Genomic DNA, 72,089 nt, shown 5'->3' with positions numbered 1-72,089 from the left:
ATCTAATTTTAATGTTACGCGCAATAGTGCGCGAGCGGCTCTTCCTGGAAAAAAAGATGAAGAGACCACCGCGATGGTTTTATTTTGTTTATAATAAATTATAGAGCTGTCGGACATCGACACTCGCCCTTTGTAATACACCGCGCTGCGACGTCGTACCTTCGCGTTCCCTCTTCCCCGCGGACCCCGCGCCTACCGTTCCGCCGCGGTCCCCTCCCCCTCTCCGCGGACCCCGCGCCACCAAAATCCCCCTCCGCCCGCGTGACGTCATGCCCCCTCGCCCGCGCGGTTTCCCCTCGCCCCGCATTCCCCTCGGAGGACCTGAGTTAGAACCGGCCTAGTATTACTACTGAAAAGAAACATTTTCATTACTTAATTTTATTTCATCAATAAATATAAGAACAAATATGTCTATGATATAATTTTAATCAAGTAAGAAATGAGTATGCTTTATTTCTAATATATATAAGAGATACTTGAAAAATATTAATATTAACATATGTTTTATTAATTAATAAATGCTACAAATATTTACGAATGTCTTTCAATTTGTTAAGGAATTATACAATTTATTAATAAAAAAATAGGTTGCTTTTAAATATTTTACTTACTCATAATTATTTTGCATATATCCAGTTTTGAAAAATTTTGTTTTTTTTTTGCTCCGTACCAACTGTATTTCTCCGCCAAATTATTAGATAATATGGATTTTATTACTCGTAAACATGAGGTTTTCATATTGTCACAAGTTAAACGTACCAATTGTTTAATCTGAAATTATTTTAAAGTAGTATTATGAATAGTTATTTTCGAAATATGTATAAGCAAAATGATATAGTATTATATTTTATTAACTATTCTTTGCATAAAACATCTCGAAACGAGAAAAAGAATATAAATAACTTAGGATCTGCAATTCTGAATAAAAATATTCCACAAAATATATGTTTGTAAATGCTTTTTTATAAAATTTCTATAAAAAAACTTGTTTCATCTAAATATATAATTTATATACATATGCATCTGCTATCTTTGAGAAATTTACATATGTTGCACGGGTCAAATACATTACATAATCTAGAAAATAGATATGATTTTATCATGCAAGAAATAATATTCAATACATAAAATTTGTTTAAAATTTTTCTACTGATATTCTCTTCAAAATTGTCCATCAGATCCTAAACTATTATCCTTCCTTTTCTCAAAGAAATTTTATAATACTGAAATATTTTTAAGATTGAAATATAGATATTCGATTTACCATTTGATTCCGATAAGATAAGTCATTTTTTAATTTTGTTTCCATGAGTTGAAGACTATTCTCATCTTTGAGTGGTAAATCTTCAAAAATATCAATTTCTCTTTGTTCCATTTCGAAAATTGAAGTAAGTGAAAGTTTGTCTAATATAAGCTTTTGATTTGTGTTCATAAATTTCATTTTTTGGCTCATATTATTAACTTTTAATTCCAAATTTATTAATTTTCTAACGACAAATCGTTGAAAATTTTCCATTTCTATAAAACATTGAAAAAAGTTAATTCATGTATGTGTGAAAAAGATGAAATTTTTGAAAAATTCTAGATTGAAAATATAAAAAAAAAAGAAAAATAAAAACGAAATATAATGCAAAAATGTTTCCGAATAAATAATTAAATATAGGACTTATGAAAATATATCATAATCATAAATAAAATAGAAACTATTTGCATACTAACTTTGTTCATAATTCACATTTGGCATATTGTTTGTTGATAACATTGAGTTAACATCATCATTAATATTATCCTCATCATTATAGCATTCTTCTGGGTTGGGCAAATTTTCAGTACATTGTGGCTCTAAAAGTAATAAAATAAAATTACTATACTATTTACATACAATTTAAACATTGATTTAGTTATTGATCTAATTTTTTATATCAGATATAATATGTAATGGCTTTATTATTACATATAATATCAACCAATCATATTACAAAGATTTAGTTTACACCGATACTTTAATATGCGTACTAAATTATATTATAATGATCAATCACAGTCATCCCATTCTTCCGAGAAATGATTGTTATTGGCCATAATATACTTAGTACGCATATTTAAGTATTGATGTAAACTAAGTCAATATACATTTTATTTTTCCGATCTACATTATGTTATTTTAAAATTACTTATACTCCTATTAAATCATATCAATTTGTTTTTCTAATAATTATAAGAGCGTCAAGGTCGAGTGTTTTCCAACAAAAGACATAGAGAACAATATAACACGTCTTTTGCTGAAAATCTTCTATTATAAAAAACATTTAGGTGTATAAAAAAAATACAAAATTTTTTAAAAATTTGGGAAGTTAAAAATATGAGAAAAAGTGTAAGAGTATATGACGATAAATTGTTTCATACTCAATAACATTATGACACAAACTATATCATATATAATTATAAGTAAACTAGGAATTATTTTTATACTAACTTTTTTTATAATTCAACTTCGAACCTGATGTGTTGATTGCTAATAAAGTTGAGTTAACATCATCTTTATCATAGCACTCTTTAGGGTTGGACACATTTTCAGTATATTGTGATTCTAAAAGTAATAAAATAATGTTATTATTATATATATTATTTTTACAATTTTTACATAGATTTATTAAATCCTAAATATACAATATCTATCTCATTTGTCATAAACACAAGATTATAAAAAATAAAATATACTAGAATCAAATATTTATTACTAATTGTTCTGCATATATATATATATATATATATATATATATATATATATATATATATATATTTATTTATATTTATTTATATATACCTTGTACATTATAGTTACAGTCATACACAGTCATTACATTCAATTCTCCATCACAAAGTTCGATATTTTCATCCTCTTGTAATTCTGGAACAAAAAAGGTCAATATTTTTATACTTTATATATTTACTCCGCATTCATGAATTTTTGATGCTTTGTTCCAATATTTTTCCTTGTAGGTGTGTTATTTTTTTATCTTTCTGTAATATTATATCTTTATTATTTTGCTTGAGGTACATTCTAATTTTCTGAAATTATGAAAATAATAGAAATTAAAAAATATGATTTTATTATGTATTTATACTATAGTAAAGCTTACTTGATAAAACAGCTTATTTTTTACTGTTAATACACTAATGTTAATACACTAATTAATACTGTTAATACACTAAATACACTGTTAATACACTAGTTAATACTGTTAATACACTAAAAGTTAAACACTAAAATTATTTATTCTGTAAAAAAGATGGAATCCAAAGAATGTACCAAGAATATATACCAAAAATTAATTATTCGTGCAATAATACCGGGAAGCTCTGTATACATAAATGCGTGCAAATGTGTGCGTGCGTGCGTGCGTGCGTGCGTGCGTGCGTGCGTGCGTGCGTGCGTGCGTGCGTGCGTGCGTGCGTGCGTGCGTGCGTGCGTGCGTGCGTGCGTGCGTGTGTGTGTGATATCAGAAGCATATATAATATATATTTTACAATATTCAAATTTATAAATCTCTTGTACAAATCTTAATTTATTTCGCCAAAAATTATACTTACGAAAATCATCTTTTTCCCCTATTTCTACAATGCACTGATTGTTTATTAATGTTCTATTAATAGTTCTATTATTGTCCACTTTATTCTCAATTTTTTTCTATTGATGTTTCTGTAATTAATATCTAAAATTCATGCAATAATATATTATTGAAACATTTTAGTCTTTTTTAATTGATTAATGCTTTATACCTTATTAGTGCTTTTACCTTTTTGTGGATTTTTTTGACTTTTTGATTTATTCCTACATGTAGCCACGTTATCAATCTTCGGGATTTTTGAAAATTCCCTTATAAATTCATCCGAAAGTTCATCGCTGCTGCTCGTTGATGTGTCTACGACTTTAGCAGCTCTGATTTTTCTGGACTTTTTCAGATATTCTTCTTTTTCAGTAGTAGAAGTAAGATCTGATTCTTCTTCGGCCTGTTTCAATTTTTGCCTTGCCACTCCATAATTTGCTGCAACAAAACAATATAATCATAATAAAAATGTATCATTTTCCTATAATTATTAAAAAACATCAACATATATTAATATTATATACGGAAAACTAATATAATAATAATATATATTCAAGAAAAGAATGTTACTTACAATATGTTCCATATACTTTTCGAATATTATGTGTCAACCATGTGGGTTCCGGTTCCTCCATTAATTTCACCGCCTTGTCGTACCTTTTATTATTCGTGAAATTAGGCCAAACGGCTTTCTTGGAATCCTCATTCAGCCAATTGTATGGAACAATTTGAAGTCCATCTTCAAACTCAACGATTGCATAAAACTTCGTGTCAGTCATTCTGTTATTTAGATAAATATAAAATTATTTATATTTTTTACCGTTTTAGCCGTTTTTTATTATATGTTACTATGTATCAATGGAAACAATGCATATTTGTCGTCTCCATATGGTAACTTCACATATTTTCTAATAACATTTTTTAATGGCCACGATTTCAAATCTGAGTACGAATGTACAATATAAATTCCAAGAAATGAAGATGGACAAGGCATATTAAATAAATCCTCTTTTTCCAAAAATTCGCGGCCTATAATGACAGGAATATTTCGTTTTGTGCAGTATGCTATATTTTTTATAGATACAATGCTACCACAATTTAAGCCACAACAACTATCCGCAAGTGTATTACTCTTCAATATAATTCCGTTGTATTTTACAATTTTATATTGTGGATTCTTGCAATTGGATATAAGTGGACCATCATGATGCAATAATATTAAATTTGGATGTCCCACAACAGAATGTTAATGTTAATAACAGAATGTTAATAACATAAAATAGTTGATGAATCTGAGTTAATTTCTTTTTCAATATATCTTCGTATAACTTGTTGTAAAGGTCTGTCCGCTTTTCTTATGTATTTCTTTAATATTTGCATATAGTTTTCAAATTTGAATGCACTGAAATTATCAAGCGGTCCAAATTTCTTAACGTCATCAATAAGATGTATTAAATTGTGAATATTATGTGACATATTATAAATTCCATAAAGTTTCATAAATCTTTTAATAAAGAGAAGTACCAAATCTTGTGCATAAGTTACATATTCGTTTAAATCTGGTGAAGATAGAATTCTAATAATCACATGTAATATTAGAAAGTGTATATACACATTCTTTTTTAATATAGATTTAAAAGCCAATGGACCAGTGTATAACAATATCAATCTATATTCCGTAGCTTTCCATAATTTTACACAATTCATTGATCGTGGCTTTCTTGCAAATTCTGCAGGTATTGAAGGCTTCAATTGTGTTACTAAACGTATAGAAATTTCTTGGACAGCTCTAGACTGTAATCGATAATGTAACTCTCCATCAAGCCATAAGTATATTAATTTACGCATAATTCCCAGACATATTAAATGCATATAATCTAATGGAACATCATTAACAGGCTTAAAATGAGGTATTTGTAATAAACTACAAGTGATATCTGGTTTGTGATAATTTTCATCTATCTTTCGTTTGAAATCGTCATTTGTTCGAAGTGGTGCATTGACCTGTGGGAAACATATTCGATTTCCTACATATTCTCCTTCTGTTCGACATTTGGTACAACTGAAATATCCAGAATGTCCCTTTACACACAGAACAAATGCTTTCGCTGGTGTATCACAAATTAAAGCCGCAAGTCTGCATGGTATGTTACAACCATTTACGTTAATGCCATTTTCACATATATCTTTAACCTTGTCAACAAAATCTTTTAAAAAATCATTGACATTTGCCGGTTTTTCATTTCCATGATAAAGTCCAATTAGAAAAACATTATCATATGAAAGAACTGAACCTAGTATGGGCCAGAATTGTTGTGAGGATGATTTCGACAGTGGTAATCCATCAATATTGATAGCTATTTTCACACAATCAATATTATCCTTTATGGATGTCAATATATCTAATACAGAATTCAGTAATCCAAAATGGCATGTTCCCGGTATTACTATACGTATCTCTTGTCTTCTTGGTGTTTGTAGAAGTGCATCTAACAACAATTTTGAAAAACAAGAATGTTGTTTTAATCTTTGAAGTAATGCTCTGAGAGCAGTATGTGAAGTTTGATACTCTGTAGCCCAGACAGCAAGACTATTTTTAAAATCGTCTGTTGTATTTGCATTTTCAGTATTTGCATTTGCAATATAAGGTACTGATTCTTGGGAAATGCTCATAGAAGATTGTTCTGAATCCGATTCAATCAATTCTATATATTCATCATTTTCACATTTTATAGATATATTATTTCGTTCAGAAATAGTGTCATTTTCAATTGCAAGTGTCTCATAACACTTATGTGAATTGATTGTGGAATCATTTTTCAAATATTCTGCATTTTCATAATCATTACTATGTGACAATATACTCGTATTTAACAAACTATCACATATAAGTTTTGATTCTTGTGCGGCTAGTCGATTTAAGTACCTTTTTAATATATGTGAAATGTCTTTTCTGAATCGCTTTCGATTCATTGTTATATTTCTATTCAAATAAAAATATAAATAAGTTTTGTTATAATATTTATGAATATTATTTTTAGAGAGAGAGAGAGAGAGAGAAAGTATAATGCACACATACACAGGGTGTCCCAAAATCATCGCACACCATTTTGCTGACAGATTCTGTGGAACATTCTAAGACGAAAACTCTGAGTCATGAGTCATGAAAATTGACAATTTCCAAAATAAAATAACAATATGAAATTATATGAATATATAATATCTCTTGATAACCTATTTTTATTTATAAAAATTATTTGTGACTCCCAGGTAATTGTTTTTTCATTATTATTTTTCAACAAGCCAAATTAAATGCATGTATTATTATATTATACAAGTTATCTTGTATACACACTAGCGATTAAACAGAATGTGTACTAATATAAATAGTTCAAAATTATTAATCTAATTTAATAAATAAATTATTAGTACATATGCTCTTTAAAGTATTATTGCATATGAATAAAGAAATTATGAGTAATTATGTATAATATAGTAATACATGCATTTATATATGTATAACTTTGTTCCACGAAAAATAATAAAAATTGTATGTAGGATATATTTATCAATAGAAGAGCAGAGAGAGTTCAAAATTATTAATGTATTATATTAAATATCATTAGAAAACTCACTTGATTTATTGTTGAATCCAGTTTATTAATTTCCTTGCTTTATTGTACAACTTGTGTATATCTACGTATTCTTTGTATCTCTACGTAGATAAAGATCAATTTTTCTTATTCCAGAAAGCAGATTATGAAGTAGAGATACGATTTTCTTTTTGTGGAAATGCTGGAATATAATGAGAATTTCACATAAAAATACATATATAAATATATGTCTTTGATATCAATGTGATAACATATTAAACTTAAATGTTTACCATATATTTTTAAACTGATTTAAAAACATTGTACAATAGTATTTCTATACATATTTATGATGTAAATCAATTCAAAAATGTGATTGTAAACATTTAGATCTAATATTATAAGAGACATATATGGAAGGTATACACGTCCATCAATGACTCGTTCTATTCTGTTGCTTGTTGCTTCATGCAGTGTACTATAACAACGGAACAAATCATTGATGAGCACTGTACATAAATAAGCAAGAAAAAAGTAGAAAGACATAAGATGTAAAGGAAATAAAAATGTAAATTTTTTAAAGATTATTGTATTTATTTCTTGCTTTGTATCACAGCTGTATATCGTGCTTTCTATACATATACCCAGTCAGCCAGATCTGTTCTAACAGATATTGCCAAGTGCTTGCTACAAATTATTGTCAGCAAAAAAGCTACAAATTTGGTACAAGAGTTGTTATTACCGATTAAGCTGGCAGATTGCCGGCAAGAATCAAGCAAAGCTTGCTAACATAACTACACAGCAAATTGGCGGCAGAAACCGAGCAAAGCTTGCTGACATGACTGACATCAGATTGTCGGCAAAAACTGAGCAGGATCTGGAGTGCGCAATCTGATGGCAAATTGGCAGCAAAAACCGAACAAAATCTGCAGCTTATTACAAAGTATTATAAAATAGTTCAGTCGCTTATCGCTATGCGGCGCGTTATTCATTATCTATACCCGTATTCAAATTCTTGTCATGAGTGTATATAAAGCCTACAAAATGCTAATAATATTATAATATATATATTTCTATCAATTCAATTTTTGACACAATTCTTATACAGGAAATTCAGATATTGAATTGATTTTTGGTAAATCGGACAGATAATTGTTCGATTTTCACTTATTCAAACAATTTCTATCCAAAAAGATCTTTAATTTTATAAATTAAGTTATTTGAATTTACCTATATGTTTTAACATATTAATATATGATTTTATATAATGTCTAATTATCTAATGGTCATTTTATGACCAAAACTTATCATCATTTTGTTACTTAGGGTTAAGGCTTTAAATCTATTTAAATATATACTTTTATATGAATGGCCAAAAGCTGCAGAATTTGTTCGGTTTTTGCTGACAATCTGCTATCAGATTGTCTTGCGCAGATCTTGGTCGATTTTTGCCATCAATTTGACGTCAAATCATGTCAAGCTTTGCTCGGTTTTTGCCATCAATTTGCTGTCAGGTTATGTCAACAAGCTTTGTCACCAAAACACAAGCTTAATGCGGACACAGATGGCACTGGATTTGTTACCAAGTTTTGAGCGAATTTGATGCCAATTTGGCAACAATTTGTTATCAAATTGCTTACTGGGTACGTAGAGTTTTGTATAGAAATAGATTGCGCTTTTTTTGTGGCAATGTTGAAATATAACGAGAGTGTTAGATAATAATAAAAGTATTTTTTATCTATGAAATATAAACTTACGATAAATAAACAAATTTTAAAATATCCGATTTTGAGGTTATTTTGCAGTAGCAAAGTATTTTATCGAAAATGATTAAGTATGAATAAAAAATATGAAAAATATCTTTCATGCGGAAGTATCTTTTATGTTTAGTAGTGTAGTTTAAAAAGAAAAGGATTACCTGTGATTAATCACAATGTGTATAATCGCACGTCGTCACCAGATGTACAAGAAGAGATAAATGCCGGCAACACCGGAAATTACGTATCTAAAATGACATGCTACACATATATCCGCTAATAAATAAATTCGCGTAATTCAAAAGTATATTCTGAGAATATATGAGAAATAATATTCTGTAAGAGATAGTAAAGGTATATTCTGAGAATATACGAGAAATAATGTACTATAAGAGATATTAAAAGTTTATTCTGAGAATATACGAGAAATAATATACTATAAGAGATATTAAAAATATATTCTGAGAATCCACGAGAAATAATATATTATAAGTGATGTTATAGAATATTCTCAGTATATTATATCTGTAACGTATGTTCACAGTACAAGTATAGAATATTCGAATGATATCATGTGCTGTTAGGGTGGATAACCCCTGGATGTCTGTAGGATATATCTGCCCTGTCTATTATATTGGATGTCTTTTGGATTTCCAGAGGACATATACATGTGCAATTAATTGTTAACATTAATTTCGTTTAATATTAATAATTGAGTTTGATGCGCACATTTTCATATATCCAAAATTATTATTTATTTAATATTTCATGAGAAATGTTACTGTTCGCAACATTCCAAAAACTTTACAAACAATAGTATTCAACCGCTAATTCGTTTGTTTACCGCTATGCGACACGCGAACTCGTATTTGAGATTTGGTCATGAGAATTATATAAAGCTTGCAAAGAGCAACTGACAGGAAATTACAAAAGTAATTATTTTCTATAAGTTCAATTTCTGATGCAATCCCAACATAGGGAATTCAGATATTGCATTGTTTAGAAAATATTACACAACTCAAACCCGGGAGCCAAACCTAAAATATTAAAGAACGGTGAACTATTTTTAATATTAGATTTTTAATATTGGCAGTAAATAACAAAACATAATTTTAATTTATATTTAAATTTTAAAATTTGCTCTTTGAAACGTACGAAAAATATCCCTAACGTATCCTATAAAAATCCTTAGGATGTTCTACAGGATCTCCCTGGATTCTCCAGAGGTTAATATACGGCTATCATTTACTCTTCCTCAGGACATCCAGAGGAGATCTGAGGATTACAATGGGATATCCTGAAGATATCCTACATGTATGTCCTGGATGCCCTTTGGACGTCCTAAGGACATCCTTGTGCTGTCTGGGTCTTTATGATCTAGGCAATCGATAAAATCTACTATAGAGAAAATATTATTGTTACATGTTACATCAAGACTTTATATTTTATAACAAAATTTAATGAAATGTTATAGCCCGAACAGGCTATACACGAATTATTAAATATATTATTCTAAATACATATTATTTTATATGATTGCTCAACGTGTAACGCGAATACAGATCACGTTACGAGCGTTGACCGAACAAAGCGCTGACAACGCGATCCACGCGCTAAGCCCGAGCGACCGTGCAATCATTTCATTGCGAAAACGCGGAAATCAGGGCAAGCGGAAGAAGGACATTGCGAAAATGCAACGTAGAAGTCCTACTTAAAAGCGAAATAAAAAGGAATAAAGAAATTGCGAAAGTGCAAGCAAAGAAGTCCTACTTAGAACTTCTTAGCTTGCATCCGGATATTGCCAAAATCAAGCGACACGACACACAGCCTTGTCGCTAAACGACCCCCTCCCGGGTAGCCAAAGGGAGTTAATAAAAAGGCCCACCGCTAACGAACGGCGGGCAGTCTTTACGGTTGCTCAGCGATATTGGGAATGGAAAATACAGTTTATTATTAGATGAGTCGAACGACGTGTCTATAAACAAACTATTAGGTATCGTTATAATATATTACAGTGATAAACAGGGAAAAACGATCGCAAGTTTTTTAACATTGACTAAACTGGAAACATGTAATGCTGAGGGTATCGTCAACGCTTTAAAAAAAACTCTTGATGAAATGAAATTAGATTTACAAAATATGTTGGTCATTGGACCTGACAATGCTTCGGTTATGGTCGGGATAAATAACGGCGTTTATGCAAAACTGAAAACAGAAGTTCCGTCGCTAATTTTGATCAAGTGTCTCTGCCACTCGTTGCAACTCGCCGTGTCACATGCCATGACTGATACTCTTCTGCGAAATCTCGAATTTTTAATTCACGAAACATATAATTGGTTTTCAAAATCCGCTATCCGTCAAATAAAATACACTTAGCTTTACGAGACGATCAACTGTGGTGAACGTCCTTTACAAATATTACAGGTTTCCAACACGAGATGGTTATCTATAGAGGCGGCTATAGATAGAACGTTGAATCAATGGCTCGAGTTAAAAACTCATTTCAATATGACAAGACTTTCGGAGAAATGGTACTCTGCGGAGATTCTATCTCTGTCTACAACATGTATTGTGATGAAAAAAGCATGTTATACTTGTTATTTCTGAAGCCGATATTGTCTGAGATACAAGTCGTGAACAAGGCATTTCAAAGCGAGAAAAACGATCACGTAAAGCTTTTAAATGATCTCAACATCCTCGTGCAAGGAATTTCGAAAAAACTCGTATTGCCATCATGTAAAGTAGATCCTCTGCTAAGTTCCATCGAAGATTATCTCGATCCTAAACCGTACTTGGGACATTCGTTCGAGAAAAAAGTTGAGCAGCTCAGAAAAGACAGAAAGATTAGCGTTTACGAAGAGCAAGGAATTCGCGAACGATGCAAATCATTCTTATTCAGCTTTTTCAAGCGGCTCAAACAACGATTGCCCGAGAACATAGGTATCCTTAAAAAAATATCGCTGTTGTCAGTGGATAATGTATTGCGGGGGGTTAAAGAACCAATACAACCATTATTGGAGTACGTGGATGGCTCGAGAGATATCGATACCATCGAATCGCAACTTTCAAAAATCAATTTGATTGATTGGACGAGCAAAACCGATATTATTACATTTTGGGATAAAGTTAATAAATACAGGGACGCATCCGGAAGTAACCCGTTTGCCGAATTGGCCACTTTTGCTCTATCAATGCTCATTCTGCCGTATTCGAATGCACAAATTGAGCGGGTATTTAGCCAATTAAATATTGTGAAAAATAAAGTACGGAATAAGATGTTGATCAAAATGACGAATGCAATCTTAACGATTCGTTTCGGACTGAAAAGAAACGGCAAATGCTGCCACAACTACGTTCTGCCGTCAGAAGTTATATATAAAATTGGTTCCAAAGAAGCCTACACGAAAAAAGCGGGCGAATCGAGCTCGCAAGCAACTGACGGGGATGACGATATCATCGATTTTTGTTTCGATGAATATAATTAATTTTAATGCAGTTTTAAAACTTCGTTTATAAGACATCCTACGAGACAAGAGATAATGTGATAATGTGAGAATATGAGATAATTTTTTAATTTTTTTTTTGAGAGTTTATTTAGTTTGTTATAAACGTTATTTAGTTTATTTTATCAGAAATTATATAATATAAACAACATTGTTTCTTTATTTTATCAGAAATGTAATATACTGATTATATAAGACTGATTATATAATAAAACAAATAATTTCAAGTTTATTTGAGTTTTTTAAAATTTATGTTTGAATTGACGAGATTACGATTTCTATCCAGAAATTTTGTATTGAGATGTAGGCGACTTAAATTTTTATAAATTAACGAATATTGCCAAAGAATTTGAAACTTTGCTCAGTTTAAGTATGAGTTTAGGTTGGGGCTTTGGGTTGGGATTTTCAGTATTTTAAATTCAGTTTGTTTGCTGAAATTACATATGCATAAAAACAATCCAATTTTTAAACCATCAAATTAGATGCCGATAGTCGATATTTTCAATAATGTTCCCTTCACATTATCCACTTTTAGGACATTTCTCATTAAAAATACTTAAATTTATAAAATTTTGCCCTAAAATACTAAATTACATTAAAATTACCATATTTCCCGATAAAAACATCAAATTATCTTAAAATCACCAAATTTCCTACTAAAATTACTATAAAATCATCAAATTTTCCGCTAACCACTAAACCAATAAATCTTGCCACCAAAAGTCTTCCAAAACCACCAAATCTAGCGGGAAGAAAAATAATATAATTGTTAATCTATGAAACTGCAATTATACAATTGTTAAAAAATAATATCAAACAAGGATTGACAATCGTACTATTTCATCTCTATCCCTATCTGATATGATACACGAAGTATTGATAGTAATAAAGCAACAAATCACTAATTGTAAGTCTAACAGGCACCCGTGTCTTACATATTGTATATTTGTTCATTCTGTTATCTATCATATCCTACTATTATTATTGATCATCATACAAAATATTTAATTGCACATACAATTTTAACTACAATTTAAATATATACCATATATGCACATATGTATATATGCAAGTATAAAATTCTCAAAAAATGGGCGCTCGTTAATCTTGTTGTATTACTGCTTTCTGCCACAAGAGGCCAGAAAGCATTTTCAGACCGTATTTCGGTCGTAAAGCGATATGCTAGAGAAACGAGGATAGCACGCGATTGTCTGACATTTGGCTGCGGTCAGGAAGATGCTAGAAATGCTTTGAAGCGTTTGATTGACCAATCAGGACAAAAAGAGTAAAAATTTCTTTATTCTGATTGGTTAATGCAATGCTTCGAAGCATCTCTAGCGACTTCTCGACCGCAGCCATTACCTCCCAACTGTATCCATGTGCTCAACGCATTGGTGTTGCATTCACGGACGCTATACACATACGCGATGAAAGACAGACAAAGATGACGCAATCATCTTTCCTTGTCACGCGGCCAGTGTGCCATCACGGAATATTCCCCATGTTCTGCTGTTAGCTGTACTTTAGATACAAATGTGGTGAAATTCGTAATCTTCGTCCTACATTTCGAAAAATTAATATTTTTTCATGAAACTTGTTCTGACGTATTCTTTATATTGTTATAATTAATCGTACAGAGCCGGATTTTGCAATTTAGCTTTCAAAAATTTATAATAAATACAATATGAATTTGGGAATAACTACACCTGATCTGCGAGTAGCTGTATGTGTTTGTTTAGTATTAGAATTTTTATTTTGATCAGTTTTCCAAAAAAACTCTCTGTACATCTATGAAGACGATGCTGCTGAATACGAATATCATCATTAGAATCCGATTTTCTCTTTATTTTGGCTGTAGGACATAGACTACGAATTCGTAATTCACGGCTTCCCGCGAGAGGTCTCTACTATCTCGCCTGTCGACCCTTAATAGCTCAAATAATTGCTCCTTCATTGCTCTGTCAGCATCCACAATAGCTCCCCTTTTAAAATTAATAATTTTTGAAATATTTATAAAAAATATAAAATTTATCATTTTTACTCAAAAACATATTTTCAATAGTTTTCTGCAACTATATCCAGCATGAAACGATTACTCTTTAATTACTCCATATTGCTCCATCATTATTTTCATGATTTATTGCATTTTTTATCAAAAATTAACAAATTAATCATTTTCTAAGCGATGCCGTCGCCACCTATCGGCCGCCTATCGGAACTATATGGCTCAGGAGCCATCAGCGAGAATATTCAAACATAATATAACAGCTCTATTGTTTATAACTATATCCACCGACGAGATACTATTAAAGACCGTCAGCCTTGAGTAAATTTTGACCATCAAGTGGGCCCGGAGGGCCCGGAGGTAATTGAAGAATGTTGACATTACCGGCCGTTTGATTGAATTGAAGATAATTACACAAATTATTTAATTCATACGGTTATTTTACCTCATTCAGTTATTATTTTATTATTGAAAGCACCGACGAAATATCATTAGAGATCGATGGTCTTATAGCATTTAGCATATTACTGGAAAAAAACTCGCCATGCACTACTGTAGGTAAGTAAAATTTTGCATTGTCGATAATAAAACAGTAAATTTACAAGATAATATTTATTTTGTTGTTCTTGAGGTAGTTATATAAAAGATCTATACATTTTTGATAATAAAACAATAACTGGATGAATTAAAATAACGCGCAGCGAGTTTTTTTTTCAGTCACACTAAATCACATAAGACCACCGGTCTTTAATAATATCTCGTCGGTGTTATATCTCAAAGAGTTTAATCAACGTTTCTTATTTACTTTTTGATATAATAATTGCACCTCGCTTGCTCTATTATGATATTCGCGATCGCTCCATTTGTATTGTTATAGCCCGAAAAGGCTATACACGAATTAATAGATATATATTATTTTAGATAATAAGGCATTGTTCAACGTGTAACGCGAATACAGATTACGTTACGAGCGTTGACCGAGCGAAGCGCTGACAACGCGAGCCACGCGCGAAGCCTGAACGACCGTGCAATCATTTCATTGCAGGGAGTCGGTGCCGAGCCGCTGGGCCGTGCGGATCGAAGTGTGTTGGTCGGAGATACCGTGAGAACAGTTTTCGGAGTCCATCTCGACTTTTTAGTAACATTTATAGTGCTGCATGTTGTGTTGCTCGAATTTGACTGTGAACTATTATCTTTGCTTTATCTATTTGTTATTTGCGTGCTTTTGCGCTTTTGTGGTGCGTGGTGACCCGCCATTGCCGCCGGCCGGTTTTCCGGCCAGGCGATTCTTCCTGCTATTATGCCGACCCAGGACCCTCAGGAAGATACTTCGCTTAAACCAAAGCTTTTAGCAACTGTTTCTTTAGTAATTAATGACGTGCAATCTGCTAATGACGTGGACAGACTTGACTCTATTGCGTCTTCCCTTCTCCCCTTCCCTCCCGAATCAGACGACGTTATGGAAACCGAATCCGAATCTGCTAACAATGTTGCATCTAATTCTCAGTCCGACTCTCATGCTTTGACGGGGGGATCCTTTCCGCCCAAGGAAGCCTGTGATATTTTAAATTATAAGTTCATTAAATCTAATATTCCTAACAAGCGCAAGAAAATGGAAAGGAATTTGCCTTCTCCAGTGGGTGGTAGCGACGGGACGGGGGGGGGGGGCGGACGACTCAAGCTTGGGTAAACATGTTTGTGACTCTCTCGCTAAAGGAAGTGAGTATGACCTTTCGTCTCTTTCGAATACAAATAAATATGATAGAACCTCGCAGGGCCCCTTCGATGTTATTATCCAATCTGCGGAAAATTCCACGTCTTCAATCGACCCTATCGCGGTTGGTCGCCTTCTCTACTCTATTTCGAAAAAAGACATTCTAGAGATTAAAAAGATAGGTTTTTCTAAGATAAGCATACAATTTAAGTCTCGAGAGGCGGCAAACAGCCTGATTTCTAATCCCATCCTTAAAACAAAAAGATACAATGCTTATATTCCTCTTTTCAGAACAACAAGGAAGGGCATTATTCGTAATGTTCCTCTCGATTTGCCCGACAAGGAGATTCGCAGGGGCATTGACAGTGGTGTTGTGGTCATCTCCGTAAAGAGGCTCAACAGAAGGCGGAGGAGCACAGACGTTTCGCAGTCCCCCTCCTTTGATGGTCAGGAGTCTACATTGATACCTTGTAAGACCGTTTTAATTACTTTCAAGGGCCAATCGCTCCCTGGACATATATATTTGTTTATGGTTAGACATTCTGTCGAGCCTTTCGTTACAAAAACTTCGCTCTGCTTCACATGTCTTCGTTATGGGCACTTAAAGGCTCAATGTAAGGGACATCCCCGTTGTCAGCATTGCGGGGAGAGGGCGCATGAGGACCCTACATCATGTCCAAAAAAGGACGGGCTGCCCTTCTGTATAAACTGCAAGGGTCCTCACAGAACCACTAGTTTGAGCTGTCCGGAGTACAATATTCAGAGAAGGATTAGAGAGCTTGCGGCGTACGACAATATTCCTCTTGCGGAGGCTAGAGGTCGTATTCGGGGTTGCTCGGCGAGCGGAACTCCTGGCCCTTCATTTAATATCGGCGAATTTCCGTCTCTTTGTACAATCCTCCTTCCCCTCCCTCGTCCTCTCACCCTCACCCTTCCTCTTCCTTGTTGCCCTCCCCCTCCTTTCCGTTATTATTCTCGAGCGTCCTGCACTCAAAAGTGCCATCTAAAAGAAATGCTTCCGCGGCGCCTCCTTCTCTTCCTCCTCCCCCTCCACCCCCTTCTCCTTTCTCAGCTCCGTCTCTATCCCATCCAAATCCAAAATGTTGCACTAAAGACTATAATAATAACAACGGCAGCGCCTCTTCCCACCCTCGCTCCTTCCAAAAAAATAAATCTCAACGAATATTTAGTTTTCCCCCTAATCACAACTCCCTCCTCATATCCCCCCATGGAAGGCTCCCTTCCTCTACGGATGAGAAGGCGGATTTTCACAGTCCTCATTTTTCTGCCCCGTATCCTCCTTCCTCTCATCCCTCTAATTTTGATTCTAATCTCAATCCAAAACTATGTGACCAGCTCTTTGGTCTTTTTAATGTCCTAATGGAAAAATTCGCTCCCATCCTTAGGATGTTGGGCCTGTATGACTCCGTTGCCGAGTTTCTTAGCTCACTCCTCCAATCATTGAATTCGCGAGGCCCAGCCTCTAATCCCGTGCCCTCAAATGTCTATTTCGGCACGAGATCGTCTTTCTCAGCATCATCCTCTAAGGATCCTTCAATGGAATTGTCACTCTCTGATGAATAAGATTGATCTTTCCTACACCCTGTTCCAGGAGTTTGATGTTTTAGCCCTGTCCGAGACCTGGCTCAGCCCCGACTCCTACTTGAACATTTCTAATTTTAATGTATTCCGGACGGACTCTTTAACACGAAATAGCGGAGGTTTGCTCCTGGCCGTCCGCAGGTCTGTTCCGTATAGTCTTGTGGGGATTGGTGTCCGGTTTAGCGGAGTGCATGGTGGTCACCATTCATTTTGATAACCTTGATCTGACTGTCGTCTCCATTTATAGGCACCCCCATGAGCCCCTCTCTGACCGTGAGTACGACTCACTTTTTGCCTTCTGTGACTCTTTTCCTCATACTATTCTTGTGGGAGACTTTAATGCCCATCACCGGGAGTGGGGATATGGCCGGTCTGATAGGGAGGGCAATGCTCTTCTCTCTTCGGCCCTGTCCGCGTCCTTTACTTGCATAAATAATGGGTCCCCCACTTTTTTGACTCGGCCGAATCAGGCAAGGTCGGCGATAGACCTTGCTTTTGTGTCCTCCTCTGTCATCGATTTGTGCGAGTGGAGTGTGCTCGACGATACTCATTTTAGTGACCACTTTCCGACGGAAATTAGATTTAGCGTTATAAAGAGGAAATTTTTCTCCCATAGAATTAGACTGACTGCGGCTGGAAGGGAGCAATTCACCGAGAGCTTGAGTGATGGCCTGTGCGTCCTTAATGAATCTTTAAGCAACCCTGCGTTAAACGCAGAAAATAGATATGAGATTTTTACCCGCCACTTGAGGAGCTGTCTGCCTCGGAAAGCGGGGAGAGGTTCCTCTGAGGAACCCTCTCGTCACCACAAAAAACGGACCACCTTGCCGGTCCCCTGGTGGAATGACTCTTGCCAGGCGGCGGTTGACCTTAGACGTGAGCTTCTCTCTACTTTCAAGAGGTCTCCCTCATATTCTAATTTTCTTGCTTTTAAAAAACAGGAAGCTATTTCTAGACGCATTTTAAAATCTGAAAAAAGAAAAGGATGGAGAGACTTTTGTCAAAACCTTAATCCTAACACCCCGGTCACCTACATCTGGAAAGTTATCAAGCGATTTAAAAATCGTCACTTGGGCATTGTTACCTTTTCCCCTAGTTCTAACTGCCGCATTTTAGAGGAGATTCGACTCTCCATCAACTCCTTATGTCCTCCATCCGCTCTTCATAGGGTCTTCTCTTCTCTTGGTGACTTCCCTTCTGGTTACTCCTGCAGGATGTTTGACAGCCCCTTCACTCTCGGGGAGCTTCTGTCGGTGATTCGAAATGCAAAAATGCGCTCCTCTCCGGGTCTCGACCAAATTGACTACAATATGATTTCGGCTCTTCCGATGGAATACTTGCGGATTCTTCTTAACATCTACAATGAACTCCTGGAGGATGGTCTCTTCCCGGCTTCGTGGCATCACTCCTTGGTCTTTCTCATCCCAAAATCCACCCCGGGAAAATATCGGCCTATCTCTCTCACCTCTTGCCTTTTGAAGGTTCTGGAGAAGCTTATTTTGACTCGTCTGGACTGGTGGGTGGAATCGTCGGGGATTCTCCCCTCTTTTCAATTCGGATTCCGTAGAGGGAGGTCGTGTTCGGACAACTTGGGTGTCTTGACGACTGATGTTTATGGTGGGTTTGTCTCGAGACGATCAACGGCGTGTCTGTTTCTGGATGTCCAGGGGGCGTTTGATAATGTCGTCCCTAATATTTTGGTCAGGGATCCGTTGACTTGGGACTCCCCCCGAAAATTTGCTGGTTCATATGTCAACTAGTTAATTATAGGAATGTCCAATTTGTCTTTAACGGTGAGATTTCCCCTTACTTTGTTTCGGATAAGGGTGTTCCACAGGGCTCCATATTGAGCCCTCTTTTATTTAATTTGTACGTCTCTGGCTGTAAGCGGTGTCTCTTTCGCGACTGTCGGATCGTTCAGTTCGCGGACGACATTGCACTTTACGCTGGATCCTCTGATCCCGGGATCGCTCTCAGATCCTTGGAAAGATCGGTTGATGGCCTGTCGCGCTTCCTGTTTGCTAGGGGTTTGTCTGTCTCCCCGTCTAAGTCAGCCCTCATGATATTTACTAAAAAAAGGGTCAATCCCTTGAGTTTTTCAATCGAGCTGAACGGCATTGCTATTGGTTCGGTCCAATCGTACAAGTTCCTTGGCATTTATCTTGATCCCGCTCTCAGCGGCAAAATTCACGCCCTTTATCTGGTGAACAAGTGTGGGAAACTCTCCAACATCTTGAAGTCGCTGAGGGAAGTGTGGTGGGGAGCAGACCCCAGGACCATGCTCTGCGTTTTTAAAGCTCTTGTTCGGGGCTCTATTGAATATGGCTCTTTTATATTTCCCTTGCATAATTCTGGGCTAGTGGAACTCTTGGAGAGGACTCAGCGTGGGGCCCTTCGTCACTGTGTGGGCCTGAGGCGGACTACCCCTACTAATGTGGTTTATGCGGAGTCGGGCATTAGCCCAATTAGACAACGTTTTACATTTTTGACATGGAAATTTATTTTTCGATCTTTTGCACTTAGGGACAATCTTCTTATTGAAAAGCTCCATGACCTTCAGGCCGCTCTTTTTAACAATAACAAATATAACCTGTTTAACAGATTTCTTCTGTATAGAGCCTTTTGCCTGAATAAAAAATACAAGCGTAGAATCGCCTCTTTTTCTAAGTTTCCTATGCACCTTTTCTCTTATGAAACCTTATCTTTCACTCCAACCTCCGAGGTTACCCCTCCCCTTGTGGTGGAGCGGATTCGCCGTGCTCCGTTTCCTCAGCTTACTTTTCAGTCGTCCTTGTCCCATCTCATTGATGGTCGACACCTGATCTTCACGGATGCTTCCAAGAAGGAGCCTGGGGACTGTGTTGGCATTGGAGTCTTTTCGCCGTCTCTCCACATTCAAAAAATGTTTAGGGCTGACTGTAGCTCTTCTGTATTTTCAGGTGAATGCATGGCCATCATTCATGCGATGGAATACATCCTCGAAAATGGTGTCAACAAGGTGACGATATTCTCGGACTCCCGCAGTGTGATGGACGTCATCTCTTCCGACAGAATCGACAGAGATTACAACTATCTCGTCCTTGTTCTCAAAAATAAGCTGAGGTCGGCCTCTCTCCAGGGCATAGACGTTATTTTAACATGGATCCCCGCGCATGTGGGTATCCTGGGCAACGAAACGGCGGATCTCCTTGCTGGACGGGCTGTGAGGGAGAGTGAGCCTTCGGAGTATCTCCCTCCCCATACGGACTTCTACTCACTTGCTCGAGATAGATATATTAAGACTACGGGGAACTTTCTTGCTTCCCAGGCGGGTCGGAAGGGCTCCCGGTACTTTGGACTGTATCCATCCTTTTCGCCTAATGCATGGTTTTGCAGTCGTTCTCTTGATCGCGTTGGGGTGGTGACTGTTGCACGAATTCGATCTAATCATTATAATCTAAATTATAGTCTTTTTAGGTGCAACATTGTGGATTCCCCTGCATGCGATTGCGGGGCTCCCCAACAGGATATTGGCCATATCCTTTGGTCCTGTCCGCTGCTCTCCGCACAGGGTGGCTCACTCCTCTCTGCCATCGAGCGAGGCCTTGGAATTCCTCCCCCCCTATGACATCTTTGAGCTTTTAAAATTTCCGTCCTATAAAATTGTCGCTCCTATTGTTTCCTTCCTGCGCTTGAATAGCATTTCAATATGACTCGACGAATCAAAATCGTACTTTGGCGCGCATGCGCGGTGCTCTTATTCTCGTAAACTAAGCTGAGATGGCTCTCTGGCAGCATGAACAGTGGTGTACTCTGTTCCTTGCCAATAAATAGAAGAAGAAGAAGAAGAAGATTTCATTGCAAAAACGCGGAAATCAGGGCAAGCGGAAGAAGGACATTGCAAAAATGTAACGTAGAAGTCCTACTTAAAAACGAAGTAAAAAGGAATAAAGAAATTGCAAAAATGCAAGCCAAGAAGTCCTATTTATAACTTCTTATCTTGCATCCGGATCTTGCCAAAATCGAGCGACACGACACATAGTCTTGTCGCCAAACGATCCCCTCCCAGGAAACCAAGGGGATACAATAAAAAGACCCATCGCTACCGAGCGGCGGGCAGTCTTTATCATTAATTAATATTACGCGGATAGTCACAATAACTATCAAGCGGGCAGTCTTGATCATTAATTTACCTAACGCGGGCAATCTTTATTCTTAATTACCTCCACGCGTGTGAAATCGCTAACAGTCGCAAGTGTCAAAGCGAGTGTCGATAATTATTATAATATCGAGTAGCCACGCAGTTGGCAGAAATACATACGAAGAAGCGAGAAGCGAGCTTCGAGACCAAAACTCGACTCTAGACACTCGCACGTCAAGATATCCGCTACCGCGATACGCGACGCGAGCGAATATGCGGGAACATTGTAATTAAGCCAAGTCACGAATAAAACAGATATTTATATATTTATTTAAATTCAAAGGTGTCAGAATTATTTAAATAAAGTCAGTGCAGTTCTCGGGCGGAGCCCGACTTCCTAAATTTCTTCCGGCAAACGATTCCAACTACCGTGCCCCTCCGGAGGCACAACAGTATAATTAATCTTTTTATGATATATTAGCAAAAAAAAACAATAATTTGCTTGGAAAACATATTTTCCGTAGTCTACAAGTATATCCAATATAAAATGATTGCTCGTTAATTGCTTCATATTTAAGATCGTCTTAAGCTCGTATCAGACTATGCATTGAAAATTGAGATTCAAGATTCAAGATTCAAGATTGAAATTTGTCAAATTCCAATCTTTAATCTTCAATCTTTCATTTTCAATGTATAGTCTGATACGGGCTTTACGCGTTGTTCGTTGCCATCCTTAGACAGGACCAAACATGTTTCAACACGTTAAGGCTATTGCACGTTCAAAAGTTTTAGTCGTAATCGTAAGACCGTAATCAAATCGACCAATCACAATCAAGCATTCTAAATGTAATAAGAATGTTTGAACTGTGGTTGGTCGATTTGCTTACGGCCTTTTTTTACGTGTAATGGTCTTAAGTCTGTATCAAACTATTGAAAATTTAAGATTAAAAATGGGAATTTGACTAATTAGAATAAAAGGAACTAAAATTTCTTTGTCTTGATTGATCAAATTTCAATCTTCAATCTTCGATCTTAATCTTCAATGCGTAGTCTGATTCGAGCTTCAATATTATGTTCATACGACACAATGTTTGTGTGTGTCGGATATATCAATTGGCAATCAGATGGAGAATTCTTAAGCGGGGAGCACACACTTTTGATCACAAGCATAAGGAAATTGATTGGTCAATTTCGTTATGCATAAGGCAATGGACTAATAGATGATTTAAGCCCTAAGCCTTAAGAAATTGACTAATCACAGTCGAGTATTTTCTTCATACTTGATTGGTCAATTTCTTAAGGCTTAGGACTTAAATCACCTATTGTGGACCAGCACTAAAAGTTGTGCAGTTTGTACGTACAAAATAAGATAGGTTTCCACTCGGAAATGTATGAAAGAATATAAGTGAACGTTTAAAAATGTATTTAAAAGCCTAGTAAAAAAGATCTTGATTTATAAAACTTTCGTGCATATGTGTGTGTGCGAGATCGAGGCTCAAGAGCAAAACAGAGCAGTAGATTAGTTGCATGATGTAGCAATAGACGGAGTTGCAATCTCACATGACAAGGACAGACATAATAGTACTATCTTTGTCTCTTTCATACGTGTGACAGTAATATACATGTATACACTAACATTATTGCAGCATCTTTTTTCTATCGATCATACGCTCTATCTCTTTTTAATCGCTCGCTCGCTATGTACTACGTATCGCTTTATGCTCCTCGCATATTCACTTACGCGTTCACTCGCGCTTCTCTCTCTCTCTCTCTCTCTCTCTCTCTCTCTCTCCCTCTCTCTCTCTCTTTCTGCTCGTTCATTATTGTATTTTTTTATTCCTATTATTATATTCTTTTATTTGCTCAACTTTTATTCTTTCTATTCTCGTCTCCCTACATGAAAATATATAAATTTATTTATTTATTTTTATTTTATAAAGCATAAATGAGATACACAACAATAAATTATTTTCTTTTACTATTTAACTATAATTAAATACAACACATGTACATACAAAAATACACATAATTAAATTTTTTTTTATTTATAAGATGCACAATATCTCATTTATACTCTATAAAATAAAGATGAATAAATTAATGATTCAATTAATAATTATTATTATGTAGAAAGACGAGAATAGAAAGAATAAAAAAGTCGAACAAATAAAAGAATATAATAATGGAGATGAAAGAATACAATAAAAAACGAGCGAAAGAGAGAGAGAGAGAGAGAGAGCGCAGCGTGAATGAACGTGTAAACGAATATGCGAGGAACATCCCAGTAAGCAAAATGTTAGCAGTCTGCGAGCAGTTTGCTCGCAGATTCAAGTAGAATATTGCAGCAGATTGGCATCAACTGCGTCCGCATTAAGCTTGTGTTCTGACGGCAGAACCTGTCGACATAAGCTGACAGCAAATTGACGGCAGAAATCGAGCAGGATCTGCGCGACGCAGTTAAATGCCAGATTGGCAGCAGAAACCGAGCAGAATCTGTCGTCATAATTTAAATGAAATAACGGACATTTAAATGTTTCATTAATTTACATTGCGTGTTTTGCTTAAAAGATAATAAATGAGATATACAATGTATGTAATATATCTTTGTTTTATTGAGACAAAAAATGTTAAATTTTAGTCACAAAATGACCAGTTAAACATCCTAAATTAGATCTCATAAGACTCGAAAATGACATCAATAATTGATATGTTACATTCACGGGACTTGCTGACGTTTGTATTAATAACATATAAATATATAATATTAATAACATATATTAATGTAATATATATAGGAAAATTTAAATAATTTAATTTATAAAATTAAAGATTTTATTTATATACAATAGAAGTTAATTTCTATTTTTTATATCTTAAGTAAATAATAACAAAATATTTTTACTTATTCGGAAAGAAATTGACCGAATAAGTGAAAATCGGACATTTATCTGTCCGATTTCCCAAAAATCAGTTCAATATTTGAATTCCCCTGTACGGGAATCGTATTAGAAATTAAACTGATGGAAATAATTATATATATTATTAGTCCCATTTTGCAGGCTTTATATATACTCATGACAAGAACTTGAATATGAGTATACAAAGTGAATAGCTATTTATATACTATTTCAATAAATTATATAAATAGCTAAAAGCTGCATATTCTGCTCGATTTCTGCTGCCAATTTATCGTCAGATTGCGCGCGCGCAAATCTTGCGTGGTTTCTGCCGTCAATCTGGCATCAAACTGCATTGTGCAGATCCTCCTTGGTTTCTGCTGCCAATCTGCTATGATAATTCTGTGCAAATCCTGCTCGGTTTCTGCTACTGATCTGCTATCAAATTATGTCAGCAGGTTCTGTAATATTTCTGTTGACATTCTGCTATCATTATCTGATATAACAGACTTTGTATACAATCTACAGTCTTTCTGCTGACAAAAATTTGTAGCAGATGTTTGGTAAAATTTGTTCGAACAGACTTTGCTGACTGGGATGATATACAGAGTGATCCAAAACAAGTATAATGTCCCTGAAGGATCGTATTCCTAAATCAATTCTAAGACAATTTTTCCTTTACGAAAATTTCGCCTGAAGCTTAGTTTTTAAATTATAAAAAGAAATAGTGAGCGAATTACGGGACGAGTACGCTGTAGCGCTCGATCAGCTGTAGCGGGCGCTTTGCGTAAGCCCCTGCCTATCTTCTGTACTCATTCCGTAATTCGCTCACTATTTCCTTTTATAATTTAAAAACTGAGCTTCAGACGAAATTTTCGTAAAGGAAAAATAATCTTAAAATTGAATCAGGAATACGATCCTTCAGGGACACTATATTTGTTTCGGATCACCCTGTATATATGTATGTGTATATATATATATATATATATATATATATATATATATATATGTGTGTATATGTATATATATATATGTAGTATAATGAGAGTTAGAGAAATAAACTTTAAGAATAAATATTATAATGGAGGGAAGAAAATAAGATTAATTATGGATAAAGGTTTCCTTAATTAACATCAATACTAGATCTTATTGACTTCACACAATCCTAAATTCTAATTAACAGGGAAGGTTTAAGGTAAAGAAAGGCATCGATCAAGGACATATTACGATTGAATTATATAGGGTGATGATGGGAGGGCGTCGATCAAGGGCATACTTCGATGCTCGACAACGATGGAGATTTGGGAGAGTAGAGTGTCATCAAGAACAATATATGCTCGGCAACGGATTTCAGCGGTTGGACCACGTCCGAGAGAGAATAGAATGATAATATTTCACTATAATATTCTATGTTTCGTTTTAATTTCCTGTTGTCATTTTTTATTGGAAAAAAATAGGATAAAGGAAGGCGTCAATCAAGAGTATACTTCGATATTCAACAACGATGGAATTATATAGGGTGATGAGGGGAGGGCGTCGATCAAGAGTATGTTTCGATGCTCGACAACGATGGAAATTCAGGAGAAGGGTAGAATGTTGCCAGGGGAATATATGCTCGGCAACCGGGTTTCAAGGATTGGACCACATCCGAATGACAATAGCAGTATTAATTTCTATGCAAAATATCAGTATTGTTTAGTATTGATATAATATAAGGATATTTCAAGTGATGCCAGGAAGATAAATTTATGATGATAAATTATTTAGATTGATTGACTGGGAAACTGTCAGCAACGTGCCAATGCTTAACAGTGGTTTCCTTTTATTATTTAAAGAATGAAAAAAAATGTCGTTAAAATATTCAAAAATGCTGAATAATGATGGAATAGGAATTGAGGTAATGATTAGATGTGCAATTAATAGACTATCAGTCAATTGCAAAATAATGATTTATATATTTGCTAATATACGAGGGTTTAGTAATTGTAATTACTTACCGTATTGCGGCAAAGTAATCCTTGTTTAATGTCTGCTGTACTCTTTTAAGGCCGGTTTCTCGTCTTCAAGGACCTCGGGCGTGGATGAGGTAGACTGGATTGATGTACGCAGATATATGCATAAATCTTTTATTTTGAACTTCACACAATTTGAACTTATAAATTCTAAAACAAGACCGACAGTATAATGAATAATATTAATGTTGAACAAAGATTATATGACGATTAAGGACGTTGCGATTAAGGAAGTTTAAGCGTGTAGATTGAATATTGAAGAAAGAACACATTAATGAGGTTGAATAAAGACTGGAGCTTGAGTGTAAGAATGTAATAAAAGAATGAATCGACTGACTAAACTGAGTTTAAAATGACGAATGAGTTTAAAAGAAAGAATGACTGCTGATGAGCTGCACTGACAATGAGACGACAAAATGAACTGAATTGAACTGCTTCTGAGGTTCGAAATCAGCAGCTTATACTATTGAAAAACAAAGGGGCTCCCTAATGCACGAAGCGAGCAAATTAGATATCGCACACCTTAACGATGACTGCAAAAATATGTTAGAAAATATGATTCGAAGCTATAAGCCAAATAAAACACGCGACGTAGATATCAAAATGAAATTAATTGTTAAGGACGATGAGCTAGTGTATCAGAGAAGACTTTCACAGAAAGAAAAACAAATAGTGAAGCGGCAGGTAAATGAATAGTTGCGCGGCAGTATTGTCGTTATCGGAGTATGCGAGCTCCGTGGTTCTAGTCCGAAAAAAAACAGTGCTTATCGATTGTGCATAGACTATCGACGATTAAATCAGAGAATTGTAAAGGACCGTTATCCGTTGATTGAGGATCAGTTGGATCGTTTGCAGAGCGCGAAAATTTTTACTACTTTGGATCTTGAGAACGGATTTTTTTACGTCGAAGTGGACGAAAATAGTCGGATATTCACGGCGTTCATTGTATCTGACGGGCAGTAAATTTTTGAGAATGCCGTTTGGCTTATGTAACTCACCAGCGGTCTTTCAGAGATTTGTGAACGCTATTTTTAGAACTTTTATTAATGACGTATATAGATGATTTGATTGTGCCATCCAAAAACTACGAAGATGCTTTGCAGAGGCTCAATCGGGTGTTCGATATGGCGAGTCAGTTCGGGCTAATGATTAATTGGGATAAATGTCAATTTTTAAAAACCAAAGTAGAATTTTTGGGACATATAGTGGAATCGGGCAGCGATCGTCGGAGACTAAGACGGATGCGGTTACAAGATATCCCGAACCAAAGAACGTTAAGCAGATTCAATTTTTTGGCTTTTTGGGCTTTCCGGCTATATCCGGAAGTTTATTTGTTGATTGCGCGGCCTCTAATGGGCCTATTGAAAAAATGTCGTATTCAATTTTGAAGAAAAGGAGAGAAATGCGTTTGATGAATTGAAGGAGGCTCTGTTGGTTTCAAATCCGTTTTGAAATTGTATAAAGTAAATGCGAGTACCGAGCTTCATACCGATGCGTCAAAGTATGATTATGGCGCTATTTTATTACAGCGTGACAATGACGATTTGTTGCATCCCGTATATTATGCGAGCGGCCGTACGACTTAAGCGGAGAAAAAATACAGTAGTTATGAGCTTGAAATGTTTGCGATTATAAAATCTCTAAAGAAAGTCCGCGTTTATTTAATAGGTATATCTTTTAAAATAGTGATAGATTGTAAAGCATTTAGTCTAACAATGAACAAAAAAGATTTATGCGTGCGAGTGGCGAGATGGGCTCTACAATTGGAAGAGTTTAATTACACGATCGAACATCGTCCCGGAAAAGCGATGATGCATGTAGACGCGCTAAGCAGAAATCCGTTATCCATGTGTATGTTGAATGAGTATGAAGATAGTATAGCATCGCGAATTCGAAGAGCTCAACGTGAAGACACCCATCTGCAAGAAATAATTAGGTTGGCCGAGACGGGAAAAGTAGATGGATTTATATTGAGAGCGGGACTTTTGTTTAAATTAATTGACGGCAAAGAGCGAATGGTAGTCCCGCAATCAATGCATTCACAGATTATTAGATGGGTACACGACAGGGGCACTTATCAACGGTCGGATCGCGGTTCGGCATTTATGTCTAACGATTACCAGGAATATTGCAGAGCAGAGGGAGTGCAGCATAGTCTTATCACGACGGGTATGCCCAGAGCAATGGACAGGTCGAAAGCGAACAATAATCCCATTGTTGACGAAACTATCTGCTCCTCGGAGGAATGGCACTGGCACTTGGATACGGTGCAGAAATATTTAAATGCCACACAGAAGCATCTGAACGATGCCCTTTTAATCTTTTTTCTACTTTTCGAAGCAGATATCAAGATGAAGGATGACACCTCTATTCATGAACTGATAGAAAAATAATTAGTTTGCATATTTCAGGAAAATCGGGACGAGATAAGAAATCGAGCCAAGGAGAGCATTCAACAAGTCCAGCAAGAGAATCGTCGAGAATTTAGCAGATGAAGGAAACCGGCTACATCTTATACTATTGATGATTTCGTTGCCATCAAAAGAACGCGAACTAGGCCTGGATTGAAGTTTGCGACCAAGTATCTTGGTCCTTGTCGAATTACAAGAATATTACGGAATGACCGCTACATTGTTGAGAAGGTCGGCGAACATGAAGAACTCTATGAGACATTCACTATGGTCGAATATATCAAACGCTGGGTGGACGATAACGATAAATTGACGACGGACGAGGACACCGAAAATATCTGAGAACAGATATTAACGCAAAATGGCCGAATGTAGAAAAAATTTCATTATAGCCAGATGTCTAATGTGCCTAATCGCGTTTACGCTTTTTTGGTTGGGTCTCTGCCTGATATTATAATATTTTGTTAGTCAAAAGACATTCCCTTCGCGACGGTTGATCATACGCTTTCTTCATGAAAGCTTTTAAACGTGTCGTCGGCTGATTGGGCTACGTAACGAGATAGAGAGGAAGATCGGCTCTCGAGAGTCCGATAGCGGAGCAGAGTTTCAAAAGCGTAAGAACGTATCGATTGCGTTAAAGCTCTCGTTAAGATCGATAAACTTTATATCCGGAATAAATGGTTTATATTTATTTGAAAGACAAAAAAAGAGTGACTTTATTGAAAATCAGACCCGTGATCCTACATAATTAATTAAAATCTTAAAGTTTAAGTATTAGTATCGCTGATTAGGTTAAAGCTCGCTCGCAAGCCTATTTTTAAAGTAACTACCGGTTAATTCTAGAGTGTTACTATTGCGCAATTAGCTAATTCTAAATAAAGCTTTCTGATTGATTGGTCCAAGGAATCCTCAATTCCTTGTGCAATCGATGATTATTACTAAAAGCAGAGAGAAGCCTGCGAGAGGCAATGCCGGCGATTTTCGTGGGACGCTTTTTCTAGGCCGTACAGCAGCGCCGTGCATCCACTTCTAGGAATTGGAAACACTTATCCACATCCACTTTTCGGTACTATCGGTCAAATCTCCATATGGTTCATGTCCATACTACATCGACTTTTCGATACTGTCAGTCATTTGGTTCATATTCGTGCTACATCCATTTTTCGATGTTTTCGATAGTGGTAGTACACTGATGAGTGGCCTTCACTTGGACACAGTACAATTGGACACGGTGCAAATGGACACGTTACAAATGGACACGAGATTGTGCACACGGTTCAATTGGACACAGTGCATTTGGACACAGTAATTTTGGATACAGTAGCTTTTGGACACATAAGAAAATACGCATCGTTTACTTGGACACCGCTCAATTGGACACTGTTCATTTGGACACCGTTCGTTTGGACACAGACATTTGAAGGTTATAATATCTGTCAAAATAAAATATATTCATACTTATATATCTCTGATACTGATGTCATTAATTTTACATTGCTTTTAGCACTTTGTTTAGCCTTTCGCATATTTGGATGTCATGCATGGATACAGTGGGTTCCGCCCCCCCTGCGGGGGGGCTCCACTTCCGGAAGATATAACCTAACCCAAACCTATTTCTTATTTAAAACAAAAATTTGGTGTGGATTACGTCGTATAATTTAAATCAAATTTTGGTGTCCAAACGAACGGTGTCCAAACGAATGGTGGGCAAATGAACGGTGTCCAAACGAACGGTGGGCAAATGAACGGTGTCCAAACGAACGGTGGGCAAATAACGGTGTCCAAACGAACGGTGTCCAAATGAACGGTGCGCATCTTTCTGTGTCCAAACGAACGGTGTCCAAATGAACAGTGTCCAATTGAGCGGTGTCCAAGTAAACGATGCGTATTTTCTTATGTGTCCAAAAGCTACTGTATCCAAAATTACTGTGTCCAAATGCCCTGTGTCCAATTGAACCGTGTGCAAAATCTCGTGTCCATTTGTAACGTGTCCATTTGCACCGTGTCCAATTATACTGTGTCCAAGTGCACCACTCCCTACACTGATCGCTTGACAAAGAGAGATGTTGGCGCCGTCTTTGTCTCTCTTTCATCACGTATGTGTGTAGTATCCGTGAAGGCACAATACCGATACATTGAGCACACGGATGTGATCGTCGAGAGATAAATCTAGATAAGGAGCGACAATTGGGTGCTGTCCTTGTTCTTCTAACGCAGTGCTCAGAATTAAATGCCTTTTTCGGGCCGATATCTGAGGCGATGCCTACAATCCCCCACTACCATTCGAGGCTAGACGGCCAAGCCGCCGATCGCGCGTGTTACGCTGTAGCTCAGGAGAGTCTCTATATAAAAAATATGCTGGGATCGTACCTTTCGCTAAATCGTCATTAAAATTATCCTTGCTAGATAATTTTTATTTTCATAAATAATTAAATATTAAAATTTCTATTATTAATATATTATATGTATATAATCTATTATACACATATATATTATATATGTTATAATAATATATTTGAGACAGTAATATATAATAATTACAATTTTGATAATAGGAATAGACCTTCTATTAGGAATAGACCTACTGGAAAAACCACTTTAAGAAAAACGCATCAACTATTAGTACTTCACGGGTGATGTGAAAACTATTATCAAAATTATATAATAATTATATGTGACTATGTAACATATATTATTATGACATATATTTATAATATATGTATATGTGTATAATAGATTATATATATGTAATATATTAATAATAGAAATTTTGATATTTAATTATTTATGAAAATAAAAATTATCTAGCAAAAAAAATTTTAATGACGCTTTTGCAAAAGATATGATCCCAGAATATTTTTTATATAGGGACTCTCCTGAAGCACAGTGTTACCCGCGCGATCGGCGGCTGTCGAGCCTCAAACGGTAGTGGGGGAATCGTAAGCGTTGCCTCAGATATCGGTCCGAAAAGGACATTTAATTCCAAGCACTGTTCTAACGTATCGCTTTACGGTCGAGATACAACCTGAAAATGCTTTCTGGCCTCTCGTGGCAGAAAGCAGTAATGCAACAAGACTAACGGGCGTCTATTTTTTGAGAATTCTATACTTGCATATATACATATCTGCATATATATGTTTAAATTATAGGTAAAATTATACGTGCAATTAAATATTAAATGTTGATTAATAATGTGGCGGTTCGACGAACCACCACAAAAATCAAAGCGACCACCCAGTATATACGCCGACGAACTCCGACGCGCAAGGCGCGCAGAGCTCGCCGCAAGACGGCTACCGCCGCGAACCGCTACCAGTGAGTAGGATCCGTTGAGTGAGGCTTATAAGGCCGCGCAACGAGCCCAGACGGCGAGTCGTCGCTCAGCTAACGGAGACACATCCCGAAGCAAAAGATACGTATAGAGCGGAGAAATCCGCCACCAAGCTTTTTGGCTACAGGAGACTGACGCCGAAGGCACAGCAGCAGCGCAGCCTTCCATGGTCCATACCGCTGCCCAAATCACCGGGCAACGAGCGGACAGGAGGAACAGAGGGTCCACAGTCGCCGGAACCACAGCCAAAGGAAAAACGTGTAGGCTGGAGCCTACTTCCCTGGAGGCTGATTCCGATCGACTTGGAGCCGCCGCGACTGACGCGGCCCACGCGGTTCTTCCTTAAGACGTGGGACATACGCTTGAGACGCTACACATCGCCCAGGGAACTGGGTGGACTGCACCGCCGTTACTATCTCCGCTCCCAGCATCACCAACGCATCCGGTGTCACGAGAGACGCAGACGCTGCCACCCAGCAGGGTACATCGCGGCACACAGGCAGGGCCACCTTCCGGGATCGACCAGGCGTCGCAATCAGACAGCGACTGGGAACCTTCAACGCGCGCTTCCAGCACGCAGACTGACCCGGAAGTACCCGAGCAGCCATCGACACCGAACGAGCTACCTAAGGCCTCATCCACAGGCGGCCGGAAAACGCCTAAGAGCGAGCGACACGAGCAGCCAGCAGTACCAAGCAAGCGACCTAAGGCCTCATCTACAGTCAACCGAAAGGCAACTACAAAAGCGCGGCATGAGCATTGGAGGCCGCTGCGGCATACGCACACTACGCCTTCCATCACGTGGAAGGAAAAGCGGCGGCACTAACCAGCCCTTGTAAGGGCTCACAAACGGCCCTTTTCAGGACCACCAAAAAAAAACAACAAACGTAGAACACTGTACATAAGCAAGACAATAAATCTAGTCACTCCACTTGCGCGTCGTCAATTACAAAACCACTCCTTGCGAACCTAAATTAGTTGCTACAGGCAAATAGCGCTAAAATAATAATAGTAGAATAATAGATAACAGAGTGAACAAATACACAAGATGGGATAAGACAAGGGTGCCTGTTAGACTTGCTAACTTGTTGCTTCATTACTATAATATCGATGATACTTCGTGTATCATATCAACGGGATAGAGAAATAGCACGATTGTCAATCCTTGTTTGACATTATTTTGTTAATGGAATTTACAAAAAAAGAGAAATACAAAAGTTATTTATTTATTAATTATAATATGATAATGAATAATAAATAGCATTAAAAATATATTGATATTAATATATACATTTTTGTACAATAATATAAAACCAGATACAATAAAATAAATTATTTTATAGAAATATAAAACATTAGTAGTAAAAAAGTAGTAGAAAAAGTAAACAATAACTTAACTTAACATAAACAATAACTTATTCTGAAATAAAATTATATATAAGATTTTAATATAAACTGTAATATAGGTTTATAATTAAATTTTTTATATGAATATATAAAATGTAATATATATCATATATTATATTTTTATATATTTTTATATATATTATATTTTTATTTTTAATTTATATACGTATATATGTGTAGATTTTGAAAAAAATAATACTAATATCCGGTTTTGCTAATAAAACATCAACAATTTTTGTATAATATAGATATAAAAGTAAAAGCAAAATATGAAATATTATATTTACAGGGTGTCCCATTTTAATCTCCTCAGGCAAATATCTCAAAAACCAAGTTCGGAAGAGAAAAATGTTTCAGACAAAAGTTATTTGGTTTCGAGGGGGCCGTAAGATGGTGACAATGATTTGACCTTGGAAAATCATTTTAAGGTTATGTGAAGGTCAACTTTAAAATCTTAAATAGAAGCCCCCATTTTTTATTTAGTATTCTTGTATCTGACATCAAGAGCTTTCCAAAACACTATAACAAAGTATTTTTTTATTAAGTACTTTTTGAGTTATTTTATATTTTAATCTGACATATTTTGATATAAAAAATTAAATATCTCGTAAAATATTTAGTTTTTGATAATCTTACCGTAATACTTCTATGTACAGAATAATGAGACAAATCAATTAGTATAAAAAAAAATTGTTTTTAAGAAAATTATTTACAATGTATTTTTTTAAACAATTATTTGTTTTTTTTGGCACTAATTAATTTGTCTTATTATTCTGTATATAGAAGTATTACGGTAAAATTATCGAAAACTGAATATTTTACGAAATATTTTATTTTTTATATCAAAATATGTCAGATTAAAATATAAAATAACATGTGCTGTAAATGATATTCTTCACGAGGCTTGTAATAAATGGGTTATTTTACTAATTATCTGTGAATTTAATTATTTATCCCATCCTTTATGTATGTATGTATGAATAAAAACGGTGTAATAGATATGCACAGTCTGCAAAATTTAACTTGCGGACGCTATCCTTCTTCTACACGCGTGCATGCCTCGCGCTATCTCTCTCTATCTCTCTCTCTCTCAAGTGCATGCGCCATCCTTTTCCAACGTGCATGCAAACGCTATCCTTGTCTTACGCTCATATGGACGCCTCGCGCTATCCTTCTCTTACACATTGCGAACGCCTCGCGCTATCTCTGTCACACTTACTCGCGGACGCGTGCGTTTCCTCTTCCCCGCGGGTCTCTCGTCTACCGTTTCGCCGCGTTCCCCCTCCCCCCTCTCTGCGGACCCCTCGCCAACCGTTTCGCCGCGGTCCCTTTCCCCCCTCACCGCGGACCGCTCGCCTACCGGTTAGCACGCGTTCCCCCTCCCCTCTCTCCGCGGCCCCCGCGCCTACCGTTCCGCCGCGGTCCTCCCGCATGACGTCATACCCCCCGCGCCGGTTTCCCCTCGCCCCTCACCTCCCCTCAGACAATATTTTCCCCGTATATAATATGAATATAATCGTTTCTTATTCTAAAATCGTGTGCTTAAACTACGTTTTAGTATGGGTCTTAGGAATCCGTATGATATACGTGGTTCGTTTTCTTCGTATATCCTGACTGACGGTCGTTTCGTATATTTCTTTTTATTTTTTATAATTATATAAATTATTAATATTATTATAATTACTGTGGTTATTCCGCTTGTCGCCATAGGATATACGAATTATTTTTGTGTGAAGAATTTGTCGTTATTGTCTTGCAAATCGTTGTTCATCTCTTTTAATTTATTTTTTAATTCAGTTAATTCTGAATGCTGTACGATATTCTGTTGTTTCGTGTCTAGTATGTCTTATCTCGTATAAATGTAATATTAATTTCTGGTAAATATGTTTCTATTTCGCTACCTTGTATAACTTCTTTTGATTGGATCGCCATTTCTGTTGTTATTAATTTACATTTATTTTGAAGGGTAATTTGCCCAGTTCCTTTAATTATGTTGAAATAAGAAGTTTTGACTTAATCAATGCGCCCTTTTTATAGGAACTAGAGACATCTATGAACGTTCTTATTTGGCGGTTTGCCCTACTGTAGTGCTATCACACGTTCGTCTTCACCTTACCTTGTTTCTTCCGGTTGATCTCAACTCGTGTACCGCTTTACTTTGCTGTGACCGCAAAGGAATAAATATATCTCGTTTCTGTTCAAGCATATATGTACAAGTGTGGTAATTGAACCTCAACCCAACAGGTTATGGGCCCAGTGCTATAGAGAAAAGAGAAAAATAAGAAACGAGTGTGCGTGAGTAAAAGAGGCTTGTCTTCTATAAAGTAACATTCTAAAAGGTCTGCCATGTCTGTCATTGTCGGAACACAAAATATCGAAAAGTTAAACGATACCAATTATGAATCGTGGAAAATCCAAATAAAAAGTGTACTTGTATGCAACGAACTATGGAAATACACAAGTGGAACTGAGATTCGTACAACTGAAAATAGTGACATGTGGACATCGAAAGACGAGAAAGCATTGGCACTGGTTCTATTGAGCATTTCGAAAAATCAGTTAAATCATATTAAAAAGGCAACAATATCACACGAGGCATGGGAAAAACTAAGGAGCATATATGAATCCAGGGGTCCGGTTAGAAAATCCGTCTTGTACAAACAATTATATCGCATGAAGAAAGAGCGAGGACAAAGCATGATGGAATACATGAATAACTTCGTCGATAAAGCCAAAGAAATCGACCATTCATGGAATAAAGGAAGAAATAAACAATGACATGACTCCGAACAAGAATCGAATGAAGAAAACGAAGGCGAGAGGGAAGAAGAACAAATCAACACTCCAACAACTTCAAGAAGAGGCCCCGGTCGACCAAAATTACTAAAATCTGGAAAAAGGGACAGACCAAAAAAACTATACCACGAAATGAGATACGGAGAAGAAACATCAAGCGAGCCGTTGAGTATAGAAGAAATAGAAAATAGAACCGACAAACGAGCATGACTAGACGCTATGTAATCGGAGTACGATTCTCTAATGAAGTACAGAACGTGGGAACTCGTGCCACAACCCGAAGTCAAAAAAGTATTATCTAATCGATGGGTATTTAAAATAAAAAAGAAGCAAGACGGATCAATAGACAAATACAAAGCACGTTTAGTGGTGCGTGGCTGCGAACAAAAACGAGGCGTGGATTACGAGGAAATTTTTGCACCTGTGGCAAGATACGAGACAATACGTGCTTTTCTTGCCGGATGCGTTCAGGAGGAGATGCACGTACATCAGATGGGTGTTGTGACGGCTTATATACAAGGCGACCTACCAGACGAAGTTTATATGGAGCAGCCTGAAGCTTTTGAAGTTCAAGGACAAGAAGATAGGATTTGTCTACTAAAGAGACCACTCTATGGTTTAAAACAAGCAGGTCGATGCTGGAAAACTAGATACTTATCTGAAAAATATAAATATGATAAACAGTGACGTGGATCCTTGCGTTTATAGTATCAGTAAAAATGACAGAGTAATCGTTATAGTTTACGTAGACGACTTACTTGTAGCATCCAAAAACATTCACAAATTACAAAAACTAAAGGAAACCTTAAGGAATAAATTTCAGATGAACGATTTGGGTCCCGTGCATGACATCCTTGGAATAAATATAGAAAAAGACGGACCTACAGGAAAAATGAAATTAACACAACGGAGATACATTGCAGATATGTTGCGAACGTTTGAGATGGAACATTGTAAACCGATATCGACCCCACTCGAACCAAATCAAAAATTAACAAAAAGAATGGGATTAAGCACAGAGGAAGTAAAAGCAAATATGAAACATAAACCATATAGAGAATTAATAGGAAGCTTAATTTATTTGGCGAATGCGACACGTCCGGATCTGGCATTCGCTGCTAGTGCATTAAGTCGCTTCTGCACGGATCCAGAAGAGGCCCATTGGAAACTTGCAAAAAGAGTACTTCGATATTTACAACACACTGCTGGTTACGGTATAACATACACTAAAGATTGTAAGGAGATGCGAGCTTATGTGGATTCAGATTGGGCTAGCGATGTGGAAGATTGCAAATCATGTAGTGGTAATGTAGTTATGCTAGCCAATGGCCCAATAAGCTGGAACTCAAAGAAATAAAAATCCGTTGCTCTATCTACGATGAAGGCCGAATATGTGGCCCTCTCTGAAGTGTGTAAAGAAATAGTATACTTAAGTTTGTTAGAACAGACGTTTGTTAGAACACATAGGTTTCAAGCATAACAGGCGCAACGGAAGTATCTTGCGATAACCAAAGTGCGATAGAGTTAAATAAAAATCACATGTTTCACGGCCGAAATAAATATATCGATATTAGGTATCATTTTTCGCGAGAAATTAGGGATAAAGGTGAAATTAGTGTAAATTACTTACCTTCTGATAGAATGATAGCGGATCTACTAACAAAACCTTTAATCAAAGCGAAACATGAAGAATGTGTAAAGTCATTAGGATTAAGACATTAGTAGTGTTAAGAAAAGAGTAAACAACATGCCCTTACAATACATATTTTTTTATTATTCATTCATGTTTGCGTTTATTTTATATGCAATAGTATGTTAAGAAAGTTAGAAAAGAAGTTACATCGAGCGCATCGATAGGAGGAGTGTTGAAATAAGAAGTTTTGACTTAATCAATGAGCCCTTTTTATAGGAACTAGAGACATCTATGAACGTTCTTATTTGGCGGTTTGCCCTACTGTAATGCTATCACGCATTCGTCTTCACCTTACCTTGTTTTTTCCGGTTGATCTCGACTCGTGTACCGCTTTACTTTTCTGTGACCGCAAAGGAATAAATATATCTCGTTTTTGTTCAAGCATATATGTACAAGTGTGGTAATTGAACCTCAACCCAACAAATTACTTTTCTAATCTCGTTATAATTTTCGCATTGAATTATTATTGATTGTTCGCGTACAGTTGAATATAGCCAAGTAAGTGGCTGTTGTAACGGTATCCATACCGTTTCTGTCGCAATTACATGTTTACTTTTGCAAACCTCGTTCTGGTTTGTGGTTGCAAGTACATTTGTATTTCGCACGGCGCGTTTGAATTAATACGATGTATTGGTTGTGTTTTCTCGGACATGTATCTGGAATTTATTTGGATACACTTTTTTAAGTCGTCCTCCGTTATTATGATATACGTTAATACTTCTCTATTAACTACGATTATTTCGTGGTTTACTTCCGCGTGCGTAAATATATTTTTATGATCGTAAGTAGGTAATGGAGTTACCTTTATTATATCGTATACTGGTTGTGAGATTAGTGGGAATCGCAATACAGTAAATATGATTGATCCTTCACGGTATGCAGTTATTTTAATATATTCTTCTAGTGCTAACCATTTATCGTTTCGGATTTCGAAAGGGAAATATAAACCGTGAGGTAATTGGATAGCTGCTTCTTTTAACTGTGTTATAATATCGCTAATAGGTGTTAGTACGGGGTGCATCGTGCCCTTGCATACATACGTAAGATATTCTATTACATCTTCCGCATCTCGAATTAAATCTGTTATCATCGCGATGATTACCGTAAAATGTTCGGTTATTTCTTCGCGAGTACTGTATTCTCGAACATAATGGTTTAATAGTTTACCGTTATGATCTAGTATATTTTCTAGTTTATCTAGATGTATTATAATACTATTTAAAATTTTTATTTGATTTTCCGCGACATGTTGAATGGTTTGCTGATTATTTTGTAGGAGATTTAATTGTTCATTTATTAACTCTCTATCATTCGCATCCATTGTACCGAACAATGTTTTCGCTATTGTGCCTATTCCGTCGACGAGACCTCTACGTCCGTTCGTCCGTGTTTTATATAGCGTATTTATTAGAGTCATTAATTTTGTTAACTGTTTCGACTCGTTTTTTACTATTTGTTTTAAATTGTCGCAAGTACGTTTATGGTGGAATTCCGATTTTATTTGTTCGCACATCTCGTTGGTTTGTTGGATGTATTGATTTATTTGCCATGCTTTGCGTTTAGCGTTGTTATATCTAATTTAATAACTAATTTCCACGTTTTTGTGGCTTGTTGCAATTGTCCGATTTTCTCGAAATATATGCCGGGGTTGTGTAGGAATTCTTGGATTTGGTAAGGTGAATCCGTTTCATGTTGCCTCGTGCGACTCTCGGTCTGTCGGCTGTTCCAGCTGACGAGTATCCTGCAATTTTATATTAAAATGTTTCAAATAACCGTCTTATCGGCTCTTATTTTATGAGTTTCAGCTTTCTTCTTGCTAGCTTTTAGCGTCGTTTAGTTTTTTATTCAATCGCGTTCTACTGAGTGTCTTACTAACATGGTTTGCGCGAATCTAATTGATCGTTCTCGTTATTTTCCCTCTTCGGAGGACGAGATTGGTGATGATATTGGTGATGGTGCAATGTTAGTGGTTGTTCCTCAAACTGACATGAATATGGTGGACGATGGATTCGACAATGCTGTCTGGGTGCCTCGTTATGAGCCTCCCGATGGATTTATTCCATTATTGCGACGACTTTGGTTGGATGTGCCTATACGCCTTCGAGGGCGCGTTTTTCGCAATCATCTCCGTCCTACCTTTCGTAACTCCGAAGGGCGAAGTCGGGCTATGGTTGAGCAGATGCGTCGCGCTTTGGATCGGATGCGGTTAATTGGTCGTTCCAGCAACGAATAAGTAAGTTCTTATTTTAATTTTCTATAAATTGTTTTAATTTATTTGTATGCATGCGCACCGCTTTTCTTCCTTTCCTAATTGTATAATTCACGTCCGAATTTTTCTCGATTATTACGTACGGTCCGGTCCATAGGGATTCAAGTTTCTTGGATCGTCCGCGTCAGAGCGTTTCGTCGTGTACTAATACCTTGTCCCCGATTTTAAATTTTATTTCTCTAGTACTTTTGTCGTACTGTTTTTTGGCTTTAATTTTTTTTTCTTTAATATGCTCTTTTGCGAGCTGACTCGTTGCCCTTAATCTTTCTTTCAATTCTTGCGCGTAATCGTCGTAGTTGTATGTCGGTTTAGGCGGTCTCGTCAGTGACGTAGGTAGATCCGCTTGGTGCCCGTGCACTAATTCGAAGGGTGTATACCCCGTAGCTGTATGTGGCGTCGTGTTATACGTAAACATTGCGAACGGTATCCATTTGTCCCAGTCTGTCTGGTCTTCGTTTATGTAGTGTCTTAAATATTCAGCTAATGTTCGATGCGATCGTTCTAACGCGCCATTAGTTTCCGGGTGATAGGCAGTTGTCTGTATTTTATTTATTTTTAGTAATTTACATGTATTTTTAAATATTTCGCTGAGGAAATTTGTGCCTTGATCCGTTAAAATTTTTTCCGGTATTCCGTGTTCAAGTACAATTTTTGTAACAAATTCCTTGCTAACCGTGTTCGCTTCTTGGTTTGGAATCGGTATCGCTTTGCTGAATTTCGTTAAATTGTCTTGGAATGTTAAGAGATATTTATTTCCGTTTGTTGTAACTGTTAACGGTCCTACAATATCTAACGCGCATTTTTCGAAAGGTTTAGCAGGCGTAATTATTAACGGTACTTTATTTTTTCGCGATAGTTTATTTTTCTGGCACAATTCGCATTTTGTAATGTATTTTTCTACATCTTTCGTTATTCCTGGCCAATTATAATTTAGGCGGATTCTTTTTATCGTGCGTTCAACTCCTTGATGTCCTCCTGTGGGTGCATCATGATATTCATATAATATCTGTTTCTTGTCTTCCTCTGTGTATATTTTTTCTTCGTCGGAGTTTGTTTCTTCTTCTATTGCGAGGATTTCTCGTTCTTCCTCTTCTGTTTTATGCGCTTCTCTTGTTACATTGCGGCTCAGTGCATCGGCGTTCGCGTTCGCTCGTCCGGCCTTATGAATGATTTCATAGTCATATTCTTCGAGTTTTAATCTCCATCGGATTAATCTTGATCCGGGATTATTCACATTAAATAACCAGATTAATGGTTTGTGGTCGGTTACGATTTTAAATTTCGTACCGTATATGTATGGCCTAAAATGTTTTACAGCCCATACAATTGCCAGTAATTCTTTCTCTGTTGTATTATAATTCTGCTCCGCACGCGATAAAACTCTGCTGGCGTAAGCAATTGGTCGGTCATTACCTACTTTTCCTTGTGACAATACTGCTCCGATTACATAGTCGGAAGCATCGGTGGTCACTATGAATTCTTGATTGAAATCTGGATACGTTAGCACTGGCGCAGTCATTAATTTTTCTTTTAATATTTCAAAAGCATTTTGCTGTTCCATTGTCCACTCGAATTTTTCCGTTTTCTTTGTTAATTTCGTTAGTGGCTTGGCTATTTTTGAAAAATCTTCTATGAATTTTCTGTAGTATCCGGCTAGTCCTATGAAGGATTGTATATCTTTTACTTTCTTCGGCGTCGGAAACTCTTTTATTGCGGTTAGCTTTGACGGATCCGGAGATATTCCATTCTCCGAAATAATGTGACCTAGATAAATTACTTCTTTGCGCAAAAACTCATATTTATCTGGTTGCAATTTTAGATTATTTTCTCGGAGTCTCTGTAGTACTTCCTTGAGTCTTCTATTGTGGTCCTCTAGGCTCGATCCGTATATGACGATGTCGTCTAAATAAACTAGACATTTAAGTCCTTACATTCCTGTTAGAATTGAATTCATCAATCTCTGGAATGTTGCTGGCGCATTTTTCAATCCAAACGGCATTCTGTTAAATTCATAGTGTCCGTAGGGCGTTGAAAAAGCTGTCTTTTGTTTATCTTGCTCAGTCATCGGTATCTGGTGATATCCTGACGCTAAGTCTAGTGTAGTAAAATATTTAGCGTTTCCTAGCTGGTCCAGTATATCGGTGATATTGGGCAGTGGAAATGAATCGCCTATTGTCAAATCGTTTAGCTTCCGAAAATCTACTACTACTCGGAGCTTAGGTTTTCCGGATGCGTCGGCCTTTTGCGTCGTACCACCAATAAGGGTGCGTTCCATTGACTCGCGCTTGTTCGGATTATGCCATTTTTTAGCATTTCTTGCACTTGTTTATTTACTTCCGTCTTGTGCTTCTCGGGAAGACGATACGGTCTCGTGTTCACCGGCGAGGTGTCGGCGCGCGTGTTTATCTCGTGCTCTACCGTCGCGGTGCACGTCAGTGGTTCTCCGTCCAACTGAAATGTATCGTAATATTCTTCGGATATCCGTAGGAGTGCGTCTTTTTCTTCCGTATTTAAGTGTTGCATGCGTAGTAGTTGTTACACTTGTCCGTGTCTCGAGTTAGTATACTTAAAATTTTTTCTTGTTTCTACCGTATGTATTTTAGATTCGATTTCGCGTTCTTCGAGGGTGACGTTCGGCGTTTTGTAATAGCCCGAACAGGCTATATACTATTCTATTCTAGATATATACTATTCTAGATATATATTGCTTTATATGATGGCATTGCTCAACGTGTAACGCGAATACAGATCATGTTACGAGCGTTGACCGAACAAAGCGCTGACAACGCGAGCCACACGCGAAGCCCGAGCGACCGCGCAATTTCTTTATTCCTTATTTCGCCTTTAAGTAGGACTTCTACGTTGCATTTTCGCAATGTCCTTCTTCCGCTTGCCCTGATTTCCGCGTTTTCGCAATAAAATGATTGCACGGTCGCTCGGGCTTAGCGCGTAGCTCGCGTTGTCAGCTCTTTGTTCGGTCAACGCTCGTAACGTGATCTGTATTCGCGTTACACGTTGAGCAATCATATAAAATAATATGTATTTAGAATAATATATTTAATAATTCGTGTATAGCTTGTTCGGGCTATAACATTACATTACATTTACACTGGTTTCATAGTGTGTGTGAAAACCAGATCCGGTACTACTCATGTCCTACCATTCAGCCGAATAGTCATTCGCAGGAGTCGGAGGATTCGAGCGCCCGTAATATGTAAATTAAGACTCACATTAAGACACACATTAAGAACCCATTATCAATATCCGCTGGACCTACTCTCCCGTTCTCACCAAACTAACCCTCCCCCCCCCAGCTATTCCCCCGAACATATCACTCCAGCCACTGAACCTCCGCTTTCTCCACGTTCCTTCTCTTCCCTATCCACTACTCTCCTGAACAATTCACCTCCAACTTCCCCGCACGTTTAGGAATCAGGTTTTGAGAAAGCTATAGAAAAGTTTTATAACGAACTAACCGACCTGGGGGCCAACTCTGATTATATTTTCCCAAAATGATTTTTATTTCTCTCCATCTGTTACATATTCAAACAAACAGTGCGCATGTTTCTGTGTACAAATGAACGGTGTCCAAACGAACGGTGGGCAAATGAACGGTGTCCAAACGAACGGTGGGCAAATGAACGGTGTCCAAACGAACAGTGGGCAAATGAACGGTGTCCAAACGAACGGTGGGCAAATGAACGGTGTCCAAACGAACGGTGGGCAAATAACGGTGTCCAAACGAACGGTGTCCAAATGAACGGTGCGCATCTTTCTGTGTCCAAACGAACGGTGTCCAAACGAACGGTGGGCAAATGAACGGTGTCCAAACGAACGGTGGGCAAATAACGGTGTCCAAACGAACGGTGTCCAAATGAACGGTGCGCATCTTTCTGTGTCCAAACGAACGGTGTCAAAATGAACAGTGTCCAATTGAGCGGTGTCCAAGTAAACGATGCGTATTTTCTTATGTGTCCAAAAGCTACTGTATCCAAAATTACTGTGTCCAAATGCACTGTGTCCAATTGAACCGTGTGCACAATCTCGTGTCCATTTGTAACGTGTCCATTTGCACCGTGTCCAATTGTACTGTGTCCAAGTGAAGGCCACTCGATGGGAACGTTCAGCGTTATAAAGCGAGACTCGTCGCGCGCGGATTCAGGCAGCAGGAGGAAATCGACTATCAAGAAACTCACAGTCCTGTAGTCAGATTCGATTCGATTCGGACTATCCTCGCCATAGCTGCGAGCGATCGCATGAGGATAAAGCAGTTTGACTTAAAAACGGCGTTTTTGTACAGTGATATAGAGGAAACGATTCACATGCAGCAACCGGAGGGATACGATGATGGAACCGGAAGAATTTGCAGACTGAAACGAAGCTTGTACGGTCTCAAACAATTTTCTCGTTGCTGGAATCGACGCTTCACGGAATTCCTGAAGAAATTCAACCTGAAGGCATCAATCGCGAATCCTTGCGTATTTACAAGACAAGACAACAACGAGAAACTAATCCTGGCGATCTACATAGACGACGGACTCGTCGTTTCGCAAAATCAAGCGCTGATCGATAAACTTCTCGACGGTCTCAAGACGGAATTTGAGATAACGCATAATGATGCGAATCTGTTTTTGGGCATGCAAATAGAGCGATCGTCAGACGGTTCGATTTTCTTGCATCAAGAAATCTACGCGAAGAGGATTTTGGAGCGATTCAGGATGGAAGAAGCGAACCCAGTGACTATTCCTGCAGATCCGCATCAAGAATTGAGCCCTCTTGTTCAAGCGGGAGACCAAAGTGACCCAATAACGGCTCCGTATCATAAAGCCGTTGGAAGTCTTATGTATTTGTCGGTGGCAAGGAGGCCCGATATCACATTTGCGGTGCATCAAGCAAGTCGATACCTGGAAAATCCCACGACAATGCATTGGAAAGCCGTAAAGCGAATCATCAAGTATCTCAAGGGTACCATCGGATACGGGCTGCATTTCGAATGTGGCAAGAAAAAGGAGCTACTCGCGTATAGTGACGCAGACTACGCGGGAGAACTGGAGACGCGACGATCGACTACAGGATTCGTCCTAAAATTCGCCTCGGGAACGATCTCGTGGAATTCGCAGAGGCAACAATCCGTTGCTCTGTCGACGACGGATTCAGAATACATGGCCGCTTGCCAGACTGCAAAAGAGATCGCATGGATGAAGTCTCTCATCAAGAAATTTTTAAACATCAAGGACGTTCCCACGACGCTGTATATGGATAACCAGAGTGCTATATGCCTCGTGAAGAATCCTGTATTTTACAAACGCATGAAACACATCGACGTTCGATTTCACTATGTACGAGAACGATACGCGGCAAAAGAGTTTTCGCTGGAGTACGTTGCATCAAACGAGCAACAGGCGGACATCTTGACGAAGCCGCTGCCTCGGCAGCAACTCCAAAGCAATCGCGAAGCACTGGGGGTCCGCGGAGATGAGCATCGAGCTAAGGAAGAAAGAAGAAATTGACAATAGTCGATAAAGCCAAAGCGGGAGTGTTGGAGAAATTGTCTTTACCGACCTATCCATTAATCTCCCATCTGAAGGCAGGCTGCCAACCTCCCAATTTTTATATTCTATGTTAGTTCAGTTCAGATATATATCACGAGACACGTTACTACTAAAATGTTCTTTTACTGAATAAATCGTTTATTTCATTGCACATCCCGAGTGGAAAATTATCAAACCCAGCGATTCCCAACACATGTCTCGATTGGACCCAATTGAATACGATTTATCTATGTAAAATCGTAAATACCGGTCACTATCTGCCAACCGTGCATCTCCAGAAAAAAATTCTTAAAGTAAAAAATTAATATACAGGGTATCCTAGACCAACCGTACACCCTTTTTCTTTCAAAAACTAAGCATTTTAGAGAAAAACGTTTTGCATAAAAATTGTATAGTTTTGAGGAAAACATAAGATGGCGTCATTGGTTTGATCTTGGATGGCATCGTTAAGGTCATGTCAAGGTCAACTTTAAAATCTTAAATGGAAATCCCCATTTTTTATTTAGTATTCTTGTAGCTGACATCGAAAGCTTTCCAAAACACTATAATAAACTATTTTTTTATTCAGTACTTTTTGAGTTATTTTATATTTTAATCTGACATCTTTTGATATAAAAAATTAAATATCTCATAAAATCTTACCGTATAATCTTACCGTAATATTTTTATGTACAGAATAATGAGACAAATCAATTAGTGCAAAAAAAACAAATAATTGTTTAAAAAAATACATTGTAAATAATTTTTATAAAAACTATTATTTTTTTATACTAATTGATTTGTATCATTATTCTGTACATAAAAGTATTACGGTAAGATTATCAAAAACTAACTATTTTATGAGATATTTAATTTTTTATATCAAAAGATGTCAGATTAAAATATACAATAACTCAAAAAGTACTGAATTAAGAAATAGTTTATTATAGTGTTTTGGAAAGCTCTCGATGTCAGCTACAAGAATACTAAATAAAAAATTGGGGTTTCCATTTAAGATTTTAAAGTTGACCTTCACATGACCTTCAAATGATTTTCCAAGGTCAAATCATTGTCACCATCTTATGGCCCCCTTGAAGCCACATAACTTTTGTTTGATTTGACGCAGTGTTTTTGAGATATTGGAGTGGGTCCTTTAAAATGGGACACCCTGTATATATAAGTATAGCAAAGATTACTATATTATACAGGGTGTCCCAAAGCACCCTTGACAACATTCGTGAGCAAGTAGAGCACAATAAACTGAACAGAAAAGTTCTGTATCATTTTTGTCTATAATGGATAAAGAATTAATAAAGGAGTTATTATTGAGTAAAGTCTGGTCAATCAACGCCGACTTTAAGCCGGACGCACGTCAGTGAACCGTCTGTTAGTGTGCGTCGCCGTAGCGACGAAGCGCTCACGCACACTATCAGGCGCGCAGCTAAATATCGACGCTGAGATTGGCCAGACTTTACTCAATAATAACTCCTCTATTAAGCGTTATAGAAAAAAATGTTACAGGACTTTTCTATTCAGTTTACTGTGCTCTACCTGTTCACGAGCGTTGTCAAGAGTGCTTTGGTACACCCTGTATACATTTTTTTATGATAAGATCTGCTACTTTCAGATTTATGCAATTGTTTCAACTGTGATTGCGATCTTTGTATTATGCATATTAATGTCAACAAAAATATACATATAAACATATATATAAGTTTTATTACTTATAAAACGTGTTTTACACGATTGGCAGGTAATGACTAGAGTCCCAGATTATAATCTAGTAGTGACCGGTATTTAGGATTTTTCACATATGAATCGCAATCGATTGTGTCCATGATGAGACATGTTCAAACGCTACACAGTCATCATTTTTCTATTTTTTGCAGGATAACATATGTATTTAACAATTTAATCTAAAATGAATTTTGTATATCAATCTTTCATTTTGAGGAAGTCATGTTTTCGTTACGAAGACATGTCCTTAAAATAGAGAGTGGATGATATAAAAAGATTGAGAAAGTTTAAAAAACCAACATTATATTCCAACCTTACTTATTTTAAGGAAATCATGTTTTCATTACGAAGACATGTCCTTAAAAGAAATCGACGGATAACGTGAAAAAAACTAAAAAAAGTATAAGTTAAATAAAAAAGTTCTTAAATAAAATGTTTGTAAATTTGATTTATAGCAAAGAAAGAAAACGTTTTTTAAAAATAAACATTTTTAAATATTCTTTTAGTGAATTTTGGGAATAAAAAAGTTTATTCTATATATATGTATACAGGGTGTTAGAAAAGTTTGGAAGCGGTCAAATATCTCGAAAACGAAAGTTTTCTGAGAAAAATGTTTCTAATCAAAGTTGTAGGGTTTCAAAAGTTCTATTCAATGATCATATCTGTTTGACCTTGAGTGGAGGCGTCAAGGCGAGGTGAAGGCCAACATGATTTTTTTAAATGGAACACCCCATTGTTTATGACACAGTATTAAAGATGACAGCGAAACGTTTCCAAAACACTACTTGATGACCTATTTTTGTTGAGAATTGTCTGTGTTATGAGCTTTAGAATTTACGGTGCTGCCAGCATTAGTATTATCCAGGATGTAGCGCGTGGAGGTTGCATGGTCAGACTTTACACCCCTGTGTGTGCTGTGTGCGTGCGTGTGTGTGCGCGTGCATACGCGTCTGTGTGGGTACGTGCATGTGCGTCTGTGTATGTGTGCGTGCGTGCGTGCGTGCGTGCATACGTGCGTGCGTGCGTTTGTGTGTAGCAAAGAAGGGTCCGATAACCACATGTGATCTCCACATGTAGTATGCCCAAAAAATTATGTCGACGGGTTTTTGATTATCGGACCTTTTATCGAAGAAAATTTATTAGATGCTTGATACTAGATCGTATTCGTCATGCAACAAATTACTTGTTCGTAGTATAGCAAGTCAAAGTAATTTCTTTTGCAAAGTAATAAATTACCTTCGGTAGTTGCCAACATGGTATTGACCGAAAGGGAAACAATTATAATATAGATGATGCGAGGATATGGTGACTGCGTTAGGTCCTTCGAACAAGTAGCGACTTTGTTTAACGATACTTATGTAGATCGTGAACCAATTTCAAAGTCTACAGTTCAAAAAACTGTCACACGATTCGAAGAAACGGGATCTGTCAAGGACCGCCCGCAGAGTGGTAGACCAAAATCAGCGACACATTTCGATAAAAGTTTGGATGTGATGCAATCATTTGTAGAGAATCCTCATTCTTCGATAAAAAAGATAACACAGGCAAGGGCGTCCGCAGGATTTTTTTCAGGGAGGGGCATGTCATAAAATGTCACTCAGATCTCAAATTAATTGAAATATATGCTTTGATATTTATACATCTTTTAGTATTAAAGCTTTCTCACCGCGACAAGGTAGATTTAAATTGAGAAAGATTTTTTGTTTCTTCTTTGTATTTTTTTTAATTTTTAAAATTTTTTAATATTTAATATTTTTTTTATATTTTATTTCAAAATTTTTTTTAATTTTAATTTTAATTTTTTGATATTTAATATTTTTTTGTTAGAATAAAAGTCAAGAAATAATTCAGTTTTTTAAAAGTAAAAAAATAAAAGTTTTTAAAAGTTTGAAATAATGAAAGTAAATTTTAAGTAATTTTAAATAAATTTCAATCGAAAAGAGAAACCATTCTTCTTTCATCCTGGCCGAATTTGTCTATAACTTTATTTAGAAATCCTTCTTCGTCATTTGCAATTATTTGCCTAGGAGTGCTTAACATACACAAGCCACTAAGTCTCGATTCAGACATTGTAGAGCGGCGCCATGTTTTTACTCTCCGTAATGTGCTGAACGATCTTTCTACTGTTGCTGTAGTAACTGGCACTGATAAAGATCTCAGGAGTTCACGTTGAATTGCAGGAACGAATTTGGCAGTTTTAAGCATGTCTTCCACATTACTGATCTCAATTTCGCTTACAACCTTGTACCATACTAGACCATCATTAAGTAGTAAACTACCACTTTTGTCGATCTCTAACAACAATTTCTTTCGCTCCTCATGTATCAAAGCTTTGAAATTAGATGGATATAACCGGAAAATGTTAAATATACACTTGTTTTCTTCAGAAAATCTAATTGTAAGAGAACTAACGAGTGAATGTATATATGGCAAAAACAGGCTAAGTTTGAAATATTCTTCGGGATCCTCTGTTGTATAATTCACTCTTTTGATCTGTTTCGAGACAATCCGGGGAATTGTAATATCTATTCCAATTGACCGACTGAAGCTTTCGCATTCTGTGAAAATGTTGCCAAATTGATCCCGTTCATCTTGAAGGACAAATATTAGGCGCTTAATATGACCCTGACAATCCAGCAAATTTATTTGTTTATTTTGCAGCAAAACAGAAATTGGTCCCGGTATTTCAGAATATTTTCAGAATATAATGAAAACGCAAATTAAAAATACAGGTTTAGTGGCAGCACTATATAAACAAAAAGCTTTTTGTTTGCCACTTGTTGTCTCTTCTAAGATTTCATGTAATTGCTCTAATATTACTTTTAAGTGCCTTTTAAATAATCCAATAGTTTTATGTTTCTCCGTCCAGCGAGTTTCGCATAGCATAGGAATTGAAGGAAGAAACTGCCTACGGATGTTGCTTTCTTTAAAGAAATTTATGATTTCTTTTATAGTTCCTATAGTATTTCTAATTTCACCCAATTTGTTCAAATCATGAACAACCAAGTTTAGCCTATGCGACGAACAGTGAACAAAATGAATATTAGGATATTTTCTTTGAATAATACTTTTAACTCCATTTTCTTTTCCAGCCATTGCAAAGCATTCATCATATTCCTGTCCAAGGCAGTATTTCATATTTAAATTGAGACTCTCGCACTTTTCTAAAATAGCTTCAGAAATAGACCAGGCATCAAATTTCTTAAGGATTACAAATCTAAGAAACTCTTCTCTGATAACTAATTTGTCATTATCCAAATCAGCAAATTTGACGCCTAATGAAAGTTGTTCCACTCCAGCAATATTACTGGTCTCATCTGCCAGAATCGAGAAGCATTTAGAGGCATTGGTTTTTGAGACAATATCATTTGCTATTATTTCTTCACAAATTTTTATTATCTCATTCTCGATTCTGACAGATGTGTATTGTGCATTCTATGGACCCTCTTTAAAATGTTGTTTTAACATCGAATCACCGGCTTGTACTCGAAATTTTAACAGATCCCTGAAATTTCCCTTATTCGATGCTTTTCCACGAAGAGCCAAGTCATGGGTACCACAGAACACGATTGTCCGAACAATTGATCCTAATTTTTCTCGATTCTTTACGATGATGTCGGCCCTGGAAATCGCATTGACAATGCTAAGCTTCTTTTTTTCCTTTATGGCAATCAAGCTGACTGCTTCCGCAACAGCCTGCTTATGCCATTCGGACTGAGCATGATTTCGTGCGCTCTCATGAAAATTATTATATTTGCTAAAGCTTCTTATTATAAAACCACCTTGCAAACCTTGATGAACCTTTTGTTTGAAAATTACACAAAATTTGTAAAGGCCGCCGTTGGCAATTTCTGAATATGCTAACCACGGAGCATAGTTCTCAAGCCATTCAAATCTGAAGCTTCTTTTCTCATCGATTTTATTAAAGTTGTAATTTTTTGCCGGAGTCCATATATTTTCAAAAACTTGAAGTTTCTCTTCAAAAGATAAATTAGAGTTAGGTCCGATGTACCGGCCAATATCAAACTTTTCTAGTATGGCTTCAGGGATATAATGCTAGATGGAACGTCAGCGCTAGTTGATGAAGGAATGGATGAAGCAGACGAAGTAGAAGACGATAAAGCCAAAGATTGATTTTGGGACTGATCACTAGTTTCTAACCCAGGCTTTTTAAAAAATTTTTTTATATCCATATCGAAATATAATTAGTAATTTTATTCGAATATTTATAGTTTATCAATAATGTTTAGAAAAAATTTAATTTCTTCAAGCTCAATTATGGACAGAAAAAGAATATTTTAATATTTTCAAAAATATAAGGTGTACTGTTTAAAAAACTGCTGCAATATCTCTTCTTAAAGAAAAGAAAGAAAATAATTGAATAAAACGGAGGTACATAAAAAATAAATCATAAGCGGAAATTTTTTAATTTACAAATCAAAATAACTCAAAGGCTACTTCAATCATCTCGTTTATTCAAGAAAATAATTTTACGTAGGGTCCCGTGTGGAAACTTCGCGTATGGATAGGCGCCAGTTTTCCTGGGCCAGAGCTGCTCACGATCTGCACCCAGTGATGCCAAATTCGGGACGCGCAACACGCCAGTGGCGCGACGCCACATAATGGGTGATTATTTCCAATGTCTGTTAACTCTAACCGACCATTAAAATTTGTTTACGTCACATATACTATAGATTTTCAGTACCGGCAGTGAATATCGAAACACGGCCCAGATTCGAGACGCGCAAGACGCCAAATCGTAGTGGAGGAGATACATACACAAGCGTGAGAACGCTCTGCGCATCACATGTATGCGGTTCACACTTGTGTATGTATCTTCTCCACTATGATTTGGCGTCTTGCGCGTCTCGAATCTGGGCCGTGTTTCGATATTCACTGCCGGTACTGAAAATCTATAGTATATGTGTCGTAAACAAATTTTAATGGTCGGTTAGAGTTAACAGACATTGGAAATAATCACCCATAGACATGTAATCTATCCAAGCGCTAGCTAGCATTTTTCTCTATTTCCTATAACGTATATACATACAAGTAATATTACACGCCAAACGGGCGCTAGACGAAATTTCGCTAATATGTTTCGTGTATTTATTTGTGGATAAACGCTAGACAAAATGAAGCTGCCATGTTCACGCAAGCTAGATTTTTTTCTAGCACCTGACTAATTAAAACTAGCTTGAAAAAACTGGATAGATGCTACACACTAGGATCAAACCAGTTTGCCATGGATAAATTTCCATACGGGATGTTATTTTGTTTTTTCTTTTTTGTTAAATAAGGAACGTAGGTATTGAAAATATGAAATAAATTATGATTATGAATTTTTTTTCATTTTCCAGAGAGGGGCATGTGCCCCTTCATGCCCCCCCTTGCGGACGCCCATGAGCACAGGCGACTGAAGTTAGTACATTTTCCATTCATAAAATTATAATGAAAGAGAGATGGCATCCTTTTAAAATAAAATTTACTCAGGAGCTAGCGGAATGTGATTTCGATAGAAGAAATGAGTTTTGCGATGAAATGATGCATCGATTATGAAAACACTTTTCAGGATAATATCATTTTTTCCGATAAAGCTTCTTTCGAATTAAATGGAACGGTAATCGTCAGAATTGCCGCTATTGGAGTGACAAGAACCTTCACTGGATGCGTGATCTCCACACACAGTATCCCCAAAAACAGAACGTGTGGGCGGGTTTTTGTGAACGTGGTATTATCGGGCCCTTCTTTATCGAAGAAAATTTAAATGTGAACACATATCTACAATTATTGCGAAATCACATACTTCCTGCTATTGACAATTTGTTTGACGGAAATATACAAAATATTTGATTTCAACAAGATGGTGCACCGACACACTATGCAGTAGTAGTGCGTCAATTTTTAACTGATACTTTCCCAAACCGATGGATAGGAAGACGTGGAGAAATAGAGTGGCCCTCTAGATCACCAAATCGTTCTTCATTGGACTACTTTTTATGAGGGTATGTTAAAAACAATGTGTACACAACGACACCTGCTAACTTGGCAGATCTTAGGGAACGCATACTGCACCAAGTAAATCTTATCTCACCAGAAATGAGACGAAACGTTTTAAATGAATTTTACCTACGATTAGGTCATTGTCAAGCAGCAGACGGAAGACAATTTGAACACTTAATTCAGTAAAAACCCGTCTACACACACACACACAGAGCAGAGAGGGTTTGGTATCATTAAATACTGCGGGAGTGACGAATCGCGGGGTCCTTATCTCTGCTGACACACCCACACACACACACACAGACGCACACACAGACACGCACACAGACACACATACGCACACGCATACACAGGGGTGTAAGGTCCGACCATGCAACCTCCACGCGGTACATCCTGGATAATACTAATGCTGGCGGCACCGTAAATTCTAAAACTCATAACTCAGACAATTCTTAACAAAAATAGATCATCAAGTAGTGTTTTGGAAAGCGTCTCGCTGTCATCTTTAATACTGTGTCATAAAAAGTAATGTGTTCCAGTTAAAAAAATCATGTTGGCCTTCACCTCGCCTTGACGCCTCAAAGTCAAACGGATATGATCATTGAATAGAACTTTTAAAACCCTACAACTGTGGTTCGAAACATTTTTCTCAGAAAAGTTTCGTTTTCGAGATATTTGACCGTTTCCAGACTTTTCTAATACCCTGTATATATATATATATATATTTAATATTTTGCTTTTATTTTTGTATCTATATTATACAAAAATTGTTGGTGTTTTATTAGCAAAACCGGATATTAGTATTATTTTTTTTGAAATCTACATATATATACGTATATAAATTAGAAATAAAAATATAATATAAAAACATATAAAAAAATATAATATATGATATATGTATATTACATTTTATATATGGTATTTATATAAAGAATTTAATTATAAACCTACATTACAGTTTATATTAAAATCTTATATACAATTTTATTTCAGAATAAGATATTGTTTATGTTAAGTTAAGTTATTGTTTACTTCTTCTACTACTTTTTTACTACTAATGTTTTATATTTCTATAAAATAATTTATTTTGTTATATCTGGTTTTATATTATTGTACAAAAATGTATATATTAATATCAATATATTTTTAATGCTATTCATTATTCACTATCATATTATAATTAATAAATAAATAACTTTTGCATTTGTCTTTTTTTGTAAATTGCATTAACAAAATAATGTCAAACAAGGATTGACAATCGTGCTATTTCTCTATCCCGTTGATATGATACACGAAGTATCATCGATATTATAGTAATGAAGCAACAAGTTAGCAAGTCTAACAGGCACCCTTGTCTTACATCTTGTGTATTTGTTCACTCTGTTACCCATTATTCTATTATTATTATTAATCAACATACAATATTTAATTGCACGTATAATTTTAACTATAATTTAAATATATACCATATATGCAAATATGTTTATATACAAGTATAAAATTATCAAAAAATAGGCGCCCGTTAGTCTTGTTGCATTACTGCTTTCTGCCACGAGAGGCCAGAAAGCATTTTTAGATTGTATCTCGACCGTAAAGTGATACGTTAGAAGAACAAGGACAGCACGCAATTGTCTCTCCTTGTCTAGATTTATCTCTCAACGATTGCATCCGTGTGCTCAACGGTGTGCTCAATCAGTATCGTGCCTTTACGAATATTACACACATACGTGATGAAAGAGAAACAAAGACAGCGTGATCATCTCTCTTTGTCAAGCGATCAGTGTACTATCATCGCAAAGATCGAAAAGTGGATGTAGCACGGATATGAACCAAATGACCGACAGTATCGAAAAGTGGATGTTGCACGGACATGAACCACATGAAGATTTGACCGACAGTATCGAAAAATGGATGTGGATAAATGTTTCCAATTCCTAAAAGTGTTGCACGTCGCTGTTCTACGACTTAGAAAAAGCGTCCCACGAAAATCGCCAGCATTGCTTCTCTCAGGCTTAGCTAATAGCTCTAAAAGTGTGCTTCTCGAACCCTGAGTCTATGATAGCAATCAAATGTGATTGGCTCATACTTTTAGAGCCAACGAATCAACGTCGAGTGTTGACAGGACGATAATTAAGCGTTTTCTCTGCAGAACGCGGCCATTGGTCTAGTTTCCACCGAAGTATTAATTCGCATCTAGTGCGGCGTAGAACCAAATTTAAGTCGATGGAAACACGTCTGACTGCGTTCATTTCACTCCCATTTCGATCTATAAGCTTTGTCGGAGTGGCAGCGAATTAACACGAAATTTAGTCGGTGGAAACGGTGGAGACTAAATGGTGCCAACTTTTATTTTTCATTATTTTATATATAACCATCAATATATAATCGATATATAATCTATTTATCGATGTTCGTAACAGTTATCGTTTGTTCGTATTAATCATCAAAACGGAAAATTAACAAAAAGATTGTCAAGGATTATGTTTATTTACATTCACAAGCAAAAGTTAAGTTGGCTCTACTGAAATATCAATTTTTCTCGCTTCTATTCTACTTTCAGTGGAAACAGTACATTAAATTCGATGCGCACCGAAACAGAATCGGATTGACGACTTCGGTGGAAACTAGACCATTGATAGACGTAAAGCCCGGTATCAGACCACGCATTGAAAATTGAGGATTGAAGATTAAAGATTGGAATTTGACTAATCAGAACAAAAGGGACTAAAATTTCTTTGTCTTGATTGGTCAAATTTCAATCTTCAATCTCAATCTTCAATGCGTAGTCTGATACGGGCTTAAGCATTCAAAACTTTTATCTAATCATTTAATGTCAGTTCACACGGAAAAGAAAAATTTTAAATTTGGTATGTTTATCGTGTCAATACAATTCAATTAAATCGTATCATTATTAACTAACATTTTTTTTCCATAAATGATCACAAAGAACAATTCACCTACCATCGTTATGCCTTCAAAAATAATAAAATTTGGATGAAGCAATGGCCACACGCAAGATAATGCGTGATGCAACAAGCTACGATTTTATGATTGCAACTTTTATTATTAATTGATCGTCAATTTAAGTAAGAAGACAAGCGAGTATGGTTTCCAAGCTTGGATTCTTATTGCTGCTTGTTTGTATAGGATGCGTTTTGTTATTTTTTATATTCATGGAGAGAGATTTACGATCACAGACTTCGAAAACGATTCTAATAAACTCTCAAACGGCATACGACATGATGGGCGAATCATCAGGAAATATTAGAATCATAATCGAACCATCGTGCAACGCTACTTTTCTAATATGGATTATCACATCTTATGCAGGTAATCCCTCAGTCAGAAGCGCTCTACGACGAGCGTATATGGATGAGGAATTACAAACTTTAGGAATTGAAAGAGTATTCTTACTTGGTAAGTTAAATGATGATGCTGAGAAGAAAACACATGTATCACAGGAAGCATTATTGGATGAGTCAAGACGATTCAGTGACATACTTCAGGGGGATTTCTTGGATACTTATAGAAATTTGACTTACAAACATCTGATGGGCCTTCGATGGGCAACAAATAATTGCAAACACATTAAATACATTATGAAGATGGATGATGATATAGTTGTAGATATATATGGCATATTAGAAAAGTTACACACAGATATAATAGAGAAAAATTCCTTAGCTGGTTATATCATGAAGAACATGATCCCTATTCGAGAGCCAGCCAATAAATGGTATGTAAGCAAAACGGAATATGCGGATAATATTTATCCTGATTTTGTCTCTGGTTGGCTATACATTACAAATTCACAAATGGCGAATAAATTGATCAATTATGCTGAAACTTCCCATAAATACTTTTGGATAGATGATGTATTTGTGACTGGTATTTTGAGAAAAGTTCTATACATAAAGATCCAAGATATCAGTAAGATGTTTACAACAGATTATAGATACTTAGAATGTTGTATAAAGGGGAAAACAAGTCTGTTAAAATGCGAATTCCTAATTGGTCCTAACGGTGGTAATGCAGAATTGCAAGTGAAATTTAAAGAATTTGCAAAGTTTTGTCATGCAAACTGTTTTATTCGTGCCAAAAATAATCTTATTGGCAAGACCTGTGTAGTTGCATATAAAGAACCAAAATTGTATAAAAGTGCTTTCCAAATAAAACCCATTGAAATTTTATAAAGAAACAAACAAATGTAAATATGAGATAAATAATACTGTGTGCGACCTGGTTGCACCAATCTTATTTTAGCTTTAAGTGAGAGTGAGAACTTTTGGCTTTCGACTATGAGTTAATCAACGATTAAATTATAATCTAAAGCCAAAAGATTTAAGCTTAAAGCCAAAACAATGGTGTAACCGGGCTTAAAAGATATATTTCCTTGTTTCATTAAAAATTTTCACTTTATCTAAGACAGGCTGATCCCCACTTTCTTGAACAAGATAATCTCAAATCTTATTTAAAATGTTGCAAATATTTTGAGTTGATTAATTGATTAGAACAAAAAGAGCAAAAATTTCTTGATAAAAAATGGCAAATTAGGACCACTCTTCATAAAATGAGGAAGTACTGTAATTTTGAGAGAATATTTTCTGTTTATTATATTGTATACAAAATTTGTACAGTATCTTACATTTTTATAAAACGTTTTATAGAATTGTAATTGTCTTTTATTTTACCTATTTTTTATGTATTAATAGTTCTTGTATAATAGTTGTTATCACAGTCCTATATATGTGATAATAGTTTCTAATTTGCAATATATTAAATATACAGCTGGCACAAACCATGTCAATATTTTTAGCGCAGATATAAACAAGCCTTTAATATTCATAAATCTTTTAAACAAAATTGGGCAATTAAGATGTCAAATTCTTATCCTTTAATTATCAAAATTTTTTAATAACTGCTTATGATTACTAAATAGACAAAAGAAAATAAAAATTAAAGTAAAAAGTTATATTCTTCCACAACTTTTGTAAATACTATATCCAGGGTGTGTTAACTGTTCTTGGAAAGATAAGAACAATTTTCAGCACCACTTGGCTGTTGCTGGAAAAATGCTAAAGCATGGTTTACACAATGCTTTTTTACTAGCTACTATCATGTTAATACGCTAGCAACTAGTAAAGTTGAAATATTTTAACTTGACTGAAATGAATCTTGTGACAAAATCGCGTATGTGTGCATATATATATGTACACATTATAGGATGATATACTATATATATATATGTGTGCGAGCGTGTGTGTATATGATGCGTATATTTATTTATTTCTGTTATCATAATATAGCTGTGGCATATTATGACACAATTTATTTGAAATATATTACTTACGAATCTGAAGCATGATTATTTCTTATCATGAGTAAATTAAATAGATAAAAGATTTGTTTATTTTGAGTCTATTTATATGACAAACTTTCTTTAATGACAATATCATTACATTGCAACAATCATGATATTATCATTAGAAAGTTAAGAATAAACATACAGACAGATTCGGAATAGGAAAATCTTCTATCTAATAATCTGCAATATCTAAATTACTCTTCAGACTTGCAAATACATTCCAAACAAGTCGTAAGTGACAGTAAGCTAACTAAGACACTCAGCTACCATTAGTAATAAGGAAAAATGCTAGTAGTCTACGGAATCGATAATGCTGTTTGTTTCTAAGCATCGAACTTTCATCTTCATTAAAATAGAGAGAGTTAGCATACTCTAGTTATATTAGAAATAAATATCGCAAATTTGTAATTTTTGTAAATCAAAATATATATTTTGCACTTTTGCTTTGGAAGATTAACAATGCACCTGGCATTTGTCATCTTTCAAGTATGATATATATAACTCAACATAACTCTTATAAATTATTAATATTCATAAATAATATTTTAAAGATTTAATTTTATATATAGAATCAAAAATATGATATACAAAGTTATATTTTAAAGCACGGATTTCTTTCTTGGTAACTGAAAAGTTGCGCCTATACATAAATGATCACTACCTACTACAAAATTTGGTATTTTTGGTAATGCAGTGCATTGGCTTACTGTAGGTAGGGCATACTTCTCTATAGGTTGGATGTTGCTGTAAAATATATAGTCGACCGTAATCCATTTATCCTGATGCGTCGTCGCTTCCTTCTCACCATGTGCGCTTATATGCCCATAAACGCTACGCATGTTAAAGGGATGTGTTAGAGTGCCAGATGAAAATCTCACGGAATAACCCTTTACGATCTCGATCTGCGTACAACCAGTATTAATGTTAACACTGTTTTGTTGTAGCGTATTTACGTTACAAGATATGGTCATATTCCCATCTCGTTTCTGAAGCGGCAATTCACTGTTTTCCAGCTAGGCAGAAACATAGTTAGAGAGATAACTCACAATATATGCTTATAACAGGTAGAAGAAAGCTGATAGATTGAAGAAAAAACAAAGCATACATAAAATTTGGAATTAAAAAAACACATCATAGTATCATAATATAAAAGTATTATTTTATAATCTATACTATATGTAAAAAACAGACTCTAGACATGATAATTATTGATAGTATTCATAAAAATGAACATATTAAAATAGACTTTTGATTTAGCAAGAGAAACTAAAATATTAGTATTCTTGCATATGCCATTAAGAACGTACCATGACTTTACCAGTACCTTCCCTTTGCAATCTTTGAGTCAAGATGTTAAAATGCTGACAATTATCAGTAATGCATAATCGTGATGGTATCAGAGAATTGGACAAAAAATTATATTGAGAAGGCTCTAAGTTTCGTCCTTTGCCATAATATTCAAATGAACCTTCTGTCAAAAATTTGTAAACGCCTGTAAATGGTTCCAAGTTGAAGTCACCTGTTAATATGATCGGTAAGTATTTTGGGCCCATCCTGCAGAATTATAAATGTACATATAAAAACTATTAGACATGATAAATATGTTTCATTAAAGCGCATGCTTACATCGTGTTTTCAACAAATGCGATTCGTTCTATTTCCGCTAACAAAAGCTGTGTTTGCGCTAATCGTACGTCGTTACGTCTTGGATTATATAACAAATGAGTGGTAGCAACTACGACTTGAGTTTCTGGGCTATCTCTGAGGGACAATTTAGCAATTATTCCAACATTGTCTCTATTTAAAAGCTCGATATCAGTTTGATATAACTCCACCTTTGCGTAATCTAGTAAAACAAACTGATTGGAGCGATATAACAAGAGCAAACCATCTTTCTTATCATTAGTTCTTTTTTTATATAGATACTCGTATCCAAGCTGTTTGAATGGAATTACAAAATCTAATAGATGATCCTCCTGCATTTCCTGAAGGCATATTACCTGGAATATTTGGTAAATATCACAATATTCTTTTACATTTATATTCTCATTAAAAATTTGATAGAAATATAGACAATAAATCCATACATTTGCATCTGCCTCACGTATCTCCTGTATCACTAAAGTTTTCCGAATTTTCCAATTCAAAGCTTTCTTATTATGGTCCTGATACAAATACGAGTGATCTTCTAACAAGTTTTGTGCGAGGATATTGAAGGATAAAAGTCTCAGGATGAAAGAATCTTCTGTATTGCTAATCAATCTATCTAAAAATGTTTAAGAAATTATATTCTTTAGGCAATTGATAAACAGTAATATGTATATCCATTCGGAAATTTCCCATTTGAAAAAAAAATGTAACGATCTTTACTTTTTCCGAATCGTTTCCACTTTCTAATAATCTTATATCTTTCTTTATCAATATAATTTCCATGCTTTGTCTCTGCTGCATGTACATCAGTTTTAACACTGTGTGTTACATCTGTGAATGCTCCAGGTTGACAATAAACCAAATTACTTGAAGTTGTGTGAAATGGTACATCGCATATCGTGGTAGTATTATTTTGGCCATAACATGTGCCAAGATAAGATTCCATATTGGCTTTTGTACATTTTTGATGAAATGCAGAATTATCCATAGAGATAGCGAAGTCGAGATAACCGGAAACTAAAGCTTCCGGAAATGGATTCAGATATAAATTTTCTAGAGATGATCGTTGCAAAAATGGCTTTACCATATACAAAATCTAAGAAAAAAATGTACAATAGATAATTTTTTTATAAATGCGCGCGCAATGAATAAAAATTAAATATTATATCAAGAAAATATAATCTGTAAAAAAGATATATATAAAATAATCTGAATACGTTATTTAATAAAACTAAATTGTACTTTTATAAAAAAAACGACATAAAGTTTGCGCGCGATTAAAAATTTATTATTAAATCTAAATAACAGATATATATATATATATATATATATATATATATATATATATTTCAGTAAATGTTTATTTTGATTCGCTCACCTTAAATCTTGATAAAAATACACTCATTCGATGTATTTTTGCTCAAAAAAAATAATTTAAAAAGTAAAAACTAAAGATACAATAAAATCGTTAAAAATGTAGATACTCTAAAAAGATAATTAAATATTACAGATGACGCTTTTGAAGGTTAGAAAAATCTATCATCCTGTCGATATAAGATGAGAATGACCAGGTTCGGCAGAGATAAGGCTCAATTATGGCCGTGGCACATAATGCGGCGTCTACAATAGAGATTTTAAGCCCTAAACCTTAAGAAATTGACCAATCACAGTCAAGTATGAGAAGAACACTCGACTGCATGATTAGTCAATTTCTTAAAGCTCGTATCAGACTACGCATTGAAAATTGAAGATTAAAGATTGGAATTTGACTAATCAGAACAAAAGAAACTAAAATTTTTTTATCCTGATTAGCCAATGCTTTTAGTTCGAAACAAGATCACTGGGGCTCGATTCTTGAATTCATTCGCAAGAGAAATGTATGCGCAGAGTTGAGAACGTTATTTTATAAAAGTAACTCGTTACCGTTATCGATATTTTCTCTGAAAAGTAACTCGTTACCGATTTTAAAAAGTAACTCCTTACCGTTACCGTTATTCAAAAACTAACGAATGGTTACTATTTCCGTTACTTTGTTTATAATATATTAATTCGATACTATACAGGTTCTAGTCCACCCGTATACCCCTTTTCTTTCAAAAACTAAGCATTTTAGAGAAAAACGTTTTGAACAAAAATTGTATCCCAGCAAACACAGATACATAACTGTAACATTGCCATAATGAAACGGAATGTAACAAGTAATATAACCCCAGACAGCACAAGGATGTCCTTAGGACGTCCAAAGGGCATCCAGGACATACATGTAGGATATCCTCAGGATATCCCATTGTAATCCTCAGATCTCCTCTGGATGTCCTGAGGAAGAGTAAATGATAGCCGTATATTAACCTCTGGAGAATCCAGGGAGATCCTGTGGAACATCCTAAGGATTTTTATAGGATACGTTAGGGATATTTTTCGTATGTTTCAAAGAGCAAATTTTAAAATTTAAATATAAATTAAAATTATGTTTTGTTATTTACTCCAATATTAAAAATCTATTAAAAATAGTTCACCGTTCTTTAATATTTGAGGCTTTCGTGCTGTACATGAATATCTCACCATAGGTTTGGCTCCCGGGTTTGAGTTGTGTAATATTTTCTAAACAATCCAATATCTGAATTCTCTATGTTGGGATTGCATCAGAAATTGAACTGATAGAAAATAATTACATTTGTAATTTCCTGTCAGTTGCTCTTTGCAAGCTTTATATAATTCTCATGACCAAATCTCAAATACGAGTTCGCGTGTCGCATAGCGGTAAACCAACGAACTAGCGGTTGAATACTATTGTTTGTAAAATTTTTGGAATGTTGCGAACAGTAACATTTCTCATGAAATATTAAATAAATAATAATTTTGGATATATGAAAATGTGCGCATCAAATTCAATTATTAATATTAAACGAAATTAACGTTAACAATTAATTGCACATATATATGTCCTCTGGAAATCCAAAAGACATCCAATATAATAGACAGGGCAGATATATCCTACAGACATCCAGGGGTTATCCAGTGGACATTTATAGGACATTAATACTTATTATAATACTTAAGATTTCTAAATTATATAAAATAGCCGACACAACTAAAAATAATTATGTATGCATATTAAACTTTTATAAATATATTTATAATAATATCTTAAAACATCCTACAAATGTCCTGAACCGTCCTGGACATATTCAGGATGATCCTGAGGATGTTTTGTGCTGTCTGGGTATTGTTTGTAAAGTTTTTAGAATGTTGCGAACAGTAACATTTCTCATGAAATATTAAATAAATAATAATTTTGGATATATGAAAATGTGCGCATCAATTCAATTATTAATATTAAACGAAATTAACGTTAACAATTAATTGCACATGTATATGTCCTCTGGAAATCCAAAAGACATCCAATATAATAGACAGGGCAGATATATTCTACAGACATCCAGGGGTTATCCAGTGGACATTTATAGGACATTAATAATTATATAAAATAGCCGACACAACTAAAAGTAATTATGTATGCATATTAAACTTTTATAAATATATTTATAATAATATCTTAAAATATCCTACAAATGTCCTGAACCGTCCTGGACATATTCAGGATGATCCTGAGGATCAAAAATTTAAATACGGGTATAGGTAACGAATAGCGCGCCGCATAGCGATAAGCAAATGAACTACAATATAATCCCAATATTAGTTACAACAGGACTTTATTTGAACGATCATAGAATGTCTTCAAAATTATGTCTTTGGCTAATCTAAGAAATGAGGTCTTTTAAACGTCAATTATTAGTTGCCGACATTATAGACCAAAAATAAATGTCATTATGTCGTCTTTTAACGTTACTCTGTTACTTGGGCTGTTACAGATATTACTCTCATGTTACATAGCAATTATATTCTAGTGTTATATTGTATAAATAAAAGACAGTTATATAATCTCAATATAAATTAGGTTTAACAAATGTTACATTAAATGTTACTCTCATGTTACATAACAGTTATATTCTGGTGTTATATTGCATAAATAAGAGACAGTTATATAATCGCAATATAAATTAGGCATAATAACTGTTACATTACATGTTATTCCCATCCCAGATAGCAATTTGTTAACAAATTGTCGCCAAATTGGCATCAAATTCGCTCAAAACTTGGTAACAAATCCAGTGCCATCTGTGTCCGCATTAAGCTTGTGTTTTGGTGACAAAGCTTGTTGACATAACCTGACAGCAAATTGACGGCAAAAACCGAACAAAGCTTGACATGATTTGACGCCAAATTGATGGCAAAAATCGACCAAGATCTGCGCAAGACAATCTGATAGCAGATTGTCAGCAAAAACCGAACAAATTCTGCAGCTTTTGGCCATTCATATAAAAGTATATATTTAAATAGATTTAAAGCCTTAACCCTAAGTAACAAAATGATGATAAGTTTTGGTCATAAAATGACCATTAGATAATTAGACATTATATAAAATCATATATTAATATGTTAAAACATATAAGTAAATTCAAATAACTTAATTTATAAAATTAAGGATCTTTTTGGACAGAATTTGTTTTGAATAAGTGAAAATCGAACAATTATCTGTCCGATTTGCCAAAAATCAATTCAATATCTGAATTTCCTGTATAAGAATTATGTCAAAAATTGAACTGATAGAAATATATATATTATAATATTATTAGCATTTTGTAGGCTTTATATACACTCATGACAAGAATTTGAATACGGGTATAGATAATGAATAACGCGCCGCATAGCGATAAGCGACTGAACTATTTTATAATACTTTGTAATAAGCGGCAGATTTTGTTCGGTTTTTGCTGCCAATTTGCCATCAAATTGCGCACTCTAGATCCTGCTCAGTTTTTGCCGACAATCTGATGTCAGTCATGTCAGCAAGCTTTGCTCGGTTTCTGCTGCCAATTTGCTGTGTAGTTATGTTAGCAAGCTTTGCTTGATTTTTGCCGGCAATCTGCCAGCTTAATCGGTAATAACAACTCTTGTACCAAATTTGTAGCCTTTTTGCTGACAATAATTTGTAGCAAGCACTTGGCAATATCTGTTAGAACAGACCTGGCTGACTGGGATGTTATATAGCAGTTATATTTTGTGTTTGCTGGGAATATCCTTAACATATGAAAAAAATAATAAGAAATTAGGCCTATAAAAGTCAGGATCTAGCGTGTATATAGTTTTTCTGTATTATAAAAAATAATAACGAAATTATAAAATGTAAATTTTTCAGTACACATTCGACTTCCTTCAGTGACAGAGAATATCTAAGAGAAATAAGAAAAAACTCAATTTGCAATTGCGTAAATTCACAATTTCTTTGTATCCGAAATATTCAGATATCAGGATACAAAAAGATTGTGGTGAATTTAAGCATACAACGAGTTTTTTCACATCTCTCTTGTCTTTATATAATCTCAAAATTTATTTATTAAAATCTGAAGTATCTTGCATATTAGAAAATTATTATCAAATTTTTGATTTTATATAAGAATGGAAACTATTAAAAGAATTCTTAGTCCAATGTCTGAGCCCCTGTATTAGGGTCATATCATACGACTTAAATTAACAAAAATAGTTATATCTTTTTAATCTTACTAGCCGCTCTTTGTAAACTTTATATAATCACCATGATTAAAAATTAAATGCGGAATAGATAGCGCAACATGCGCCGCATAGTAGTAAACGAATGAACTAGCGATTATTGAATACTTTTTTTGTAATATTTTCGGAATGTTGCTGTAACATTGCTAAAGTTATATTGTAAAATAATGTCTTTGCAATATTTCTGCAACATTAAACTGCAACATGCAATATTACAATGTTGCAGCAATGTTGTTGCAAGCTTCAGTGCTGTATGGGGACAGTTTTAAATATAAGAACTGACTATGAATATCGGTCTTAGAATGAACAGTGACTACGTTTACACGTCACCTATAATCAGGTTTAATAACATACCCAGCAAACACAGAATATAACTGCTATATAACATGGGAATAACATATAATGTAACAGTTGTTATACCTAATTTATATTGCGATTATATAACTGTCTCTTATTTATGCAATATAACACCAGAATATAACTGCTATGTAACATGGGAGTAACATTTAATGTAACTTTTGTTATACCTAATTTATATTGAGATTATATAACTGTCTTTTATTTATACAATATAACACTAGAATATAATTGCTATGTAACATGGGAGTAATATCTGTAACAGCCCAAGTAACAGAGTAACGTTAAAAGATGACATAATGACATTTATTTTTGGTCTATAATGTCGGCAACTAATAATTGACGTTTAAAAGACCTCATTTCTTAGATTAGCCAAAGACGTAATTTTGAAGACATCCTATGATCGTCCAAATAAAGTCCTGTTGTAACTATATTGGGATTATAGTTCATTTGCTTACCGCTATGCGGCGCCCTATTCGTTACCTATACCCGTATTTAAATTTTTATCATGAGCGTATATAAAGCCTGCAAAATGCGGCTAATAACATTGTAATTATTTTTATCAATTCAATCTCTGATACGATTCCCGTACCAGGAAATTCAGATATTGAATAATTTTGGGAAAATAATATTGAACTAATTTTTGGAAAATCGAACAGATAATATCCGATTTTAATTTATTCGGACAATTTCTATCCGAATAAGTGAAAATCGTTTGTTATTATTTCCTTAAAATATAAAACAGAAATTAACTTCTATATAAATAAAATTTTTAATTTTATAAATTAAATTATTTAAATTTACTTATAATATACATCACATTAATATGTGTTATATTACTATTGTAATTGGTCTTGCTGCCAAACAAACATCAAAAGATGATGTCCCGTGGATGTGACATATTGATGTAATTTTCAAGTCTCATGAGACCTAACTGAGGATGTTTAATTGGTCATTTTGTGACCAAAATTTACTGTCATTGTGACGTCAATTTGCTACTTGGATAAACTATTACATGACTGTAACAATCATATAACATTTTAGTAACATGTTATATTCCTGTTATATAACTGCAATTTTGTATGGATGAGAAATTACAACTAACGTGAATGTTACATGTAACAAATACGTTATATTACTTGTTACATTCCGTTTCATTATGGCAATGTTACAGTTATATATCTGTGTTTGCTGGGTATATACAGATTTTTTGTTGTATACGTGTGTTTTTCATGCTGTCCGTAAACAATTAATAATTGTACTGTATTCTTTCGCATTTAAAACTTCACATATATGTCACGGCATCGTCATACAAGATACTCCAAACGACTCCCCCCACTCCCCTCCCTCTCCATCCATCAGAGTGCATTAGTTTTTTTTGTTTTTCAAGGCAAATATAAGTCAACAAACGTTTTAGTTTTTTCGTGACTAACAAACGATTGCGCATCGATTAAACTAAGTTTGAAATGAAAATAATATCTTTCCGGTTAACTTCATACAAAATTCTGTTTTCGTATTTTCAAAAAAAATATTAACCAACAAACGTTGTAATTAGACCAACAATCACCAACAAACAACCAACAAACGATTCGTAACAAAAAAATTATAAAAGTGAATGTTGACCGACTAACTTTATGGAGCTGGTGGAAACGCTTGAAAGTAGATGAATATTTACTTTTCATTACTTCGTAACCAAGCAGCGTAAAGTTAGCCGGACCATTTTAACTTTTTAATAATTAAAGTTATCTAATCGTTTGGTGGTCGTTTGGTAATGATTGTTGGTCTAATTACAACGTTTGGTGGTCAATCGTTTTTTTTAAATTAAATAATTGAAATGTAAAGTTAGCCGGACATTTTTAATTTTTAGTCTAATCGATTAAATCACGACATATTCGATGCAGAATCGTTAGATGGTCACAATGGCTAACTGGAAGCTGTAAAGTTAGCCATCCCCACTACCTAAACGCCCATGTTTTTTTTTACTTTTTGGATAAATTATGGACCACCAAATGCTGTAAATAAAGGATTTGTGACCACCTAACGATTTTGCATCGAATAAGCTCTGATTTAATCGATTAGACTAAAAATTAAAAATGCCCGGCTAACTTTACACCAATATTTTAATTATTTAATTAAAAAAAAAGATTGACCACCAGACATTTTAATTAGGCTACCAATCATCATCAAACGATCACCAAACGATTAGATAATTTTAATTATTAAAAAGTTAAAATAGTCTGCGGCTAACTTTACGCAGCTTCATAACCATGAATATATAATCTATATAGTCTATATGTTAATGTTCGTAATAGTTACCGTTTGTTCGTATTAATTATCAAAATGTTAAATTAACGAGAAATTTGTCAAAGTTTATTTACATTCACCGACAAAAGTTAAGTTGGTTCTACTGAAATATCAATCTTCTTTGCTTCTATTCTACTTCCAGTGGAAATCACAGACTTCTATATAATACTAGACCGTTAACTCCCTTATACATATACTGACCGAAAAATTGACCCCGAAAAGTATCACGTATGAGAAGTAAACATCAAGGATGTTTACATTTAGTAATCGGATTTGCAGTTTGATTAATCGCAGTCATATCAACCGACTAAGAAAAAAGTTCCCTAGACTAATCTGATTTGTAAACGTGTCTATGGAGCGATCGGATTAGCTCATTAATAAGGGCCTGTAGAAAAGCGCGAAAATTTCACTTGTATCCCAGAATTTTAAGAAGAAATAAAAAAGTAGGTATATATGCATTTTTTGCTATTCTTATAATAATTAACTTTCATTCTCCTTCAAATATATTTTAAGCGATAGATGTATTAATATTTCATTGATAAATTTTAGAGAAACAAATAGACTATAACTTCACCTCACTCTGTTTTAATATCTTTAACATATTAATTTTTTAAAAATAATATATTTTTTAGAGGTAATTGCAAATGGATACAAACGAGGAAAACGTGTTTGAGCAGGAACAGTTCGATATGTATATCGTAAAACAAAGTTTTTATTTCAGTTGTTTTAGCTAAACTAATTATATTAATATATTGTATTTTGAAATATATAAATATATAAAATGTATATAATACATTTATATATTTTAAAATGTATAAATATATTTTTTTAACAGCTTTAAAATGTATATATAAAATGTACATAATAAAATATATTAAAGTTAAATATTATATTAAAGTAGTAAAATGAAAGATAAAAGGATAATAATTATATTATAATTATATTATTTTATAATAATTATATTATGATAATATAATTATAATATTTAATAAATATTTATATATATTGATATATATTGATATATATTAATAATATTTATTATAAATATTGGATATTATTAAATATTAAATAATAAATATTAAATATTTAATATTTAATAATAAACATTAAATATTATAATTATATTATCATAATATAATTATTATAAAATAATATAATCATAATATAATTATAATATAATTATTATCCTTTATTTTTGATTTTACAACTTTAATATAATATTTAACTTGAATATATTTTATTATGTACATTTTATATATACGTTTTGGGAGGCCAAAGCTGGTTTTAGGGTCTCTACAAAGTTGCAGATGCTGAATATGTTGTCTTAACAAATCAAGAGCAACGCTCACATCTCGGATTCTTCTGACAATACCAGCAAATTCTACACGTCCACGAAGACTTCACACTCCATCTAGTGATAGTTCCCTGGCAGCTTGGCTGTAGCTAACGGAGAGAGGTGATGGCGAGTGTTCAGCGCCATAAAACGGGACTTTTTCGGCTAACAAGGGGAGGGATGTGTCGTGCACTCACGGATTTCGCTTTTTAAATATGTTTTAGTACTAACGCCCCACTAATTCATGAACAAGTGGCACGACGCAATACACAAGCATTTGCGAGAAATTTTCATTAAAAATTTCTCGTGCGGTTTCTATACTGAATTAGCGAAGGAAGTTAGCAGATAGCAGCGTTGCGCAGAGGATAAGGCGGCGGGTTAGAACGCTGCCCGTTGCACGTTCGAGTACTGATTTTACCAATTTTTTTAAATTGTTACAAAATATTGTAATAAGTGAACGCATATGGAGTAAAAAAATTATTATTTAATGAAAATTTAAAAATTCTGCAAAGGATTTTATATTTCTACATTATATTATATGACCGATCAGTGCTTTTGTACTACTGTAGAAGTTTTTCTGTTGCCGAAAACTCGATTATGAGGCATGATCGATGTGGAGGCTTTAGCCGATCACAGAATACATGATAGCGTCCGCGTCGATCACGCGTAATGTAATACATTCAGTCGTTCGGCAGCCGGCAGCCGGCAGCCGACAACGCTAGTACTAACATGACCTGCTTGTTGTCGTCGCGCAGTTCCCGCATCGAATAACGCGTTTCTTTCTTCGAGTTATTTTAATAATTAATCGGTAGTAATCGGTAGATTGTGATTAACCGTTATAATCGTTAATAAATTCAGTTTATCGATAAAGTGCGTGGATTAATTCGTAAAAGGTCGATAAGGGTACAATTTGTGAGTGAAAAAATGTTTGCTAGTTATGCGTTGTGTCACACGGAAATATTACTTATTGAGTCGTATGAGGGCAACGAATCTCTACATAGGTAAGAGTCAGTGAGTGTGAGAGAGAGAGAGAGAGAGAGAGAGAGTGCGTGTGTGCGATCAGCTGTTTGCTACACACGATGGGTGTAAAAGAGAAAGACAGAGAGAGAGAGAGAGAATGTGTATGTGTGTGTATACTCGTATACGTTCTTTCTCACATATACATCCCATCGCATGTAGCAAACACTTGATCGCAGCGAGCGGCCCACGTAATCACCAGCATCGGACGGTGAGTTGCGCCGCTCCTGCCTGCCTCGCGTACGCGGCCCGTAATTCGTTAACTATTTTGGCTTATAATTTGAAAACTAAGCCTCAGAAAAAATTTTGGCAAAGGAAAAATCGTTTTAAAATTCAGTCAAGTATATGACATTATAAGGACAGAAGGTTGTTTTGAATCACCCTGTATAAGTATATTGTGCTTCAACCATAGACATAGTATATCTAGTCTGAGTATTGAG

The 72,089-nt window shown here is 35.3% G+C and overlaps 7 protein-coding genes across 8 annotated transcripts in view; 3 read left to right on the top strand and 4 right to left on the bottom strand.

Annotated features, from left to right (window-relative positions):
* Positions 1-4,557, bottom strand: part of LOC138936504 (putative leucine-rich repeat-containing protein DDB_G0290503) — a 19,363-nt gene extending 14,806 nt beyond the window's left edge. The window contains exons 1-7 of the mRNA XM_070301942.1: positions 4,186-4,557; positions 3,801-4,049; positions 2,828-2,911; positions 2,477-2,590; positions 1,720-1,842; positions 1,265-1,518; positions 612-771 (exon numbers count right to left, since the gene is read on the bottom strand). Coding sequence (XP_070158043.1) covers positions 612-771; positions 1,265-1,518; positions 1,720-1,842; positions 2,477-2,590; positions 2,828-2,911; positions 3,801-4,049; positions 4,186-4,390 — 1,189 coding nt within the window. The 5' untranslated portion in view covers positions 4,391-4,557. The remainder of the gene's footprint in view (positions 1-611; positions 772-1,264; positions 1,519-1,719; positions 1,843-2,476; positions 2,591-2,827; positions 2,912-3,800; positions 4,050-4,185) is intronic.
* Positions 4,450-6,284, bottom strand: LOC138936503 (uncharacterized). Its single transcript, XM_070301941.1, is given in 2 exon segments — positions 4,450-4,887; positions 4,890-6,284. Coding segments are annotated over 2 exon segments (1,833 nt in total).
* Positions 6,285-36,309: 30,025 nt separating this feature from the next.
* On the top strand, positions 36,310-36,741 carry LOC138936497 (uncharacterized). Its single transcript, XM_070301930.1, has one exon. It carries the CDS (start codon positions 36,310-36,312, stop codon positions 36,739-36,741), a length of 432 nt encoding a protein of 143 aa, XP_070158031.1.
* Positions 36,742-37,582: 841 nt separating this feature from the next.
* LOC138936496 (uncharacterized) lies at positions 37,583-38,116 on the top strand. Its single transcript, XM_070301929.1, has one exon. The coding sequence runs from the start codon at positions 37,583-37,585 to the stop codon at positions 38,114-38,116; it is 534 nt and encodes a 177-aa protein (XP_070158030.1).
* An 11,802-nt stretch (positions 38,117-49,918) lies between these two features.
* LOC138936495 (zinc finger MYM-type protein 1-like) lies at positions 49,919-52,610 on the bottom strand. The gene is made up of 4 exons (XM_070301927.1): positions 52,484-52,610; positions 51,466-51,780; positions 50,720-51,306; positions 49,919-50,614 (listed from the first exon to the last, which is right to left on the bottom strand). The coding sequence occupies exons 1-4, from the start codon at positions 52,608-52,610 to the stop codon at positions 49,919-49,921; spliced, it is 1,725 nt and encodes a 574-aa protein (XP_070158028.1).
* A 4,182-nt stretch (positions 52,611-56,792) lies between these two features.
* LOC138936290 (beta-1,3-galactosyltransferase 5) lies at positions 56,793-58,655 on the top strand. 2 transcript variants are annotated; one of them, XM_070301565.1, is made up of 3 exons: positions 56,793-56,859; positions 56,940-57,078; positions 57,140-58,655. In XM_070301565.1, the coding sequence occupies exon 3, from the start codon at positions 57,166-57,168 to the stop codon at positions 58,183-58,185; it is 1,020 nt and encodes a 339-aa protein (XP_070157666.1). In that variant the 5' UTR covers positions 56,793-56,859; positions 56,940-57,078; positions 57,140-57,165; the 3' UTR covers positions 58,186-58,655. The 2 variants fall into 2 exon arrangements, with proteins under 2 accessions (XP_070157666.1, XP_070157665.1); XM_070301564.1 differs by having other exon boundaries at positions 56,940-58,655.
* Positions 58,656-59,895: 1,240 nt separating this feature from the next.
* Angel (protein angel) lies at positions 59,896-62,650 on the bottom strand. Its single transcript, XM_070301563.1, has 6 exons — positions 62,386-62,650; positions 61,728-62,103; positions 61,445-61,623; positions 60,984-61,357; positions 60,665-60,911; positions 59,896-60,370 (listed from the first exon to the last, which is right to left on the bottom strand). The coding sequence occupies exons 1-6, from the start codon at positions 62,410-62,412 to the stop codon at positions 59,957-59,959; spliced, it is 1,617 nt and encodes a 538-aa protein (XP_070157664.1). The 5' UTR covers positions 62,413-62,650; the 3' UTR covers positions 59,896-59,956.
* Positions 62,651-72,089: the final 9,439 nt, after the last annotated feature.

The sequence above is a fragment of the Polyergus mexicanus genome, unplaced genomic scaffold (genome assembly GCF_030449975.1).
Source record: "Polyergus mexicanus isolate NDT 795.1 unplaced genomic scaffold, iyPolMexi1.0 SCAF_9, whole genome shotgun sequence".
Lineage (NCBI taxonomy): Eukaryota > Metazoa > Arthropoda > Insecta > Hymenoptera > Formicidae > Polyergus > Polyergus mexicanus.
This window is presented reverse-complemented; position numbering and strand designations above follow the sequence as displayed.

Bases quoted from the DNA above. Each gene is read 5' to 3' on its own strand.
- LOC138936497 (XM_070301930.1), top strand. From the start codon at position 36,310: ATGTCTGTCATTGTCGGAACACAAAATATCGAAAAGTTAAACGATACC.
- LOC138936496 (XM_070301929.1), top strand. From the start codon at position 37,583: ATGAACGATTTGGGTCCCGTGCATGACATCCTTGGAATAAATATAGAA.
- LOC138936495 (XM_070301927.1), bottom strand. From the start codon at position 52,610: ATGTGGCGTCGCGCCACTGGCGTGTTGCGCGTCCCGAATTTGGCATCA. The intron at 51,781-52,483 runs GTAAAATTATTT...AGGTTCATCAAG, and splicing joins GTTTCCACACGGGACCCTAC to GTTTGCAAGGTGGTTTTATA. The intron at 50,615-50,719 runs GTATTTTTAATT...CTGGATTGTCAG, and splicing joins ATAGTGCTGCCACTAAACCT to GGTCATATTAAGCGCCTAAT.
- LOC138936290 (XM_070301564.1), top strand. From the start codon at position 57,097: ATGGTTTCCAAGCTTGGATTCTTATTGCTGCTTGTTTGTATAGGATGC.
- Angel (XM_070301563.1), bottom strand. From the start codon at position 62,412: ATGAGTGTATTTTTATCAAGATTTAAG. The intron at 61,624-61,727 runs GTAAAGATCGTT...AAACATTTTTAG, and splicing joins GTGGAAACGATTCGGAAAAA to ATAGATTGATTAGCAATACA. The intron at 61,358-61,444 runs GTATGGATTTAT...CAAATATTCCAG, and splicing joins TACGTGAGGCAGATGCAAAT to GTAATATGCCTTCAGGAAAT.